At 38.7% G+C, this 72,089-nt stretch overlaps 1 pseudogene; it reads left to right on the plus strand.

Moving 5' to 3' along the window:
• The first annotated feature begins 24,123 nt into the window (after positions 1-24,123).
• On the plus strand, positions 24,124-27,331 carry LOC142181086 (putative WRKY transcription factor 53; annotated as a pseudogene).
• Positions 27,332-72,089: the final 44,758 nt, after the last annotated feature.

Below are 72,089 nucleotides of genomic sequence, written 5' to 3' on the forward strand. Positions count from 1 at the left end.
CATGCCTTCCACCGTAATGAACTTTACGCAGTTACTCAGTCTTCCTGAGTCTGAACTCATACCGCAACATGAAATTTACTTCACTCCTACTAGGAAATATGAAAAGATTCTTCACATGCCCATAACTCGGGGCTATACCCCGAATCCAGATGGAATTCTAGCACCTAATAGTTCTTCTACCTCCGGCAGACCTTTCTCGTCGCTTCCAAATCATATGGATACCTCGCAGTACTAACATACTCATCACATAGCCATCCAGCCGTTATTTCCACTAATATGGGCAATAACGAACATATAAGTTCAAAAATACTTGCTCACACGATCAGCACCTCAGTGCTCAAGCCATAGGCAAAGATCCGACATCTAGTCCTCTAGACTGGACCAACATCAACTCACAGAGATCACATCTCGCCCCTCGATCAGGGAATCACAAGACATCGATGCACATCCGATACTGAGCGCTCATGCGCGCATAGAAATTCAAAGAGTTACATTCTAGCTGAATCAAAGAACGCACGATAAAAATTCAAGAACGTGAAGTTTTTCCTAAAGGTTCTACAGTCTCTCGAGGATAAATACAGACGTTTCCGTACCGATCAACGAGACTCTAATAACCTGCTCATGACTCGTGAGACCTATGTAACCTAGGCTCTAATACCAACTTGTCACGACCCCAAACCGACCCGGTCGTGATGGTGCCTCTCGTGAAGACAAGGCCAGCCGACACAACACCCATATTAACCTTTTAATCATTAAAAGTCATTTTTAAGCCTTTAATTAAACAATATCTCATAACATAAGTCTGAATGAATAGTGCGGAAATAACATACAAGCCCGACATCAGGGTGTCACTAGCCATGAGCATCTACCAAGGTCTGAATACTACAAAAACGGTCAAAATGTACTAAGTACAGAAATGAAATGAGAGGAAGGAAGCAGTGCTGCAAACGTCGTGCAACCACCTTGCAAACCCTGATGACTCCGTGTCTGAGCAACCAACACCCGCTACCGGGTGCCAAAATATCTGAATCTACACACGAGGTGCAGGGAGTAATGTGAGTACTCCATCCCAGTAATTAATAAGAGTAAATAAATACTGAGCAGTAGGAAACAATGAATCCATATTTATGTTAAACTTAATAAGTACAACAAGCTTTCAAATCAGAGTACGAGTCAATCGTCTCGTTTAAAATCCAACTTTTGGTAAAAATCATTTAAAATACCTTCCAACGGTTTCGGTAGGGGTTCAATACCATTTTTAATAAAGGAGATAAAAACCATAATCGGCCCCTCGGGCAAAGCAGGAGTCATAAATACCTCATAACAAGAAAACCTCAGTAGAAATAACAAAATACCCAATTCAGTGATTAAGTTCTGAACATCTCATAAACCCCAACTTAAATGAAAGTTGTTTAAAAATATTTATTCAGCATTTTCGACAGAGGCTCGTATAAAGATGAGTGAATGCAGTCAATAAATCAACATATTCGATAGAAACTTACTTAAAGAGGAGTAAAAATCAATAAGTTCATAAACATGCCTCTCAGGAAAAGCATCACTCAGGTGCATGTATATATATCTATCGCCCCTCGGGCTAGCCTCTCAGTCACTCGTGACTCAACTCTTACCAATCAGTACTTACACTCAGCACTCACGCTCAATAGGTACCATATAGTAACAACTGCGGCGTGCAGCCCCATCCATATATCTCGTCGATTGCGCTCACTAGGGGTTTGCAGAATCCGGAGGGGCTCCTACAGCCCAAGTGCTATATCGCTGCGGCGTGCAGCCCGATTCAACATATCGCTGCGGCGTGTAACCCTATCCATAAAATATCGATGCGGCGTGCAGCCTGATCCATAATATTTATATAATCCTCACCAACCAGCCCTTGGCCCCTCTCAGTCATTAACCTCACAATTAGACTCTCAGTCTATCTCAGTCATCAACCTCATAATCATACCCTCGGTCTATCTCAGTCATCAACTCACGATCACTCGGACCATCAGTAAAACAGGGAACCCAACCCAAACAGTGTTCACATTTTTTTAAGAAATATAGTGATAAAACTAGATTTAAACAATAACCAGGTAAAAACATGACTAAGGATATGCTTTCAAAACAAATAGAGTGAGGAAAAAAATAGTAAAAATGCCCTTAAGGGTCTCAACAGGTCGGCACAAGGCCCCAAACATGGCATACAACCCAAAACATAATATCAATCTCTAGAACATGGAATATCATAAGGTTTCAAATCAAATACGCGACTTAACAATCGTACGGGATGGACCAAGTCACAATCCCCAATGGTGCACAACTCCACGCTCGTCATCTTGCGTGTGTGCCACCTCAAAATAACATAATAATGTATAATTTGGGGTTTCAAACCCTCAGGACAGTATTTACAATCATTACTTACCTCGATCCGATTCAAACTCTAGCCGCGACGCCTTTGCTCCTCAAATCGGCCTCCACACGCATCGAATCTATCCAAAATCAAAATGAGAACATCAAAATATGCTAAGGGAACAAAGCCCAAGCGAAAACGATCAATAAAGGGCACAAATCTCGATATTAGCAAAACCCGAGCCCTGGGCCTACTTCTCGAAACTCAGAAAATTTTACATCAATAGATTCATCATCTCCCCACGAGTCCATGCATATCAAGAATACCAAAATCGGAGTTCAAATGACTCCGCAAATCCTCAATTTAAGGCCTTTTAATCTTAAGCCCTAACCCTCTATTTTTAGCCCTTTAATTCCTTTAATTTCAATCTTAATCCATGAAATACTACCATAGAAATGTGTTCTTAGGTCCAAAAATTCTTACCTTAACGAAGTCTCTTAATTTCTCTCTTCAAAATCGCCCAAAAAGCTCCAAGGTCGAAGTCAACAATGGTGGAATAACTCAAACTCGCGAAATGAAATAACATATATGGTCTGCCCAGGCCTTTCCGCATCCGCGGTCAAAGATCCTCTTCTGCAGTACCGCATTTGCGGTCTAAACCTCCACTTCTGCGGAATTCACTTACTTAGCCCACACCGGTTCTGCGACAAAACTTCTGCATCTGCGACATCGCCGATGCGATCACCATACCGCTTCTGCGGTCGCCGCACATCTGACCCTTTTCGCTTCTGAGATAAACCACCCGCATCTGCGGCACCGCATTTTTGGTACCCAATTCGCAGATGCAAAAATACTAGAAGCAACAATATCAGCTGCTGCAATAAAACTCCAACCTCTCCGATAACCATCTAAAATTACCCCGTGGCCCCCGGGACTTCAACCAAAAGTACAAACATATCCTAATACCTTATTCGAACTTGTTCCGATCATTAAAACACTTCAAACCACATCAAATCAACCAAAACACCTCGGATTCAAGCCTAAGTTTCTAAAAATTTACGAAATACGCTTTTGATCAAAAACCCAACCAAACCACGTCCGAATGACCTGAAATTTTGCGCACATACATACACCCCAAATGACACAACGGAACTACTGCAACTTCCGGAATTTAATTCCGATCTCTATATCAAAATCTCATCTATTAACCAGGAAAACGCCAATTCAAGCCTAAATCTTCCACGGACTTCCAAAATGCATTCTGATCACGCTCCTAAGTGCTAAATCACCTAATGGAGCTAACCAAATCATAAAAAATTCGATCCGAGATCATATACAAGCAAGTCAATTATTGGTTAAACCTTTCAAATTTTGAGCTTCAAACTGGGAACTGTTCTTCCAAGTTCATTCTGATTACCCTGAAAACCAAAACCAACAATTTACATAAGTCATAATACATCACACGGGGCAAGTCATGCCCGAGAATTGGCGAGCAAAGTGCAAAAACTCAAAATGACCGGTCGAGTCGTTACAATAATTGCATTGTGGTCAAGTTGTTATACTTAATTTGGTTAATGATCATATGCAATCATGCTAGGAACTTTTGTTATCTTTTCTTATTATTTAAATACTACTACGCCTGTGAAAAAAAACTATTCCATATAACTATAAAACTCTTTCACATTTAAAATCCTATAATTATAGTTCTTTAAAATAATATAGCTAGATTTGAATAAATTGAATTTCTTTTAAAATAGATGTAACATATAGGGTACACGTCTATGGTTATCCATATAACAAAAAAGAGTTTAAAAATCAAATAAAAATTTACTTACATATATAATGAAGTAAAACTATATGTTGGAGAAAGAAACATCACTCAATATTCAAAAATCAGTCAATATTCAAAAATATTATTTTTTTTTGCTTTTTGAAAAACGTTTGTTTGAAGAGTCAATTTGTATAAATGGACATCGAACAAATAACAAAATTTTGGCTATACATTTGCTATCATAAATTTTAATTTAGCACCTACTAAAAATTGAAGGGTATAAGCTAAAAGCTCTTCATTTACCTGCAACCAAGCCAACATTGCAAGGGTTTAATATTTTTTTGTTGAAGAATATCAGTTTTGAATCACTAGATTATTTAAATTTATTTTTCTCGAATTCAACAAGAGGGACATCGGTTTCTTATTGATAGTTTCTATAGCAATTTTCATTTGTAACAAAAGTATATTTTAAAAAAATCGGTTTGATATGAAATATTTTTTTAAAATGTAAACAAATTATTTCAAAATGGGATTATCTTTTAAAATATTATGTAATTTTAAAAATAAAAGGATAAGATATTTTTGAATTTTAATAGAATTTTTAAATTATTATAATAGAAGTCATATCATGGATAAAATTAAGAAATCAAAATCTTATGGAATATTTACATAAATATCTAGCCAGATTTATTGTTTACTTTTTATTACTAATATCCATAGATGATATACTAGCAACACACGATTATACATATATTATATATGGATTATATATAAATTACACATTCTTCAATTTTTTCATTTAAGTGGTAAAGCGAGCACTTATTTTGGTTGATTATATAAAGGCAAAAGAAAAATATGAAGAATTTCAACTAAAGACTAAAAATATAAATAAAGTTCTTGTAGACAATTTCTATTTAAACTCTTCCTTTTATAGAGAAATAAATTATTTTTTGTAAATAAAAAAGAAAAAAGAAAAAAGAAAGACATAAAAAATAAGATAAAAGAAAATAAATATAGAAAAAATGTATGAGAAATCTAAAAACCAGAAATAAGAGATGGCACCGAATTTCTTCTTCTGTTTCATCTATGTTAAGTATAAAAAATTTGGAAGTTAATATCATCGATTTTAAATATTTTTTTCAACTTAATTACATAGATTATAAGACAAGGATATCTTAGAATATTTTTTTAATTTACATTGTGTATCATTTTTAAAAAATTACTATTACTAACAAATTGATATGATATCTGAATTTGAATATAAATGCAATCTGAGTAGTTTGCATTGAGATTAAGCTAAGTATGGTGTCGAAAAAAAAACTACTTGGCAATTTCAAGGCAATATATGCAATGTTATATAATAACAGTCAACTAATTTAACATTTAATGATTCAAAGAACAAAAAATTTGTATATATATATAGGCAGAGGCAGATGTAGAGTGTTGACAACAGGTTCAATTGAACCCATAACTTTTCACACTGAGCAAAAATTTATATGTAAAAAATTCTTAAAATTATAAAAATAGTAGATATGAACACATAACTCTAAAAATATAATGAATTCAATGCTAAAACCTTAAAAATTGAATTCATAAAGTATACACCCTAGATCCACCTCTATAAAATCTGTGGCTAGAGATATCGATAAACTCAAAACGACATTATATTGAAATAAAATTTCACCGGCTAAAGAATCATTTAAATTCTTAGATAGCCGACTAAAGTAAATTTTAAATTAAGGATAATGTCTTCACTTGCATCATTATAAAGATAATATATATATCAAAATAAAAATATTTTTTAAAAGATAACAACATACCAAATAAGAGTTCAAGTCGCAATAAAAGAGTCATGTCGTAATCAAAGAATCGTTCATATTGTGTCAACCTTTGTGCTTTGACATAAATACGAGTTATTATTTCACTTTTTGGCTATTTTTAGGTTCCAATGACACTAATGAGAATGATGCAAAAATAAAATTATCACTACGAGATTTGAGAAAATGTTAGTCTTTTTTCATGTACTGTTTCGTAATTGATATCTAACGATTATCTAGAAGGTTTAAAATTTAAGGTTATTTACATATCATTCAAATAACACGGATATTTAATATGGTTAATGTCAAATATCAAAATGGAGTCATACTGGAAAACAAATTTACTGGCTAAATAATTTTTTAATTTTTTAGATAGCCAACTTAAATGAGTTTTGAATTAAGGCTAATATTTTCACTTACATTATTATAAAATAAATTATTATTTAAAAGTAATGTTTTAGAAACTGAAATTTTTAAATAGAAATAATTTTTGAAAGATATCAACACACAAAATAAGAGTTCAAGTAGTAATAAAAGAGTCAAGCCGTATCCAAATAGTCCTCCATAGTCTCAATATTTGATTGTTTTGTCATAGATATGAGTTATTATTTTTCTTCCCGACTAATTTTAGGATCCAATGACACCGGCGAGAAAAGTATCAAAAAAGAAAATAGAATTATATCTAGAATTGGAGAAATGGTTAATCTTTTTCATGTAGTGTTTCTTAATTAATATCCATTGATTATCTATATTTAATAGAGAAAATTTAAGTTTTAAGATTATTTTCATATAATCCAAATAACTCAAATATATTAACATGGTTAGTGTCGGCGCATTCGCGCGGGTGATAATACTAGTTGTAGAGAAAAGTAGGGAGAGATAATTCTTATTGAATTTTGGGATGATTTACAATGGAATAGAACCATCTATTTATAGGGAGAAGGTGACTTAGCCACCAAGTAATAAACCCTAGAATCTCTCTAAATATAGATATATACCATAAATAAAATTCTATTTATAACACTCCCCTTTGAATTTCTATTCAACAGATAATGTGCCTCGTTAAAACCTTAACTAAAATAAAACCCAGTGGGAAAAAAATTCTAGAGAAGGAAAAATAGTACACATATCTGACAATACGTCTTTTGGTTGCCTCATTAAAAACCTTACAAGGAAAACTCAGTGAGACAAAACCTTGTGAGGAAAAAAGAGTACAACGCGTATTAACTCCGCCTGATGAGAGCATCAATTCACATCCTTGAGCCTTCGCATTCCCATCTTGTGCACTAGCTTCTTGAAGGTTGATGTCGGCAGAGATTTGGTGAATAAATCAACCATATTAACTCCAATGAATATGTTGCACCTTGAAAATTCTCGCTATCACATTATCATTCTTATAGTTATAGCAAGATACATATGTGCGCAAATAGCACTTAGGATATGGTACTTCACGACCAAGAATTGAATATGCTTCAAGCGATTTAAACCTTCAAGGATTGTCATATAAGTTTAAGTCATATAAGTCATATAATAGACTTTAATTAGATACATATCTGTGACGACCCGACCAGTCGTCTCATGAGTTACCGCTCTATTTCCCCTATTTCAGCTTCTTTATGCTTCGTTATCCGTGTTTTATGTGATCGAGTTTATTAGTTCGAGTTCGGAGAGGATTTGGTAAGAAATGAGACACTTAGTCTCTTTTAAGAAGGCTTAAGTTGGAAAAGTCAACCGGATATTGACTTATGTGTTAGAAGGCTTGGAAGTGAGTTCCGATGGTTCAGTTAGCTTTGGGAGCTGATTTGTGACTTAGGAGCGCGAGCGGAATTGATTTTGGAGTTGTAGAGAAGATTTAGACTTGAATTGGCGAAATTGATATTTAGGCAAATTCTGGTTGATAGGCTAGATTTTGATATAGGGGTCGGAATGGAATTCCGAGAGTTGCAGTAGCTTCATTGTGTCATTTGGGATGTGTGTGCAAAATTTCAGGTCATTCGGACGAAATTTGATAGACTTTTTGATCAAAAGCATAATTCAAGAGTTCTTGGAGTTCTTAGGCTTGAATTCGATGAAATTTGAGGATTTTGATGTTGTTTGAGGTGTTTTGAGGATTGGAATGAGTTTGGAGGATGTTTTAGGATGCGTTGGTGCTTTTGGTTGAGGTCCCGGGGGGACTCGGGGTGATTTCGGATGGCTAACGGGAAGTTGGGAGTTGAAAAATATAATAGAAAAATTGCAGCAGCTGTAGCAGGTCCAAGAGGACTGCAGGGGCGCGGCCGCGGTAGGCTTCGCACGGACCGCGCGGTGATGCGGACCGCACAAAGACGAAATGCGGCCGCATGAAGACTGGCGCGGACCTCACAAAGTTGTTGTGCGGTCGCATGAATGGGTTTGGCAACTTCTCTGAACTTCACTGACGCGGACCGCGTGATCATAGGGTGCGGCCGCATGAGTGAGATGCGGGCCGCATGAAGTTGGACGCGTCCGCATGAGTTGACTTGTAGTTTCACAGTCTCTGAACTCGCGCGGACCGCACAAAAATGGGCGCGACCGTGGTGAGAAGACCTGAAGGATACTCTATATAAATACGAGGTTTTGGGTTTTATTTGATATTTTGACCTAGAGAGCTCGGATTTTGGTGATGTTTCGAAGGTTTTTCAAGAAATTCATTGGAGTAAGTGATTTTAACTCAGATTTGGCTATAATACATGAATCTATCACTGAATTCATCATTTAATTCGTGATTTGAGATGGAATTTGGGAAGAAAATTGTGAAACTTTTCAAAAATGTAAAATGATGATTTGAAGGACCAAATGGTATCGGAATCGGATAATTTTGATATGGTTAGACTCATGAGGGTATGAGGATTCTAAAAACGTAAATTTTACCAGATTCTGAGACGTGGGCCCAGGGCTCGAGTTTTGCTAATTTCGAGATTTTTGATATTTTTCGAATGTTTTCGCTTGGGCTTTGTTCCCTTAGCATATTGTGACATATTCGTTCTGATTTTGGATAGATTCGATGCGTGTGAAGGCCAATTCGAGGGGCAAAGGCGTCGCGAGCTAGAGAATTAGCCAGTTCGAGGTGAGTAATGGTTGTAAATGATGTCCTGAGGGTTTGAAACCCCGGATTGCACATCATGCTATATTGAGGAAAGATACGCGTTGGATGATGAGCATGGGGTCATTCACTACTGGGGATTATGACTTGGTCCATCCCGATTGATGATTTTACCGAATATTTGACTGAAATTCATTTGTTATCATCCTGATTTGGGTTGATTGACATATTTAGGCTTCGTGCCAACTATTTGAACCCCTTCGGGGATTTTTATAACTGTTTCCTTACTGCTTGACTTATTATTTGAATTCAGTCCTGTTGATAATTACTGTTTTACAAACTCAGCCAATTTTACTCAGATTTGAAACTTAAATGATATTTCTACATCATGTTTTGGCCTGAGATACTATTTATGCCATGCGGTGGCTTGAGTGATGTGAGGATATGCTGAGTGATGATGCCACGAGGTGGCTTGATATAGCGCTTGGGCCGTAAGGGGCCCCTCCGGAGTCTGTACACCCACAGTGAGCGCGGGTACCCATGTGATTTGAAACAGTGGTAACAATGACACTGTTTGATGCAATTTGGTCAGGTAACAATGGCTGACCATTATGTTGAGTGATTGTGAGGTAGCCCGAGGGGCTGCTACTGTACTGAAAGTGAGCCCGAGAGGCTGATACTATGTCGAGCGATAGATACTGTGCTCGAGAGGCGGATTTCTACTTGTTAATTACCTGTTTTACTTGTTTTAAAAAGGAATATCATTTGATTTCTTCACTGATTTACTACTTTAAGTGATTTTACTGCTTGATATGGAATTGCTTTGTGCCTTTACGTGTTTTCATACTTTCAGCCATTATTTATAATTATTACTCACTGAGTCGGAGTACTCATATTACTCCCTGCACCGTGTGTGCAAATTCAGGTATAGCAGAGTCCGCACCTGAGCGCTGATTCCGTCCAGGCTAGGCAATAATTTGGAGTTACGAGGTAGCTGTTGACGTCCGCAGCCCCTTGTCTCTCTTATCCTCTATCATTTATGTTTTCTTCAGACTGTTGTGTCATATTCCGTACTTTGTAGACCTATAGCAAATTCTGTAGTAGCTCATGACTTGTGATACTCCGGTTTGGGATGTGTCGGGATGGTTCCTGCTGTTATTATCGTTAAATTCCGCAGTCTATGAATATTATATTATATGTTACTACTGTTTATGATGATTAACTATTTAAAAGAGGTGTTCCATTTTGGTCTGGCTGGCCTTGTCTCCGCGAGAGGCGCCATCACGACCGGGTTTGGGGATTGGGTCGTGACAAGTTTGTATCAGAGTCTAGGTTACTTAGGTCTCACGCATCATGAGCAGGTTTAGTAGAGTCTCGCGGATCGGTACGGAGACGTCTGTATTTATCCTCGAGAGGGTGCAGAACCTTTAGGAAAAATTTCATATTCTTGAAACTCTTGTCGTGCGAACTTGTTGGTCCGAGTACTAAACTTCTGATATTCCATTCTCTCACAGATAGTGAGGACGCGAACTACCGGACGAGGTGGGCGACCACCAGTGCCACCCACTGAGGCCACCAGAGGTCGTGGACGCGGTCGTGGACGTGGCAGAGGTAGAGCAGCGAGGGCAACACCTGTTGATGCCCCGGCTGCCCCAGCTCCAGATCAAGCTCTAACTATGGATGCTCCAGCAGCACCAGTTCAGGCACCAGTTGTGCCTATCGTGGTTCCGGGTCTTCAAGAGGCCTTGGCACAGATCTTATCAGTTTGCATTGGCCTGGCTTAGGTAGTTTCAGCCACTACATCAGCAACTACTTCACAGGCCGGAGGAGGCAATCAGACCCCCGCTGCTCGCACACCTGAGCAAGTAGTGCAGGGACTACAGACACCGGGGGCACCTCCAGCTCAGCCGATTACACCAGCTCAGGAGTTTATTGTGCCAGTTATGTTGGATGATGAGCAGCATCGTCTTGAGAGGTTTGGTAGACTCCAGCCTCCGTCATTCAGTGGTGCCGAGGGTGAGGATGCCCAGGGTTTTCTTGATAAGTGTCAGCGGATGCTCTGTACAACAGGGATTCTTGAGACTAGTGGTGTGGCATTTACTACCTTTCAGTTTACTGGGGCTGCCTTCACATGGTGGGAGGCATATGAGAGGCATAGGCCGGTTGGAGCAGCGCCCCGTATTTGGCAACAGTTCTCTACTCTCTTCTTGGAGAAGTATGTGCTGCAGTCCCGCAGAGAAGAGCTGCGTAGACAGTTTGAGTGGTTGCGATAGGGGGATATGACTGTGTCACAGTATGAGTCGAGGTTTTCTGAGTTGGCTCGTCATGCCATTTGGATGGTTCCAACAGATCGTGAGAGGATCAGGAGATTTGTTGATGGCCTTAACTATCACCTCCATATTCTTATGACCCGAGAGAGGGTGTTGGGTGCTACGTTCGAGGAGGTGGTCGATATTGCTTGCGAGATTGAGACGGTTCGCCATTAGGATCGAGAGGAGAGGGAGGCCAAGAAGCCTCGAGGATCTGGCAGTTATAGTGGTGCTTCTTCGAGGGGCCAGTTTCAGCATGGTAGAGGCCGTTCTTTCAGACATGCTCAGTCAGCCCGCCTAGAGTATCGCGGGGCATCTTCGAGTCATGGTCATCATGGATCTCAGCGGGGCCAGTCATCACTCAGTGCCCTTCCAGCCCAGAGTTCATCTCGTGCCCCGTCAGCTCAGGGATTTTTTATGCCGACTGCATCAGCTGGTCACTCCGGTGTGAGAGGTTCCCTTCAGTCCCCTTATCTAGCACCTGGGAGTTGTTATGAATGTGGAGAGTTTGGACATGTGTGGAGGCAGTGTCCTCGTCGTATGGCTAGTTCATATCAGTAGAAAGGTCAACCCTCGACTACTACTCCAGTTACCTCACCACCCGCCTATCCAGCTAGGGGTGGAGGTCATGCAGCTAGGGGTCGCCCCAGAGGAGGAGGTCGATCAGGGGGCGGTCAGGCCCGTTTCTATGCATTTCCTGGCAGGCCAGATGTTATGGCTTCAGATGCTGTCATTACAGGTATTTCAGTCTACCACAGAGATGCCTCTGTATTATTTGATCCCGGTTCCACCTTTTCTTATATGTCATCATACTTTGCTCGTTATTTGGGTACGCCCCGCGAGTTTCTTGCTTTACCTGTTCATGTGTCTACCCTAGTGGGCGATACTATTGTTGTAGGCTGTGTGTACCGGTTATGTGTGGTGACTATTGGGGGTCTGGAGACCCGAGTAGATCTATTGCTATTGAGCATGGTGGATTTTGATGTCATTTTGGACATGGATTGGCTATCTCCGTGTCGTGCTATTCTAGACAGTCATGCTAAGACAGTCACTTTGTCTATGCTGGGTGTACCGTGGATCGAGTGGCGTGGTGTGACTGATTATACCCCTAGCAGAGTGATCTCTTTCTTGAAGGCCCAACGTATGGTTAGGAAGGGTTGCCTTTCATATCTAGCATTTGTGAGGGATGTTGGAGCTGAGACTCCTAGTATTGATTCTGTCCCAGTTGTGAGGGATTTTCCCGATGTTTTTCCTGCAGACCTGCCGGGCATGCCACCGGACAGGGATATTGATTTTGGTATTGATATGGTGCCGGGCACTCAACCCATTTTTATTCCGCCATATCGTATGGCACCAGCAGAGTTGAAAGAATTGAAAGAACAGCTTCAGGAACTCTTAGATAAGGGGTTCATTCGGCCTAGTTTGTCCCTTTGGGGTGCACCGGTTTTGTTTGTGAAGAAGAAGGATGGCACGATGAGATTGTGCATTGATTATAGGCAATTGAACAAAGTAACAATCAAGAACAAATATCCTTTGCCTCGCATTGATGATTTATTTGATCAGCTTCAGGGAGCGAGGGTGTTCTCCAAGATTGATCTCCGTTCGGGTTATCACCAGTTGAAGATCAGGGATTCAGATATTCTTAAGACTACTTTCAGGACCAGATATGGTCATTATGAGTTTCTTGTTATGTCCTTCGGGCTAACCAATGCCCCAGCAACATTCATGCATTTGATGAACAGTGTATTTCGGCCTTATCTAGATTCATTCGTTATTGTATTCATTGATGATATTCTGGTGTACTCGCGTAGTCAGGAGGAGCACGCGGAGCATTTGAGAGTTGTGTTGCAGAGACTGAAGGAGGAGAAACTTTAAGCAAAATTCTCCAAGTGTGAGTTTTGGCTCAGTTTAGTGGCTTTCTTGGGGCACGTGGTGTCCAACGAGGGTATACAGGTTGATCCGAAGAAGATAGAGGCGGTTTAGAGTTGGCCCAGACCGTCCTCAGCCACAGAGATTCGTAGCTTTCTTGGGTTAGCAGGCTATTATCGCTGGTTTGTTCATATGGTCGGACGAGTGTGAGGAGAGCTTTCAGAAGCTCAAGACAGCCTTGACCACAACTCCAGTGTTGGTTTTGCCATCAGCTTCAGGTTCATATACTGTGTATTGTGATGCTTCAAGAGTTGGGATTGGTTGTGTGTTGATGAAGGAGGGTAGAGTTATTGCTTATGCTTCTCGGCAGTTGAAGCCCCATGAGAAGAACTACCCCGTTCATGATTTGGAGTTGGCTGCCATAGTTCACGCATTGAAGATTTGGAGGCATTACTTGTATGGCGTATCTTGTGAGGTTTTCACTGATCATCGCAGTCTTCAGCATTTGTTCAAACAAAAGGATCTTAATTTGAGGCAGCGGAGATGGTTGGAGTTGCTTAAGGATTATGATATCACTATATTGTACCATCCGGGAAAGGCCAATGTGGTGGACGATGCTTTGAGCTGAAAGGCAATGAGTATGGGGAGTTTGGCATATATTCCAGTTGGGGAGAGACCTCTTGCGGTTGATGTTCAGGCCTTGGCCAATCGGTTTGTGAGGTTGGATATTTTGGAGCCTAGTCGGGTGTTGGCTTGTGTGGTTTCTCGGTCTTCTTTATATGATCGCATCAGAGAGCGCCAATATGATGATCCGCATTTGCTTGTCCTTAGGGACATAGTCCAGCATGATAATGCCAAAGATATGACCGTCGGTGATGATGGTGTGTTGAGGATGCAGGGCCGGATTTGTGTGCCCAATGTGGATGGGCTTAGAGAGCTGATTCCGGAGGAGGCCCATAGCTCGCGGTATTCCATTCATCCGGGTGCCGCGAAGATGTATCAGGATTTGAGGCAGTACTCTTGGTGGAGAAGAATGAAGAAAGATATTGTGGGATTTGTAGCTCGGTGTCTCAACTGTCAGCAGGTGAAGTATGAGCATTAGAGACCGAGTGACTTGTTTCAGCAGATGGTTATTCCCGAGTGGAATGGGAAAGAATCACTATGGACTTTGTGGTTGGACTTCCTCGGACTTTGAAGAAGTTCGATGCTATTTGGGTGATTGTGGATCAGCTGACCAAGTCTGCGCACTTCATTCCTGTGTGTACTACCTATTCGTCAGAGCGGTTGGCAGGGATTTATATCCGGGAGATTGTTCGGTTGCATGGCGTTCCTGTCTCCATCATCTCAGATAGAGGTACTCAGTTTAATTTGCAGTTTTGGAGAGCCGTGCAGAGAGAGTTGGGTACTCAGGTAGAGTTGATCACAATGTTTCATCCTTAGACGGACGGACAGTTCGAGCGTACTATTCAAATATTGGAGGACATGTTGCGTGCTTGTGTTATTGACTTTGGAGGTTCATGGGATACGTTTCTACCACTTGCAGAGTTTGCTTATAACAACAGCTACCAGTCGAGTATTCAGATGGCTCCATATGAGGCTTTGTACGGGAGGCGGTGTAGATCTCCGGTTGGTTGGTTCGAGCCCGACGAGGCTAGACTATTGGGGACAGATTTGGTTTAGGATGCCTTAGAGAAGGTGAAGGTGATTCAGGAGAGGCTTCGAACAACGCAGTCATGTCAGAAGAGTTATGCGGACCGGAAGGTTCGAGATGTGTCCTACATGGCCGGTGAGAAGGTCTTGCTGAAGGTATCGCCCATGAAGGGTGTTATGAGATTTGGGAAGAAAGGCAAGTTGAGTCCTCGGTTAATTGGGACTTTCAAGGTGCTTCAGAGGATTGGGGAGGTGGCTTATGAGCTTGCTTTGCCACCCAGCCTGTCGAGTGTGCATCCTATATTTCATGTTTCTATGCTCCGGAAGTATAGTGGGGATCCGTCTCATGTTTTGGACTACAACACGGTTCAGTTGGATGATGATTTGACCTTTGATGTGGAGCCAGTAGCTATTTTGGGTCGCCAGGTTCGGAAGTTGAGGTCAAAGGATATAGCTTCAGTGAAGGTGCAGTGGAGAGGTCAGCCCGTGGAGGAGGCTACCTGGGAGACCGAGCGGGAGATACGGAGCGGATATCCTCATCTGTTTGAGGCTTCAGGTATGTTTCTTGGCTCGTTCAAGGATGAACGTTTGTTTAAGTTGGGGAGGATGTGACGACCCAGCCAGTCGTCATGAGTTACCACTCCATTTCCCCCATTTCAGCTTCTTTACACTTCGTTATCCTTGTTTTGTGTGATCGAGTTTATTAGTTCAAGTTCGGAGAGGATTTGGTAAGAAATGAGACACTTAGTCTCTTTTAAGAAGTTTTAAGTTGGAAAAGTCAATCGGATGTTGACTTATGTGTTAGAAGGTTCTGAAGTGAGTTTCGATGAGTCGGTTAGCTTTCGGAGGTGATTTATGACTTAGGAGAGCGATCGGAACGAGTTTTGGAGTTGTAGAGAAGATTTAGGCTTGAATTGGCGAAATTGATATTTTGGCAAATTCCGGTTGATAGGCGAGATTTTGATATAGGGATCGGAATGGAATTCCGAGATTTGCAATAGTTTCATTGTGTTATTTGGGATGTGTGTGCAAAATTTCAGGTCATTCAGACAAAATTTGATAGACTTTTTGATCGAAAGCATAATTCAAGAGTTCTTAGGCTTGAATTCGATGAAATTTGAGGGTTTTGATGTTGTCTGAGGTGTTTTGAGGATTGGAACGAACTTGGAGGATGTTTTAGGATGCGTTGGTGCTTTTGATTGAGGTCCCGGGAGGACTCAGGGTGATTTCGGATGGCTAACGGGAAGTTGGGAGTTGAAAAATATAACAGAAAAATTGCAGCAGCTGTAGCAGGTCCAAGAGGACTGCAGGGGCGCGACCGCGGTAGGCTTCGCGCGGACCGCGCGGTGATGCGGACCGCACAAAGACGGTATGCGGCCGCATGAAGACTGGCGCGGACCGCACAAAGATGTTGTGCGGCCGCATGAATGGGTTTGGCAGCTTCTCTGAACTTCACTGACGCGGACCGCGTGACCATAGGGTGCGGCCGCATGAGTGAGACGCGGGCCGCATGAAGTGGGACGCGGCCGCATGATTTGACTTGTAGTTTCACAGTCTCTGAACTCGCGCGGACCGCACAAAAATGGGCAGGGCCGCGGTGAGAAGACCAGAAGGGTACTCTATATAAGTACGAGGTTTTGGGTTTTATTTGATATTTTGACCTAGAGAGCTCGGATTTTGGCGATTTTTCGAATGTTTTTCAAGAAATTCATCGGGGTAAGTGATTTAACTTAGATTTGGCTAGAATACATGAATTTGTCGCTGAATTCATCATTTAATTCGTGATTTGAGATGGAATTTGGGAAGAAAATTGTAAAACCTTTTAAAAAATGTAAAATGATGATTTGAAGGACCAAATGGTATCCGAATTGGATAATTTTGGTATTGTTAGACTCGTGAGGGTATGAGGATTCTGAAAATTTAAATTTTACCCGATTCCGAGACGTGGTCCCGGGGCTCGGGTTTTGCTAATTTCGAGATTTTTGATATTTTTCGAATGTTTTGGCTTGGGATTTGTTCCCTTATCATATTGTGACGTATTCGTTCTGATTTTGGATAGATTCGACGCGCGTGGAGGCCAATTCGAGGGGCAAAGGCGTCGCGAGCTAGAGAATTAGCTAGTTCGAGGTGAGTAATGGTTGTAAATGATGTCCTGAGGGTTTGAAACCCCGGATTGCACATCGTATTGCTATATTGAGGCAAGATATGCGTTGGATGATGAGCGTGGGGTCTTTCACTACTGGGGATTGTGACTTGGTCCATCCCGATTGATGATTTTACCGAATATTTGACTGAAATTCATTTGTTATCATCATGATTTGGGCTGATTGCCATATTTGGGCTTCGTGCCAACTATTTGAACCCCTTCGGGGATTTTTATAACTGTTTTCTTATTGCTTGACTTATTATTTGAACTCAGTCATGTTTATATCTACTGTTTTTTACAAACTCAGCCACTTTTACTCAGATTTGAAACTTAAATGATATTTCTACATCATGTTTTGGGCTAAGAACTATTGTTTTACTAATGCCCAAGGGGCTTGTAATGATTTTTGGACTGAGTGAGGCCGAGGGCCATATGTGAGGATATGCTGAGTGATATGAGGCCGAGGGCCTGAGATACTATTTATGCCATGCGGTGGCTTGAGTGATGTGAGGATATGTTGAGTGATGATGCCACGAGGTGGCTTGATATAGCGCTTGGGCCGTAAGGGGCCCCTCCGGAGTCTGTACACCCACAGTGAGCGCAGGTACCCATGTGATTTGAAACAGTGGTAACAATGACACTGTACGATGCAATTTGGTTAGGTAACAATGCCTGGCCATTATGCTGAGTGATTGTGAGGTAGCCTGAGGGGCTGATACTGTATTGAGAGTGAGCCCGAGAGGCTGATACTATGCTGAGCGATTGATACTGTGCTCGAGAGGCGGATTTTTACTTGTTAATTACCTGTTTTACTTGTTTTAAAAAGGAATATCATTTGATTTCTTCACTGATTTACTGTTTTAAGTGATTTTACTGCTTGATATGGAATTGCTTTGTGCCTTTACGTGTTTTCATACTTTTAGCCATTATTTATAATTATTACTCACTGAGTCGGAGTACTCACATTACTCCCTGCACCGTGTGTGCAAATTCAGGTATAGTAGAGTCCGCACCTGAGCGCTGATTCCGTCCAGGCTAGGCAATGATTTGGAGTTACGAGGTAGTTGTTGACGTCCGCATCCCCTTGTCTCTCTTATCCTCTATCATTTATGTTTTTTTCAGACTGTTGTATCGGATTCCGTACTTTGTAGACCTATAGCAGATTCTGTAGTAGCTCATGACTTGTGACACCCCGGTTTGGGATGTGTCGGGATGGTTCCTGCTGTTATTATCGTTAAATTCCGCAGTCTATGAATATTGTATTATATGTTACTACTATTTATGATGATTAACTGTTTAAAAGAGGTGTTCCGTTTTGGTCTGGCTGGCCTTGTGTCCGCGAGAGGCGCCATCACGATCGGGTTCGGGGATTGGGTCGTGACAATATCAAGTTTTTTGTGTCATGCTAGACATATAAGATATATAAAGGTGATTACACACATCATTGACTTTATACTTTCAAGTATTTGAATAGCATAGACAAAATTATATGTCTTTCATATGAAACCACTTCTATTCGAATTGTGTCTCTTCCATTTGGCCAATATTTTGGTGTTTGTAGGCGACAGACTTAAGATCCTCATCTATATTTAGCCTATCATAGATGTCGTCGGCAAACATTTTATATCAGTTCCAACCCACTTATTTTCTAATAAACATAACATAGAGATCTCCCCATTCATATATTCAGGTACCTGAACCTCTCATGAGATTTTCTGAAGTGTTATGTCATGTGATCTTCTAGATCACTAGCCTCCTTTATTATGATCATTTTGATCATTTGCTCATCTTCTTTATGAAGAATTTTATTTGAAACCGATTTGTCTATGCGCGTTAAGCGTACCATAGACTTTGTCCTTCTAGGACTTATTCTAATAGAAACATTTTTAGTGAGAATATAACTTTCTTTGGGTTAGCAAATGCGTTTACCATGCTTTGCAGTATATTGCAAATTAATTATCTTTTTATGAACTTCAAGTTCATATTATCTTATTCAATTATCTTATTCGAGGATCTAGATCTATAAATAATAATTCATTCCATGTAACTTTTTCTCAATTGTTTATCATATCTCCCCCTCATGTTAGGAAAACTAACTTGTTTCCTAAACTTTGAGAATCCATTTTTGTGGGTTATGGTATTAATCAAAATATACCCCGCACATCAATAATAATAATATGGTATTATTTGGTTCCTGACCCTGAACTACTTGTAAGGGGAGAATGTAATATACTTTCGTATATAACCTACATCAAACTTATATAGATAACTTTGTTCTCATAAGCAATAATTTAGCTATTAAGTAGAGGCACTCAATAAATTATTTTGCTAAACCAACTGCGATGTAAACCAACTTATCAAGATGAACTTCTTGAATATAAAATCTGGAATATGCTCTAAATTAAATTATTGAGCAAGTTACCTCGCAAACACCAGGTTACGGGTTAATACAATTGTACATGTAGCCATCTCATAGATGCAATTTATGTGGTATACATGGCAGATGAATGAGCCCATATTCACCTTTGATATTTCCAGCATTCATGAGATTCAATCTCAATTTTAGTTGGTCTATTAATTAATGAGAACAAGCAACATAAGCGAATTCATAAAAAACTTTCTAGTTCTTTAATATTTACACATGTGAATTCTCTTTTATTTTTGCACATCATACTTAAATTAACATGGCTAAACCAATTATGCCAACTGAATAAATTATCAATATTGATAAAGTTTAGATTTACACCATGACATGTGCAATTATCGATAAACTCCAAGTTTATTATAATATGGATTTTAATATCAATAAACATCCACTTTATTGTGGTATTCGTTTATTTATGTAGTACAAACTGGAAAATAAAGCGGGTAACTTTTCACATGCATATTACCCCGCTACAGTTGTAGTAATAGAAGATATTAAATCTTTCCTTTATTTATAGTCTCAATATAACCAACGACTTTCGTGAATACTTTAGAAACTAAATGAGTTTCTTTGAGACTTACTACAACACAATATCTTATTGATAATCAATTTTATTTCTCTAAAATAGTGGTAATTGGCTCTTCCAGAGCTCTCAATTAATTTTATACTATCACATATTCATCAACATCCATATAGTCATATATCTCTTTCAAGGAGAAAGTTATACCATTATGGTTAAGGTCAAAATTATATGCAAGATCTGTTTCTTGCATTACCTTGTCTTTTAATAATCACAATGCCAAAATATTTTGGCGTACAATAAGTACGTGACCAATGGCCATCTATGCCATATAATGACATTATTTTCTTACATCATCTCAAACCTCCTTCTAGAGGTGAGTGTGGTATATTCAGTACTACTAGCACGTTCATATTCTTTCAAAAATGAATATGTATTCATAAATCCGATGTTGTCACATTCACATCATGAATGAACCATAATTATCTATATGTGTTTTACAAAATCTCATGTCAAATTGATGACAAATATTACTTTCACAAAGTGAAGGATTATTTTGAGAATCCTTATTGTTCTCATTGTCACCATGATGACGATTATAATTTAATCTATTGCCACGTACACATTCATTGATATATTCATAATAATAATTTTATTTTCTTTCATACTTATTACATACTGCTATCACATTCTCTTAAGGGAATGAGAATGGAGCAAATTCAATGGGACAGGTTTTTAATTCTTTGCCTACAATCATACATGAATTTGATCAGGGCAAGGCATAAAAATTTTACCACTTTGGGTGGTTATAATTTCTTTCAAACTCCATTAGAGTTACAATCACAATTTATCGTCTTTGCTTGTATTTAAAATCAAATTATGAAGGAAGTTCATGGAACAATTGACAATCATTATGCTCATTCCCAGCAGAGAAAAATAGGGAGAGAAAATTCTTATTGAATTTTGGGATGATTTATAATGGAATAGAACCACCTATTTATAGGGAGAGGGTGACTTAGCCACCAAGTAATAAACCCTAGAATATCTCTATATATACACATTCACCATAAATAAAATTCTATTTATAACATGACTATGATTGTTAGTTGTTACTGTGTTTTTCTAAAACTTAAAATGATCTTGCATTTTCTTTTAACTTAATCTCATAATAAGTGAAAATGTTATTTTGTAAATAAGTATTTAGGTCGTAATATTCAAGAGAATCGGCAATTTATTTAATTGAATCCTATACATACATCAAATACATTTAATTTAAGAGTTACAAAGATATATTATTAAAAGTATTTCAATGGGTAATATTAAACAATTTAAAGTGAGTCCTTTCATGACTAATAATTGAATTAAAACAATTATTTCATTTTTTTAATTTCTATGGTAGCGAATATATTCTGACTATGAATGTTAAATGTTCTTACATTTTCTTTTAACTTAATCTTATTTAAGTGGAAAAAATTATGTGCAAAATGACTGTATATTCATGATTTATTGACTTGATAAGTACACTTAAGGTGGGGGGGGGGGGCTTTTAGAAACCGTACTAATCATGTCTGTTTTTCTTCGGTATCAGTATCGGCACAATTCGGTTAATTTTCGATAATTTTTGTCATTTAAAAGTCACTAGTAGTCGCAGAATGCAATAACATTCGTACTTTTATAGGATTTTGCAAAACTCTCTAGATATTTTTACTATTTAAAAGCTGATGAATTAAGAAAATATGAAAGATAAGCAAAGACAAAAGTCACACGAATGGAAGATATTAAGCAAGCTGAGACTTAAGAATAAAGTCTATAAAAGATTAAATATTCAAAAAATATAAATTTAGATCGTACGAAAGGAAACATAATTAATAAATTGTAGTTTACTATTTGTAATTGCTAGAATACCTTGTGTCTTGCTAGTTAATAATCTGAAAATAATTTAGTTCAATAGGAATAGTATAATAGGTTTGGGAATTAGAGTTTTGGATTTATTTACTTGTTGGCTTGTAACTGTTTTCATAATTCCAAGGCTCCAAGAAAAAAATAATATTTTATTATTTTTAAACTCAATATATAAAAATATTTTCCCATGTAAATTTATTCAGTACGATTCGGTATTTTTTCGGTTTATTTTCATAAAATAAAAAACCTATCCTAATTGTCAGCATGGTTATACATTTATATAAAAACCAACAATTTTATTTAAAGAGATCTAAAAATCGGTTCGGTGTGGTATGATTTTGTCGGTTTTTAAATATCTATTGACATCCCTAGTTCTAGTCTTTTTAAGTTACTGGGTTCTAAATTAATAATTTGTACATATTCAACGAACTTTTTAAAGATAAATATATAGATTGGACCAAAGCGACTAGGTTCGGCTGAACCCGTACTCGATTGACTAGCTCCGTCCCAGTGTGTGTGTATATATCAAATTCAAATATATTATCATTTAGTTTCAACTTCAACACTTTTATCTATACATTATAATTAATCATTTACAAAACTAGCTCAATTTATTCATGTATTGTATCGTATTGTTACTTTAAATACGATGTTTGTTTTGATTGTTACTTAAATTTTATTGTATCGTATTGTTAAATCCGTCATTACATAACGACGAAATGTGCCACTTTATGTAACGATCGATTTAGTGTGGTCGCGTCATTACCTTGTCTTTTTCTCTCACTGTCATCCTTTATTATTATTAAATAATTTTATTTTATCATTTACCCTATCTTTTTATATAGTAATTTTATCATGTATCATAATATTTCTTTATAATATTACAAGTTTATTCTTCATATTGTTAGTGCGTGATATCATGAAACGATAGGAAACGACACAATTTATCCAAATATTGTATTTATCAAACGACACAGTACAGTACAATACAATACAATACGATACGATACATTATGAAACGATGCGTAACAACCCTCCAAACAAGCTTAAAAAGTGTTTATATATCTGTATTTGGTATTAAAAAACAACTTAAATTAAGCTAACTCAATCGGGCTCTTGGGTAAGCAGCTGTGGTCTAATCTCACCAATAGAAGGAAAGGACGCCGAATGACAGATGTTGAATTGGTCAGCATTTAATATTTTGAATTGGTCAATTTTTCTGTCTACATGCCTTCTTGTTCACTTCTCATGACAGGTGTTTGGCCAAGCTTTTGAAAGGAAAAAAAATAATTTTGAGGAGAAACAAAAGCAATTTTTGAGAAGCAGAAAAAAATAGTTTCTCTCCGAAATCACTTTTGAGAAAAATACACTTAGAACAGTTTTTTAAAGCTTGGTCAAACACTAATTACTGCTCAGAAGTGTTTTTCAAACTAATTAGCCAAACACAAACTGCTTCTCACCAAAAGTACTTTTGAGAAAGCACTTTTAAAAAAAAATACTTCTCAAAATAAGCTGATTTTTACAACTTGGCCAAACGGGATATTACTCTCTTAAAGTCTTCCTTCTATATTCAAGATCCGCTGAAACAGTTTCTGCTTCCCTCACTAATCTCCTACAAAAACTCTTACAAAATCCATCATTTCATGCACCCAACTTCTCTATAAAAAGGGCAATTCGGTACTCAGAGCATCCAATATTCAAGCAGGATCGGGATAAAGGTCGTAACTCCAAGAGATGTAATGTAAACAGCATACCCTAATGCAAACATTAGTTGCTGCTTCCACGACTCCAAAAATCTTCTTAAGCTTTTGAACCAACAAAAAGGCAAGTTTTTTCGTTTTCCATATACATTTATGGAACCCTAGAACCTTAGATAAACTAGCTACATCACTCTCTTCATCATTCCATGATTGTGCTCGTTTTTGCTGGTAATTTGCTTATCAATGACATACTACTCATAAGTAAATTCCCGTTGTGTCTAAATTCCCTACAATCTTGTGGAAAACAGACTCTCTCTACCTCTCACAAGGTAGGAGTAAGATCCGCGTACACCCCGCCTTCTCCAGACCCCACTTGTAAAATTTCACTAGGTATGTTGTTATTATTAAGACTTGATATAAATAAGAAGATCAAAGCACCACGCCAACCGAAAGAGACTTAAGTAGCTAAGTTTTCAAAGGTGAACATCCCCTGTCCTCCTGTATAGTCGTATAGGGCTTCTCAGAAAAGTCGGGAAGAAGGCATTCGAAAGGCCGACCACTATCTCATAGGCATTCTGGTGGTAAAACCGACGACTACACTCTTTTTAAAATGGACTTTTCTATCAACCCGGAATACAACTCACTCATCAATGAGCTAACTCAAGGCATGGAACACACTAAGCAACTTAGAACTTACTTGAGAACTGTAGCTTCCACTTCTGAAACAACTCAAGAGGTTCTTTTGCAGAAGATTATTTATTCTTATGAGCAATCTTTGTTAATTCTCAAATGGAGTGGCTCAACATTCCAATCCTCACTGCCTCTACCATCAACAATTGGTTCAATTGAATCTCCATTTTTTGCCAATGGAAGTCCTAGGAATGATGACATGAAAAGGAGTTTCATACATCATCCGGACCTCATAGATAATTCAAAGAGGAGGTAAATATAATACTATATTTTATATATGACATTCTATCTTTCGTTCCGTTTAAAAAAGAAAGACATATTTTTATTAAATAAATTTTTAATTTAAGTTTCTCATTTTATCCTCAGAGGTCATTTCTGATTGTTACTTTTGATTTTCTCACAAATAATACAGGACAAAAGTTATTCGGGAATTTATATATTATTTTAAGTGAGATAGAATATGGAATATGAAATATGAATGCGATTAAACACAATAAATGACAAAATTAACCCTCCTAATAGAAAGAAACTTTTTATTTTATTTAAAAAGTAAGCACATATTTAAATTATACATTGTAAACTAAATTGCAATAAAACATTTACTAAACATCTAAAAAGAAATATATAATCTTTGTGCTAATCTCTGTATTTCAATCTCACATTATTAATTCCTGCATAAGAAATGATGTTATCGCCAAAGAAATTCCATGACATGTTTAAAAGAACAAGTCTTAAAGAATATTTTTACTATGTGCCAAAAGTCCTTTATTTCTTGAATTTCATATCTAATAAAGTCCTTTTATTTCTTGAATTCCATATCTAATTAAACACCGTTATATGAAATGAAATAGAGAAAGAATTAATTTATTTTTCTAGGTAAACTGACATGGTTCTTGAATGGGTGTAGCAAAAAATCACAGCCCATATGGAGTGAAGAAGTCAGAGTCAGCGCAGAGAGTGGATCTGAAGGTCCTATTGATGATGGATATAGCTGGAGAAAGTATGGACATAAAAATACTTTTGGAGCTAAATATCCAAGGTAATAATTCAATTTCACATAAAAACTATAGGTTGTACAATCCTTTATATCGTTTCTGCTATATTAAAGTTCATTTTATTTCAATATTCCACTAAATAATTTACATTTTAAATTAAGGCAAACCTTTGCCATTGGCACCTTTGCCACTTTTGTTTTATGGGGTGGCACTTTAAATATATATCCTATTTGTTATACATATTTACATATATACATAAAGTTTTCGCCGAAACTTGCGGGTGGCGTACCACCCCGAACCATGTACATAGATCCGCCCCTGCTTTTACCCCCTTCTTTATGGAATATGTAATCATTAACAAGCTCGTTTGTTCCAGATCATTTTGGTTGTTATAGCGAAATGTTGTTATAAAAATCATATATTATAACATAACATGAAAATTGATTCCAAAAGAAACTTAGCTTTTATAGTAAATGACTGTTATATAATGATGTTGTTATAAAGACTATATATCTTTAAAGTGGAACTTTTCATGTTCTAAATATTATATGCACTAATAATGATGATGATGTTTATCTTCTTTTCAACTCTTAAATATCAAAAAGTTCGGATCCTCTTTTGGTCATTCTGCTTTACTAATTACAAGCAGTACATTATTAAGAAAACATGGGACAGGGTAGTAGGGAGTCGAACGTCTTTCTTTTCATCCCAGCAGTAGTATTTTTATTCTCGTATTTTTTTTATTGTTAGAGTTATATTATTATTTGATAATGTTGTATTTGTTTCGGTTTTGCCGTTATCTTGCTGTTGTTACTGCTACTTTGACTCTTCCACTACTACATATCCTTTCTCCGTACTATTCTGACTATGCATACTTGCTTTGAGTCGAATGTCTATCAAAAATAGTCTCTCTACCTATACAAGGTAGGGGTAAGGTTGCATACTCTCACCCCTCTCCAGACCCCACTTGTAAAATTACACTGGATATATTATTATTGTTGTTGCTATTATTGTACATTATTAAGAAATCAAGAGTATATACTTCTCTAGGAATTTTAGAAAACAAAGTCCCCATATGCTAAGGCCAACTTTACATATGTTTTGCAGAAGTTACTACAATTGTGCACATAAGTACAAGCAAAACTGTCAAGCAACAAAATATATACAAAGGTCAGATGATGATCCTTATGTATTTAAGATCACATGCAAAGGCTACCATACTTGTCAACAAGCTACTAGTTCTATACTACAACCAACATTCTCTTTAACAGACAGAAATCAACATTTCTTGAATTCCCATTCTGATGACAAACTAATAGGTAACTCTTTTGTCTCTCCTACAACCCCTAAATCAAACTACTTCTCAGTCTCAAGCAACAGCCAAATGAATAGTTTTGGAATAGTTCACAATTTGCAACATTCAGAATCATACCTTAGTGATACTGGAATATTTCTCAACTTGCACCATTCAGACTCAGATCGCACTGATATAGACTCGGCCAACACTTCCACAACAAGTTCTTCAGTTGGGGCTGAGTTCAACGGATCATTTGGAGCTAGATTTGATTTTTCCATTTGGACCAAAACGACTAACACTCTCCAAAAGGACGAATAGTTTGGATGTTATCACCAAGTTACTCTATTGAGGTCGATGAAGTTACTCTATTAGTATAAACATGATTGTAAAATTTAGCAACAGAACTAGCTACCGTTAATCTATTATCGTGTTGTTGCTACTGCTTGCTGCTATTGCTTCTTTTTCATCTTTCTTTGAGCTGAAAGTTTATCGGAAACATCCTCTCTACCCTTACAAGCGGCGGTAAAATCTGCGTACACTCTACCATGTCTAGACTCTACTTGTAAGATTACAGTGAGTTTGTTGTTGTCGTTGAACTAACTATCCACAGATTAGGAACTAGCTATGATATTTGTAACAATGGTTTACTGCGTTTCCAGGGCTGAACTTCTAGTCATTTGACATCAAGCTGCTGAGTGAATTCAAGTATATTCTTGCAACAGGTAATTGAATATTCATGAATTTTATCAAACTACAGACGGCTTGGCTGGGCTTGTATTATTGTGCTTGCTTACTATCACAAGAGCTCAAAACGAGACGAATATCAGATTAATTAGCATATGAGGTTAAATAGATGTAAGAACCGACCTATAACGACCCGGTTGGTCGTTATGAGTATTTTAGCCCTGATCCCCTGTTTATTACTTCTTTTATGTTATATTGTGGTTTCAGAATTTGCCGGGGTATTTGGTTTTGGTTTTGGAGTGAAATGGGACACATAGTCCCTAGTTGAAGGTTTAAATAGTGAGAGTTGACCATAGTTTGACTTTTATGTAGACGACCGCGGAATAGAGTTTTGACGACTCCAATAGCTCCGTATGGTAATTTTAGACTTAGGAATGTGTCCGAATGTTGATTTGGAGGTCCGTAGATTGTTTCGGCGTGAATTAGCAAAAGTTGGAAAATGGAAGGTTTGGAAACTTGACCGAGAGTTGACTTTATTGATATCGGGGTCGAAATCCGATTCCAGAAGTTGGAATAGCTACGTAATGTTATTTATGACTTGTGTGCAAAATTTGAAGTCAATCGGAGTAATTTTGGTATGAATCAACATTAGTTTTGAAATTCGGAGTTCATAAATTCCTTAGGCTTGAATCGAGGTGTGATTCATGGTTCTAGTGTTGTTTGATGTGATTTAATATTTCGAGCGTGTTCGTAGGATGATTTAGGACTTATTGGTATATTTGGTTGAGGTCCTGGGGGCCTTGGGTATAATTCGGATCAAGTTTGGTTCCATTTTTGGCCTTGTGAGATTGCTGGTTCTCACTTATTGGTGTGTTTGGTTGGTTCTCATTTACAATCACTTGGATATGATACAACCAAATGAGATAAATAAATAAGAGAGTTTTATTGGTGAAAATCCTTACGGGCACCGTAAGGCGTTGTTGAATAGAAAATTAAAAAATGAGAGTCTTGTTAGTGAAAACTCGCAAAGAGTACTATAAGGTGATGGTGAGAAGAGAAATGAGAGAGGTCAGCTGGTGAAAACCCACAAAAGGCGCCACTAATCGATAAAGAGGGTCCTCACAGCCATTGGCATCGACACAGTACTGGGCAAGATTTCTCGATTTCGAGGCAAAAGTTGTGATGAATTTCTGAGAGTCGGACGGTTTACATTGATCAGGCATCCAGTCCAAAAGGCAAGTCATGTTCATTGAAGTTATATACTCCCAGATAAGTCCTTCTTTCCGCTCCCTGAAAGGGACACCTTTTGTCTTAATTCTTTGTCCATTTCATTATTTGTTTTTCTTTGAATCCCTTTCGGTCTAACTCTATTTCGAAACTAAGACAAAGAAGGGATGGCAAGACTGATTTACAGGGCTTTCGTTTGATACAAGCTAATAAAAAAAAAAGAGGAACCCAACCTCGGTAGGGGCATCAAGTCGACCCCCGACTGGCCATGGCGGTCGATGCGTCGAAATCAAAAACTCTCGAAAGAAGAAAATCAAATTGAAGTGCCTACAAGGGCGAAATGAAGTTGAAAAGGTTGTCCCACGTGGCTAACCGTCTTGGCAAGGTTTGAAAACCAAGGATTCCCTAATGCTCTAAAATTAAAATTGGAAGAAAGAAGTCAAAAGTGAAAGGCCTACAAAGGCAAAATAAAAAGGTTAAGTCCTACGTGACCAACCGTCCTGAAAAAGTTTGGAAAATCCAAAGGTTCTCTGGGATGAGAAGTGCACTCGGTATTCAGGAGACAATCAGTTGTAGTTGAAATTATCATCAAAGGAGCCGGCCGAGATCAAGTGACTGAAACACTCAAGGCCACAAAACCAACCACCATTTCAAACTAACAATTATTCTTTGTTTGAAAAATAGGAAGAAGGTGCAATCCAAAAGCAACCTTACAAGAAGCAGCTGCAACAAAGAAACAACTGTATGGGAGCTAGAAACAGCTCTTCTGGAGCAACAACTACAAAAAGGGAAGACTCCTTCAAAATTTCTTCCCTGCATTTTATTGATGCTCTTAATAAAAAGAAGAAAGAAAAGAAAGAAAGTTCAAAATCATGGTAGTATAAGGTCTCCAATCCCTAGCTGCATTTTCCAACATAGGGTCTCTACTCCCTGGTTGATTTTATCTTAGACATAGGGTCTCCATTCCCTAGTCACTTTTCCAACATAGGGTCTCCACTACCTATTTGATTTTATTTTAGACAAAGGGTCTCCACTCCCTAGTTGATTTTTATTTTAGACATAAGGTCTTTACTCCCTAGTCACTTTTCCCACATAGGGTCTTTACTCCCTAGTTAATGTTATTTTAGACATAGGGTCTCCAATCCCTAGTCTCTTCTCCAACATAGGGTCTCCACTCCCTAGTCACTTTCCCAACATAGGGTTTCCACTCCCTAGTTGATGTTATTTTAGACATAGGGTCTCAACACCCTAGTCTCTTTACCAACATTGGGTCTCCTCTCCCTAGTCGATTTTATTTTAGACATAGGGTCTCCACTCCCTAGTCACTTTTCTAACATAAGGTCTTCACTCCTTAGTTGATTTTATTTTAGACATAGGGTATCCACTCCCTAGTCTCTTTCCTAACGTAGGGTCTCCACTCCCTAGTTGATTTTTATTTTAGACATAGAGTCTTCACTCCCTAGTCACTTTTCCAACATAAGATCTCCACTCCCTAGTTGATGTACTTTTAGACATAGGGTCTCCACTCCCCAGTCTCTTCTCTAACATAGGGTCTTGACTCCCTAGTTGATGTTATTTTAAATATATGGTCTGCACTCCCTAGTCTCTTTTCCAACATAGGGTCGGCACTCCCTGGTTGATTTTATTTTTGACATAGAGTCTCCACTCTCTAGTCTCTTCTCTAACATATGGTCTTTACTCCCTAGTTAATGTTATTTTAGACATAGGGTTTTCACTCCTAGTCTCCTTTTCCAATATAGGATCTCCACTCCTTAGTTGATTTTATTTTTAGACATAGGGTCTTCACTCCCTAGTCTCCTTTTTTAACATAGGGTCTCCACTCCCTAGTTGATTTTATTTTAGACATAGGGTCTCCACTCCCTAGTCTCTTTTCCAACATAGGATCTTCACTCCCTAGTTGATGTTATATTAGACATAGGGTCTCCACTCCCTACTATTATTTTTCCAACATAGGGTCTACACTCCCTAGTTGATGTTATTTTTAGACATTAGAGTCTCCACTCCCTAGTATCCTTTTCTAATATAGGGTCTCCACTCCCTAGTTGAGGTTATTTCAGATATAAGATCTCCTCTCCCTAGTCTCTTTTCCAACATAAGGTCTCCACTCTCTAGTTGATTTTATTTCAGATATCGGATCTCCACTCCCTAGTCTCTTTCCTAACATAGGGTATCCATTCCTAGTTGATTTTATTTTAGACATAGGGTCTCCATTCCCTAGTCTCCATTTTCCAATATAATGTACTCCCTAGTTGATGTGAGTTTAAATGCAGGGTACACCACTCCCTGATCTTCGTACCAATATATGGTACACCAATCCTTAACTATGTTTCAACATAGGGTACATCACTCCATAGTTGATCTAATCTTAAACTCAGGGTACACCACTCTTTGATATCATTTCCAATATAGGGTATACCATTCTCTGGCCATATGTTTCCAACATACGACACACCAATCCTTAGTTGAGACATCTTTTTGACAATAAAGGAACACCATCCAAAAAAAGTACAAAAAAATATCGTGATCTTTTTGGGGTACATCATTCCCGATATTTTATTGCTTTCAATAAAGAAGTAGTTTAGAATTTTGTTACAATAACTCATGAATTTTTTCTAGTGCAAAATGGGGCAGAAAAATCTCGTTTGTTTGCTTGTTTTGGTGTCTGAGTAGGTTGTACCTCGAGGCACAGGGTTCAAGATGACCAAAAGAAGAAGTCTCAATTCAAAATAAAAGAAAAGAAAAAATTAGTGAATCCAAAATGCAAAAGCAGATGAAAAGATGTAGAATGCTCAAGACATGACTGAAGACACGAGCATTGGAGTCCCGTTTTAATTAGAAGAAGCTATAGAACAATGAACTAACACCTACAGCTAGCGAACATCAATGTTAAAATCAGAGTCTGCATGAAGAACCAGTCAAAACTCAAGATCAAGTTTCAGAAGACTCATGGATATGCATCTTGTAATCCATAACTGATAGGCTTGTTTAGTTTCTTTTTTTATTTTGATATAATAGCAGGACCGCAGACCGGAGTTTCGACGGAATCTCACTCGACTCCTCAACTCATCATTCCACCATTCTCCTTGAACTACACGCAACCTGATTCTCTTATAACTCGGGATATGTGGGTTGTCCAAAACTAGGACTCGGTTGCTCCCTATCTTTTATTTCTTTTCCTTTTGAATAACAGTTTGGTCAAAAATTTAATCACATGGCTCACCTAGCCTTTGCCTTAAAACTCTTTATGTTTTCAAGCGAAAAAGGGCATCTGTGAGCACCTAATTTTTTACTATATTTAACTTTTTATCACCTTCTACTATGTAAATATTTTTAGAAATTTTATATATATTTTTTAGATTTTTAAAACCATTTTTATATAGGGTAAAAATTAACAATAATTTAAAAAATAATTATTGCTATTAATATTATTTTTATCTTTATTTTACAATAAAGTAAATTAAAAACCCAAAACAAATAGTCTTTTTAAATTTTCGGATGGGAATAAAAAATAGGAAAAGTAGAAGTATGGAATTAAAAAATAAAAGTAAAAGCAAGGTGGAAATTGTTTAAAAAAAAATTAAAAGAAAGTGGAAAATAAAAAAAAAGAGAGTAAAAGAATGTGAAAATTTGAAAAATGAAAATTAAATAAAAGTAAAGGTAGGTGAAAATTTTAAAAACAAAGTAAAAGAAAGTGGAAATTAAAAAAAGAAAAGTAAAATAATTGGAAAATAAAAAAAGAAAAGTAAAAAAGTGGGAAATTAAAAAATAAAAGTAAAGGAAGGTGGGGAATATTTTTCTTAAAAAAAAAGAAGAAAAATGGGAAGTGGGAATCTTTTAATTAAAAAAAATTAATTTAAAAAAAAAATCTGAAATAATTCCGAATTTTTTTCTATAAATAGAAGAAAAAATGTGAGGAGAAAGAGGAGAGAAAAAAGGAGAGGAGGGAATTGAAAGAATTTTTTTCCTTCTTCTATGCTAAGGGAATTTCTATTCGTGTCATTCTTTCTTTCCTTTCTTTCGAAAAATCCAGCAATTCATCACCCCGTTTAAGACTCGAAAATGCCCCAAATTAGAGCCTAAAAACACCCTTGAAGTATCCTATTAAACGTAACAAGGTTCTGACTTTGTCTCTCCGTCTTCGTTGAGGTCTCCGGCGAGCCAGACTCTGGTCAGATTTCCTTTCTTCATTTCATTCGATTTCGTGAGAAGCTCTATCGAGGTTCATTTCTTACTTTATCCTTGATTAATATATAAGTTTGGATTTTTTTTTATTATGATGGGTATTTGAGTAAAATTTTATGTTCATACTTACCGATTATTTGAGCATGTTTCTTTTCTTGTTCATAGTTGGCATAAATTAGTTTGTCATTTTTTGTTAGTTTAAAGTTTTCGTAAGAATATATTTGTTTCCTTTTAATTCATAAACAATAATAGTTTTTCTGTTCTTGGTTAGTTTTTCTAACATTTTCTAACTATTTTTGGTGGATGAGTTTTATAGAATATTTAGTTCCATGAATTAGTAAGGCATGAAACTTTCACTGTCATTATTTGTTTAATATAATTTTAGAAAAGGAAAAATCCATGTTAGAGTAAATCAAGGTGCAAAAGGCAGTAATGTATAAAGGGAATTGGCCATGCGAACGTTGATGTGCCATGAAATAATTTTGGGAGAAATTCAAAAATAACCACAGTTTCAAAAGTAATCGAAATTTAACTACTTTTCATGTAAAAATAAATTTGAACAAAAATACTGTTCAAAATCCGAAAAATACTCCATCATAATATACTGGAGTTCCGGCATAAGTATACTGGAACTCCAACATATTATAATGGAGTTCCAGTGTAAGTATACTGGAACTCCAACATAATATACTGGAGTTCTAGTATAATATACCGATCCAGCAGAATATGCTGAAAATTCATACACAGATACTCCAATCTCCAGTATATTATGCTGGAATTTTCCGCGTGCTGGAGTTCCAGCATAATATGCTGGAAGTTCATACACAGGTGCAACGATCTCCAGTATATTATGCTGGACCAGTCCATGTTACAGCAAAATAGTGACTATTTTTTAATGACTTTACAAACGCTAGCTATTTTTAAATGGCCAGTCCGAAATCTGTCTAGACCGTGCTATTTTTATAATAATTTTGATGTTAAGGAAGAATGGCCATGGAATTTTCTGACTTTAAAATTAGAAAAATGGGGCCTTCAGGAATTTTTGGGTCGAATTGTTTAAGTACTATGGCCCATGGTAGTAAAATTCATAAGCTAGCTCATATGTCTTCCATAATGCATGATTGCAAATACTTTTCATAACTTAGTAAAGTAATTAATTTTGTAAATAATTCTAGTAATTAAATTCCATACTTCTAGTTCTACACAAATACATTTTATAACTCTTGACTTTACAACAATTTTCAAATTAGTTTAGAAAAAATAATTCATGAACACGGTAGTATATTTCAAGTGTGCTCTAAATTAATCAAATCATCGCGCGACACAATTATGAGTTCACAAATAATTCAAGGTACTCGTTCGCGCGACTTTCACTGAACAATCTTAATAATAATAAAAGTGCTATCAATTGTGTACACGCATGCGTGATATGATTTTTAATGCGCCAAACAAAATGAGTACACGTACGCGTAACTCGCTTCAAGATAATCCTATAATTACGAATAATCAAGAAATTAAAAGCTGTTTAAGACAAAAATGCATAAAGTTTCCTAGAACATAAAATATCCAAAATTAGTTAAGCCAGGTATAATTATTAAAGTGATTGTGCTAGAACCACGAAACCCGGGAATGTCTAACACCTTCTCCCGGGTTAACAGAATCATTACTCGGCCGTTTGTGCTCGTGGACCATAATTTAGAGTCAAATTTCCTTGATTTGGCATTTAAAATAAATGGTAACTCGGAACATCGTAATTCAATAATTCTGAGTGGCGACTCTTAAAAAAAAAAAATCACATTTCAATAATGTCACTTAAATTGAAAAAACTCCATATCCCTCGGGAAAAAGGAGGTGCGACAATAATAATACTAATGCCTTGCTATGATCATTACTTATTTTTTGTCGTTTCAGGGCTATAAAACTGGTATTTCGCTCGATTCTCAAATTTTCGTATGATATAGCCCACACGTTCTACATGGACAAAGGCAATCTGACACGGATCGCCTAAAATTTTGCAAGACCATAAAATTGATCTAAGGAACTATAGTCACCACCTCATCATAACCGTTACTCATTTTTTGGCATTTTATTGCCATAAAACTGGAATTTCGAACGATTTCTAAATTTTTGTGCGCTATAGCCAACGCCTTCTGCATAGGCCCGGGTAACCGAATTCGGATCGCCTAAAAATTTTTCAGACCATCAAAAACAACCTAAAGAACAATAGTCACCACCTCGCCATGACGGATACACATTTTTTTGTTGGTATTTTATGGCCATAAAACTTGAATTCCATCTGATTCTCAAATTTTCGTATGTTATAGCCCATGCTCTCTACATAGGCTCGGGCGACCTAACCCAGATTGCCTTTAATTTTTTCGGACATCAAAATCGACTTAAGGAACAATAGTCACCGCCTCTCCATGACCTTTTTTGATGTTTAAGGGCCATAAAAATTGAATTTTCGCTCGATTCTCAGATTTTCGTATTCTATAGCACACACCTTCTGCATGTGCCCGGGCAACCGAATTCAGATCGCCTAAAATTTTGGTAGACCATAAAAAATGACCTAAGGAGAAATATTCATTGTCTCTCCACGACCGTTATATATTTTTTGGTATTTTAGGGCCATAAAATTGGAATTTTTGCATGATTCCTAGATTTTCGTGTGCTATAGCCCACTCCTTTTGTATAGACTAGGGCGACTAGACTAGATCACCTAAACTTTTGCCAGACCATCAAAAACGACATAAGGAACAATTATCACCTCATCGCCATGACCTTTACTCCTTTTTGGCGTTTTAGGGCCATAAAACTAGAAATCTAATTGATTCACCACATTCGTGTGCTATAACTTACGCCTTTTGTATGGGACTGGGCGACCAGACTCGGATCATGTAAAATTTTGACAGACCATGAACAATGACCTAAGGAATAATAGTCATTGCCTCTCCATGACCGTTACTCGTTTTTGGCATTTTAGGGCTACATAACTAGAATTTCGCCCGATTCCTAAATTTTCGTGTGCTGTAGCCCATGTCTTCTGCATGAACCTGGGTGACCGGACCCGAATCATTTAAATTTTTGTCGTACTATAAAAAATGACTTAAGGAAGAATAACACCTTGATCGTTACTCTTTTTTTGGCGTTTTAGGGCCATAACACTAGTAATTTTTTCGATTCCCAAATTTTCGTGTTCTTTAGCCTACGTCTTCTGCATGGGCTCGGGCGACCAGACTCGATTCGCCTTAAATTTTTTTGGACCATAAAAAATGACCCTAAGGAACAATAGTCACTGCCTCTCCATGACTGTTACTCGTTTTTCGCACTTTAGGGCCATATAACTGCAATTCTACCCAATTTTCAGATTTTTATGTGCTTGCCCACGCCTTATGCATGGGCCGATGTGGCCAGACTCATTTCGCCTAAAAACTTTTTGGACCATAAAAAATGACCTAAGGAACAATAGTCACCGCCTCACCATGACTGTTACTCATTTTTGGCATTTTAGGGCCATAAAACTGGAATTCTGCCAAATTCACAGATTTTCATGTGCTATAACTCACGCCTTCTGTATGGTCCTGAATACCAGACCTGGATTGCCTAAAAAAAATTCAGACCATAAAAATGACCTAAAACTGAAATTTTGTCTCTATATCTCTATGACTGTTACTAGTTTTTGGTATTTTAGGGCCATAAAACTGAAATTTTGTCCAATTCCCAGATTTATGTGTGCTATAGCCCACACCTTCTCATGGGCCCGGACGATCGGATCTGGATCGCCTAAAATTTTGCCAGACCATAAAAAATGACCTAAGGAACAATATTCACCGCATTGCATGATCGTTACTCTATTTTTGGCGCTTTAGGGCCATTAAATTGGAATTCTGCCCGATTCCCAGATTTTCGTATGATATCGCCCGCGCTCTCTGCATAGGCGTGGGAGACCGGACCCGGATTTTAGCCAATCTCTAGGCCTCACTTTGTGAACATATACAGAACTATGAAAAGTTGTCCCTCTAGGAATCTATAGATGTATTGAAGTCCTTCTCTTGGTACTTTCTCGAACTTACGACTATTGATATATCTTGTTTCATAGCCTTGGTTATCTATCCTTTTAGCTTTACCATATATATAGGTAGGTTATACTATACCCTAACTCTTACTTCGATTTATTATATGTATAAATCTAAGTCCTTTAATGCTTCTTATTATTGTTCATCTAAAGAATGGAATCACAACCTCCTCTCATACTTTGGAATTTTTATCCATCTGTCATTGATTCATCTTAATGTTGATGTATATCTTCCACTGATAACTTAAGGCCTCTTACGTAATCCACTATTACCAGATCTCACGCCTCATCAGGGAACATCTAAAGTGATTTTCCTGATCCACCTACAGATGATGCTATACTTCAATAACCTTATTTCATAGCATCCCAACATGATTCATCATATAGGTTCTAATCCCATGCAATTCATGACATTTTTTTTCTCAAAATTGTTACTCAATCAAAGGCCTAAACGTCATCCTCTTATCTATCACTATTAAACCCTTATTCTACTACTAGGGCATTCCATCTCTTCTAAATGATACTATTCTTAGACCCCTTTGCATTCATCAATGCTATACTGAGCTTTCTATAACTTATAAAAACCATCAACTCTCCTATTTTGATAGTCTTAATCTCGAGGCCTTACCTGTTCTCGTCACCTTCTCACTCTCCTTTACATATCCTTACTCCTATCTACCTAAAACTTTATCGCTCTATAATACTTTAGCTTGCGACCTACACATATATATTTATACTAATCGCAATCTTCCTTTAAATAGCTAGCACCATAGATTTGCTTTTGTGCGTTGTCATTTGTCTTTAAATGTAAGCAATGACTTTTCCTGGTCATTCTGCCACTTGTTACATGATTACTTGGCTTATCTTAGTGCCCACATATATTGGAATTCCGTGCAACCTATATGATCTTGAATATCACCTTTTGATTTTTTTCTTCTTCCTGTTCATTAGCCACGATAGGTTTCCACTTTTTTATGGAGTGCATACAATGTTGTTGTGAGACTGTTGTTACAAGACCATTTCTTCTTTATGTCACTATGCTTAAGTTGAAGCCTCCTTCCTTATTTCCTCAGCTAGTCTTTCTTTGTAGTACTTATGTGTCACGACCTAAAATCCCACATGTCGTGATGATGCTTATCTCAATACTAGGCAAGCCGATAACCTCAATAAATCACAATAATCTTTTAAGTTTGAAAACATAATAGTTAGATTTAATAGAAAATGTCGTAAATACTAATACAAATACACTCCCAAAACCCTGTGTCATTGAGTACATGAGCATCTAAGTGATAACAAAGTCCGACTGATAAAGACACTTTCTGAAAATATAGAACAATGCATTAACTGAAGGGAAGAGAGTCAAGGTCAGCGGATGCCAAACAACTACCTTGATAGTCTCCAACTAATAACACTCTGAGATCTAACAGTCTCCATATCCGGAAGCACCTGGATCTGCACATGAGGTGCAGGGTGTAGTATGAGTACAACCAACTCAGCAAGTAACAATACTAAATAAGAACTGAATATAGTAACGAGTTTCACGGCTAAGTCCAATTACAACAATTTCCAACATAAGAAAGTAGGCATGCTTGCAAGTTCAACAATTAAGGCCCAAACAGTAATTTCATATCAAGTTCGACTGAACAGAAGATAATATCTCTTAAAAAATTTCCAAAACAGGGATATATGACAACTGTAGTACAACAACAATGAAATCAATGCATCCTCTCAGAGTAACTGTCGCTCAGTCCTTCCACTCGCTCTACACTCGGACTCACACTTAGTAGGTACTTGCGCTCACTGGGGATGTACAAATTTCGGAGGGGTTCCTTCAGCCCAAGAGCTATAATCTGCACGGATAACTTACGTGTTGCACGGACAACTCACGTGCTATAGTATAATATCTTGATCTGCACAGAAAACTCACGTGTTGCACGGACAACTCACGTGCTATAGTATCAATATCTCACAATCAGGCCCTCGGCCTCACTCAATCATAAATCTCTCTAGTCTCTTGGGCTCTCAATAATCATGAAATTCAGTCCCAACAGAAATGATATAATGTATCAATAAATAGTGACGGAGACTGAGATATGATATGCAAATAAGGAATATGACTGAGTATGAAATTTCAATTTAAACAAATAATTCGACAACAATATAATCTCTGTGGGTCTCAATAATACTGAGATATAGCCTCAACATGATTTTTAGCATGATTCTCAGCTCATTTTCTTTAACACATGAAAGTACATGGACAATGTCAAGATTATTTGACTACACCGCTCCATGGAATTTGACCAAGTCATAATTTCTATGGTGCACGCCCACACGGCCGTCATCTAGCATGTGCGTCACCTCAAAATTGACCACATAACACAAAGTCTGGGGGTTTCATACCCTCATAATCAAAATTAGAATTATTACTTACTCAAACCGCGTAATTCTTTATTTTGATATGCCCTTACCTCGCGAATCGGCCTTCGAACGCCTCGAATATAGTCACAATAAATTTGATTCATTCAATACTTGTTATGGGAATTAATTCCATAAGACATTCTACATTTTCCAATAAAAATTCAAAATTGCACTCAAAAATCGCCCGTGGGGCCCACGTATCGGAACCCGACAAAAGTTACAAAATATGAACGCCCATTCAACCACGAGTTCAGCCATACAAATTTTACTAAATACCGACATCAACTCGACCTTCAAATCCTCAAATCTTACTTTCAAATCCCTAGGTCCAAAATCCCGATTTACACATCAAAAACACGTAATCTAGTCAAATTATTCGATGAATTCAATATTAAGGAATAGAAATGATCACAAGTGACTTACCTCAAATTTTTCCGTGAATTCTCGCTCAAAAATTGCCTTAATCCGTGTTGGAAATGCCCAAAAATGGCAAAAGCTCGGAACCCCTATGTTTTTTGTACTATCCAGGGGTTCCCGCTTCTGTGGGAATTTTAGTCGCATTTGCGGTATCGCTATTGCGGTGAAGCAACCTCTTCTGTAACTCCCTTCACTTCTACGGAAGAGAAGTCCGCTTCTGCAATGAAGCGTCCGCTTCTGTGACGAGGCTGCCCCGTCCTAGTTTCCGCTTCTGCGATGCGTGTGTCGCTTCTGCGATTGCACTTCTGTGAGGCATAGTCCACTTCTGCGGACCTCACGCTTCTTTGATGACAAACTCGCTTCTGCGAGCTTGCACCAACGGCCAAAAATCCGCGGGTGCGATTGCACCAGAAGACCAAAATTTCACATTTCCCTTAAGCCCAATTTTTGATCCGTTAACCATCCGGATTCCACCCGAGGCCCTCAGGACTGCAACCAAATATACCAACAAATCCTAAAATATCATACGAACTTAGTCAAAACCTCAAATCACATCAAACAATGCTAAAAATACGAATCACACCCCAATTCAAGTTTAACGAAAACTAACGAATTCCAACTTTTTACCTTCGATGCCGAAACCTATCAAATCAATTTGGATTGACCTCAAATTTTGCACATAAGTCATAAATGACATCACGAAGCTATTCTAATTTCCAAAATCGGGTTTCGACCCCTATATCAAATATTCAACTCCCCGATCAAGCTTTCAAACTTAAACTTCTTATTTTCGTCATTTCAAGCCTAATTTAACTACTGACTTCAAAGTAAATATCCGGACACACTCCTAAGTCTGAAATCACCATACAAAGCTATTGAAACAATCAAAATTCCATTACGAGGTCGTTTACACATATTTCATCATCTGGTCAATTATTTCAACTTAAGCTTTCATCTTTGAGACTGTCTCAATTCATTCTGAAACCTCAACGAACCCAAACCAATTACCCCGGCAAGTCATATAACAACTTTAACACAAAATGAGCAATTAATGGGGAAAAAGGTTGTAATACTCAAAACTACCGGTCGGGCCATTACATTAAGGAGACCTTCTGGCTCTTGTAAAGTTGAGAGCTTGTTATATTGTATACCCGAAGGGATTTTCATTGTTCTTGCTCGCCTACAAATATCCTTAGTTATATACCTCAGTGCCTTTGTGCTCGTAGGGTTACTTTTGAACTCAAATTTTGATTGTCTACTTAGTGGCACTCTCTTTTATTTTCGTAAAACTTAAACGGTACCTTTAACTACCCCAACTTCTATCTGAAAAATTTTCATCGATTGTGATCTTGTATCTGCAAGACTGAATTCCCTATGTTGGACTTTCATATGTTTATCTTGCATGATCTGTTTATTTATCTCTGACCTCCTGTCTAGCCATAACTAGGCTCTTCCTGAATCAACTACAGACTACTCATTGGTCCATTCTCATATTTATATTTTGCGTAACCCCTCTTGGGTTATGTCCTTTGTCTTAACTTACCTCTCGTACTGGCTCCTTATGTATCAAGTGTTTATTCCCACTTATTTATCAATATCATCGGGTGCAGAACCCATACTACCTCTCCCCGGTGTCATGCTTGCATAATGTTCTAGTCATATCATATATGTAGGATCTGAATAAATGCAATCTCATTCCTTTCACCTTTTTACCGCATTCTTCCTTTATTGTTCCATAGTTCCCTCTTCATCTTTGGCCTTTTTGTTCACATCTTCATTGACATCTTACTCGCCTTGTGGTAACCCTTCTATACCAGGGATAATTTAATTTCTTACGCACAAGGGTAATACGTAGTGTAACTGGCACACTTAGTCCCTTAAGCTTAACTTTGCTCAGCATGCTTGCTTTAAAGAAGCGTCTTCCTGAATGAACTTTAAAGGTTATTCTTTTGTTGTCCATTCTATTATTGTCGGAATGAGATCTCTAAAATTCTCATGATGTCGACTATTAAAAAATCTTTTCATCCTTAATTCATGTTTAGTGTATCTTGTTCACTAGCCCATACTGATTTCTATTACTCCGGGGTCTACCTTTTCCTTATGGTAATCACATTAGAGGTGACAACTTGTTTTTCGAAATGAGGATATGACTTTATGGCTTATATTCTTGTATTGTTTCAAGGTATGTCTCCTCCTGTCTTTGCCTTCACTTGACTATAGTCTATGTCATCCTGTCATATTTTGATTTATCGTTATCACCCATTTATCACATCTTACTCATAATGCTTCATTAACTCTCTTCTTATTATCCAGCTAATATTTTTGTCCATCATCTTATTCTGAAAACTTCAACAAAATATTCTTTAGCTTTTAGCTCCCCTTGCTTCATCTTACTGGCTCTTCGGGTCGCCTAATATTTTTTTTTTCTAGGGGCGGGAGTCATACTAAGTTAAATATTTATTCCTTCTAGGATTCCACTACCTATCTTATGAAATTTCTGAACATTCTAGTATTCATATCTGACTATACAATTCTAGAGTGCACCATCTGGATGTTTCGTAAGGAGAACTATTACCATATTTTGCACTATCCTTTAGAAATGTTAGCTAATGATAACAATCCATCCACCATTTTTGGGTTACTCTAACCTCTTAAACTATATTTGTTGGCTCCCGTATGGCATATTTGAGATGGGTATGGTCAATTGTATATACCTATGTTACTATTGAAGATAACTCAAAATGCTTATATCTCTCTGCCTGAATTGTAAATACTGATAATCTTCAGTAACAAGGTACCTTATACCCTTCTTCATCTTGCTTCTTTTACTTACTGAAACTTTTGTCTACCTTCCGATTCTTTTATTCTTTTTAAAAAAATGAGTGGATATATATTCCTGCCTTGGGGCTCCTTATCAAGAAGCTTACACATCTTAGTACATACATGATCTGCTGAAGACCTCACATTTACTCATCATAAGCATGATGCAAAATTGAGTTCCTATCACTCAACTTTTCCACAACCACATTCAATCTCTTACCTACTATCTTTCTGGATGTAGGTATCGTTGTATTACAAATAATATAAAATTTAGGAGTTTGAACTCTTACAATTGAGCTCTACCACACAATCTAGAGTAAGAAGAAAGAGTGACAGTCCTAAATGCCCTTTAGCCTCCTGCTTATAAGTGTGATGTGCAACACACCTATAAACAAGACTCTACTAGACACAACTTGTAGACTCCCTAGGACAGAACTACTCTGAAATAATTTTTGTCACGACTGAAACTGCAGGGCTGCGACGGGAACCCGATGCCTTACTCAACTGAGTGAAAATGTAACATGTCATTCTTATCATACCATAATGGGTAAATGGGCTAAAAGGGGCGTCATGAGATAACCAGAATAAAACAAAAGAGAATACTAGACATAGGACAATCCAACATGATACAGAAACTTATACATGTGACATACGGGCCTATAAGTCCGACATGATCATTTGTATACTCAAAACATAGGTGGACAAGGCCATACAAGTATCCATATACATGACATTTGTCTACAATCCTTTAAGATTACATAAATGTCATAAAGGTAGGGACAAGGCCCCGCCATACCAATCAATACATGTCCAAATCATGCTGACCAAATCGGCAACTCTGGAGCAAATGGAGTGCGCCAACACCTTCCGCTGAGCTAATAGCCTACTTGGAGGATTGTCAGCCTTTCTATCGGGACTTGCGGGCATGAAATGCATCGTGTAAGGCATGAAAGAAGTATATAAAAGACATGGAAGAAACATGGAGTAAGGAACTCAACCTGTAAGTCTAATATATCTGTGAATCATGAAACATTTGTGATATCATGCATATGCGGATAAATGGCATACCATGCATAGGTATATGCGTACATAACATCATCAAGCCTCTAAGGGCATCCCATCATATTATCTTGGCCACTGTGGGTGTAATCATCAATGTATACCAACTGATCAGGTGGTAGTGTGTGTATAGAACCATAACCTTTTTTCATATCCCATATACATATAATATAAGTGTATATAATGCCATCTGGTCATGGGTCAATGCGCATGTACAAAATGAATGCAATGCATAAAAAGTAAGTCAATAAGATCTTTCGGGATGTTATAAGATCATTATGCCTTCAATTAATATCATGAAATAAAATTTATCAACTTACGCATTTTCTGAGACCCATGAACAGATGATATAATACTAGGTCACATGGGGAATCAAGAACATAGGCACCCTCAATACTTCTGAGAATAAAGTCTTTTGTGAAAGTTTCGCGTTTCCTCGTTTCGTTTGTATCATCTGGATCATGACAAAAGATAAGAAGAGATATCCTTAACATACCTTAACTCCATTGAGTCCTTAATACCTTCCAAGAAATTCTTCAAAAAAACCGAACTCAATCTACCATAGCATAAGGAGATTCAAAATCAATGTTGAGTAAAGGCTAAGTGTGCAACTTAAACTAGTAGCTCGTTTATGTAAATTTGGGTAGTATCTCCCTATAACAAGAGCCTCCTCCAATAACATATACCAACTAAAATGACCAGAGAAATCCAGCAACACATAATTATCAATAAGAAGACGCCATATAACAACAACCGATCACAACTACTTCACGACGAACGACAAGCTCCAATTGGAATCTGTATACCCCATATCACCCCTTATAGACTTCTTACTTTAACTTAATATTATCACTAACATGATAATGAAGTCATTCATCAATGATTCCAGCCTTATACCATATATTTATAACAAAGAAAATAATCCACAACTCCAATTATCCTCAATTAGCAACTTTATTCACTAGTTCATGTCTAGTCCATCCATTTAACTTAATCAATGTCAAGATAACCTTAAGCACATACAAGAACACAATATACATACCTCCTACAGTAGCTTCAAGTCGAAATCCAAGTTATATTTAGCTTATAACATCCCTCAATGGCAATACAACACCATAGAGGAGACTTAAGCTAATCTTCACTTCCAATCTAAAGTTTCATATGTTTCTTTCATCAATTCACTTGATCAACATATATACATGCATAAAAACAGAAACAATATCATAATAAAGTTATCTTCCCCATTTTCTAGCCATAATAGCGCGCGCGCACACACACACACACACACACATATATATATATATATATAGCCTTAAAAATCCATATTTCTCTACACCGATATCGTCTGAATAAATGGTTTAGACCATTGGAAACTAGATTTCAATACCTTCATTTTGGTATGATATATGTCCCAAAGTGAAATCATAAAGCTTACTAATTTAATTTCTGAAAAAGGCTCGTTACAAGGCAAATCTTAACTCGATTTTCTGTAAGTTAAATCCGATTTTTCCCAAACTTTATATTTTATATCCAAACATCATATAATTGTCATATTATGGCTTTAAACTCATTTAAATCATGATTAACAAGTCTCATATTCATCTTAGCTTACTTAAGTCTTCGATAAACCTTTCTTATCCTTGTAGAAGGATTCCGTCCTTTTTGAGCTTACATTAATTAATCTTATAATGATAGTGACATCTGAAGTACGGGGTGTAACGTCCAACTCCCCCCCCCCCCCGAAACATTTGTCCTCCGAATGCTAACTCTTAAAGGCTTGCGAAAACGGGCGTAACATCATTAAATCACTTTATATACTTTCAAAAAGTATCTCATTTCCGAGCTTACATCAATTGACTTACGACGTACTTTCATGTACAAAAAAATGAGGTGTAACACGGATCGCCTAAAAAATTTTCGTCACATAAAAACATCCTAAGGAGCAATAGTCACTGCCTCGTCATGACCGTTACTCATTTTTTGCATTTTAGGGCAATAAAACTAAAATTCCGCGTGATTCCCAAAATTTTGCTAGATTATCAAAAACAACCAAGGGAACAATAGTCATCGCCCCGTCATAATCGTTACCCATTTTTTTTATTTTATGACCGTAAAATTGGAATTACGCCTGATTCTCAAATTTTCGTATGCTATTGCTCACGCCCAATGCATGGGCCCGGACAAGTGGACCTGGCCCGCCTAAAATTTTGTCAGCCCATTAAAAACTACCTAAAAATAATAGTCATTGCCTCGCCATGACTGTTACTCATTTTTGGCATTTTAGGGCCATAAAAGTGGAATTTCGTCCGATTTTTAGATTTTTGTGTGCTATAGCCCACACCTAAGGAACAATAGTCACTACTTGCCATGACCGTTAGCTGTTCTTTGGCATTTTAGGGCCATAAAAACTGGATCTCCGCCCGATTTCTAAATTTTTTTGTTTTATAGCCCATGCCCTATGAATGAGGCCGGACGACCTGACAAAGATTGCTTAAAATTTTGTCGGACAATCAAAACTGACCTAAAGAATGATATTCACCACCTCAGCATGACCGTTACTTATTGTTTTTGCATTTTAGGTCATTTGGCCCGAAAATATTAAAAAATGAGAAACGGTCATGCCGAAGTCATGACTATGTTCATTAGGTCATTTTTATGACCCACAAAATTTTAGGCAATTCAGACCTGATAGCCTGCAGATGTCGTGGACTATAACACACAAAAAATTTAGAAATCGACCCCAATTTCAGTTTTTTGGCCCTAAAATGCCAAAATGAGGAAAGGTTATGCCGAATCCATGACTATTATTTATTAGGTCATTTTGGATGGCCCCTCAAAATGTTAGGTGATTTGGATTCGTAACCCAGATTCATGCAAATGGCATGGACTAGCACACGAAAATTTGGAAATTAGCTTGAATTCTAGTTTTTTGCCCTAAAATGCCAAAAAAAATGAGGAATGGTCATGCCAAAGTCTTAACAATTGTTTATTAGGTCATCTTTTATGGCCCTCCAAATATTTAGGTGATTCGGATGCGGTATTCTGGATTCATACTGATGGCATGGGCAATAGCACATGAACATTTGGAAGTCGGCTTGTAATTTTGGCCCTAAAATGCTAAAATTGAGGAACAGTCATGTAGAAGTCATTACTATTGTTCATTAGGTCATTTTTGATAACCCCACAAAAATGTAGGCAATTCGAATTTAGTAGTCCGGTTCATGCAGAAAGCATGGACTATAGCACACAAATTTTTTGAAATCGGCTCGAATTCTAGTTTTGGCCCTAAATGCCAAAAAGGAGAAACGGTCATGCCGAATCCATGACAATTGTTCATTAGGTCATATTTTATGGCCCCCTAAATTATTAGGAGATTCGGATCCGGTAGCCCGGATTTGTGTAAATGGAGTAGGCGCATACAAAAGATTTAGAAACTGGCCCGAATTTCACTTTTTTGGTTCTAAAATGCCAAAAAAATGAGGAACGGTCATGGCGAAGCCGTGACTATTGTTGATTAGATTATTTTTTTTGTCCCCACAAAATTTTAGGCGGTTCAGATCCGGTAGCCCGAATTCATGCAGATGGAGTGGACCACAGTATACAAAAATTTAAAAGTCCATCCGAATTCCCGTATTTTGGCCCTAAAATGTAAAAAATGAAGACCGGCTATGCCGAATTCATGACTATTGTATTAGATCACTTTTTATAGCCCCAAATAATTTTAGGCAATTCGGATTCAGTAGCCCAGGTTCATGTGGATGTCGTGGAATATAACACACAAAAATTTAGAAATTGGCTCGAATTTCATTTTTTTGCCCTAAAATGCCAAAAAAGGAGGAATGGTCATGCCGAAACCATGACTGTTGTTCATTAGATTATTTGTTATGTCCCGCTAAATTTTAGGCGATTCGGATTAGATAGGCCAGATTCATGCAGATGGCATGGACTGTAGTGCACGAAAATTTCGAAATCGACCCGAATTCTAGTTTTTTGGCCCTAAAATGCCAAAAAATGAGGAACGGTCATGCCGAAATCATGACTATTTTTCTTTAGTTTATTTTCTGTGGTCCCGCATAATTTTATACAATTCGGATCTGGTAGCCTGGATTCATGCAAATGTTGTGATCTATAGCACACGAAAATTTGAAAATCGACTCGAATTTCAATTTTTGGCCGTAAAATGACAAAAAACGAAGAACGGACATGCCGAAGCCATGGCTATTGTTCATTAAGTTTTTTTTATGGTCCCCCAAAATTTTATTCGATTTGGATTCGGTAGCCCGGATTCATGCGAATGGTGTGGACTATTATAACCCATGAAAAGTTTGAAAATCCGCTGGAATTCCTTTTATTTTCCCTAAAATGCCTAAAAAGAGGAACGGTCATGCTGAAGCCATGAACAATGTTCATTAGATCATTTTTTATGGCCACGCAAAATTTTAGACAATTAGAATCCGGTAGCCCGGATTCATGCAGATGGCGTGTACTATAACACACATAAATGAGGACCGGCTATGCCGAATTCATGACTATTGTATTAGATCACTTTTTATAGCCCCAAATAATTTTAGGCGATTCAGATTCGATAGCCCAGGTTCATGTGGATGTCGTGGAATATAGCACACAAAAATTTAGAAATAGGCTTGAATTCCAGTTTTTTGCCCAAAAATGCCAAAAAAAAAGGAATGGTCATGTCGAAACCATGACTGTTGTTCATTAGATCATTTGTTATGTCCCGCTAAATTTTAGGCGATTTGGATCAGATAGGCCAGATTCATGCAGATGGCATAGACTGTAGCGCACGAAAATTTCGAAATCGACCCGAATTCTAGTTTTTTGGCCCTAAAATGCCAAAAAATGAGAAACGGTCATGCCGAAACCATGATTATTTTTTTTAGTTTATTTTCTGTGGCCCCGCATAATTTTATGCAATTTGGATCTGGTAGCCTGGATTCATGCAAATGTTGTGGTCTATAGCACACGAAAATTTGAAATTCGGCTCGAATTTCAATTTTTGTCCCTAAAATGACAAAAAATAAATAACGGCCATGACGAAGCCATGGCTATTGTTCATTAAGTTTTTTTATGGTCCCCCAAAATTTTATTTGATTTGGATCCGGTAGCCCGGATTCATGTGAATGGTTTGGGCTATTATAACCCATGAAAAATTTGAAAATCGGCTGGAATTCCTTTTATCTGCCCTAAAATGCCTAAAAAGAGGAACGGTCATGCCTAAGCCATGACCAATGTTCATTAGGTCATTTTTTATGGCCCCGTAAAATTTTAGACGATTAGGATCCGATAGCCCTGATTCATGCAGATTGCGTGTACTATAACACACAAAAATTTAGAAACCGGTTCAAATTCTAGTTTTTTGGCCCTAAAATGCCAAAAAAGAGGAACAATCATGACAAAACCATGATTATTGTTCATTACGTAATTTTTTATGGCCCTGCAAGATTTTAGACGATTTTGATCCTGTAACCTCGATCTTGCAGATGGCATGGACTATAGCATACGAAAATTTAGAAATCAACTCGAATTCTAGTTGTTTGGCCCTAAAATACCCAAAAACGAGGAACGATCATGTCGAAACTATGACTATTATTTATTAGGCCATTTTTGATGGTCGCACAAAATTTTAGATGATTCAGATCTGGTAGCCCAAATTCATGTAGATGGCATGGACTACTATAGCACACAAAAATTTAGAAATCGACTTGAATTCCAGTCATTTGGCCCTAAATGACCTAAAACGAGTGCCAAATCCATGGCTATTGTTCTTTAGGTAAGCCTATCAAGATGCGAAACAATTTAAAATAACAATAATTACTCTTAAAACCAAATCACTAGTACATATAGAAGTTCCTAAACCCGGTAAACTACAAGTCACAAGCTCTAAAGAAGTAGTACCGAATATCTCTATACATCATAGTCAAATGAAGATAAAGAAACAACATAGTAAAGATAGAGGGGGACTCTGAGGTCTGCAGACGCTGGCAGATGTACCTTGAAGTCTCCATGCACGAACTAGCTCACTGATACCTGGTCTGATAGGGAGCACCTGGATCTGCACAAAAAGATGTGCAGAAGCGTAGTATGAGTACACCACAACGGTACCTAGTAAGTCCCAAGCCTAACCTCGGTAGAGTAGTGACGAGGTCAGGTCATGACCCTTTTGGAATAATAAGAAACAAGGCAGAAGATATAATAGTATAATGAAAAGACTGAGAATTTATAAGTGAGAAATTACAGAAAAGTAATAACACAACACATAGGAACAAACAACAGGGGACGCTCCCGAGATACCGTCTCGTAGTCCCAAAAATAAATATGCAAAACAGGTGGATCTCCCGAGGTACCGCCTCGTAGTCCTAAAAGTAAATATGCTCAATAGGGGGATCTCTCGAGTTACCACCTCATAGTCCCAAAAGTAAATATGTCGCGAAAACTAAAACAGAACGATTAAACAATGATATTTCAGGGATAGAAAATTTTAATCAAAGATTCCTACGGTTAAATGATGAGTAAAAGATTAAATAAGCAGGAAATTCAATTAAACATGTTATAAAAGTTTCAATTAAGAGATAAGACATGTATACACGCAAAAATAGAATAACGATGATAAATATAACTTGAATAAATAAACTAATCAATATGCGACAGAGGGATACATAATTTAAAGCCAGAATTTTTCATATTTAGCCCATGTACACACTCGTCACCTCGCATACACGGCCTTCAACACATTACAATTATCATAATAATACCAATCCTAAAGGGAATTTCCCCCACACAAGGTTAGACAAGTCACTTACTTCGACCCGCGTCAATTTAATCTACTAGTAGGCCTTTTCCTCGATTATCCGACTCCGAATGACTCGAATCTAGCAAAAAGAATTCGATACAGTCAACATAAATTATAAGAATCAATTCCATATTAAAAATATTACATTTTCCAATAAAATCTGAAATTCAACCCAAAAATCAGCAGTGAGGCCCACGTCTTGGAATCAAACAAAAGTTACAAAATATGAATGCCCATTCAATGACGAGTCTAACCATATAAAAATTACTCAATTTCAACAACAATTCGGCCCTCAAATCCTCAATCTTAACCTTAAGGATTTCCACAACATTCCAACTTAATTCATCAATTAAAGGTTTAAAACAACGATGGATTCGTGTAATTTAACCAAAATTAAATTAAGAATATTTATCTCGATGTATTCCTTGAAAATCTCCCGAATATTTTGTCTACCCGAGCTCCAAATCATCAAAAATGAAAAATGGGACGAAGTCCCATTTTCAGAACTTAAACTTTCTGCCCAGGCTTTTCTTCTATGTGATCGCGGCCAAAGACACGCAATCGTGAAGAACAAAATAAGGCTTCCCAGAATTTAACACTACAAATTGCGGAACGGATAACCAGCTTTCCAGACCTATGCGATCGCGGAATTATCCACGCGAAGGGTTAAGCACGTGGCCAACTTTTGCCTCGTTTTCTCTTCGCGAACGCAGCCTTAGCCACTCGTTCGCGTAGCACAACCCTATCAAACCTACACGATCGTGGACTTGCTCATGCTATTGCATAGAACAATTTTCCAGCTGCCAAAATAAGCCTATGCATCACGGGAATTCCCAAGCGGTCGCATATAAGGAAACCAGAACACCAGATTTCAGCAAACTTCAAGTCAAAAATTTAATCCGTTAACCATCTGAAACTCACCCCAAGGTCCCTGGGACCTCAATAAAATACACACAACAAGTCATATAGCATCATACGAACTTAGTCGAAAACTCAAATCACATCAAACAATTCTAAAATCACGAATCACACCCCAATTCAAGTTTAATGAAACTAAGAAATTTCAATTTCTACATTTGATTCTGAAACCTATCAAATCAAGTCTGATTGACCTCAAATTTTGCACACAAGTCATAAATGGCATAACAGATCTATTCAAATTTATAGAATCAGATTTCGATCCCGATATCAAAAAGTCAACTCCCCGGTCAAACTTCCAAACTTAAATTTCCTATTTCCACCATTTCAAGCCTAATTTAACTACGAACTTCCAAATAATTTTCCGGACACGCTAAGGGTGTTAAACGCGCCGGGTCATCCCGGTTCCAGACTGGCCCAGACCGGTTAAAACCGAAATCGACCCAAACTGGTAGAAGGGGGCTGGGTTGGGCTGGGCTAAGGGTGTAGGGCGGTTTGCACCATTTACCTTCAAACTGCCGGTTACCCGAACCGATCAAACCCGGTCAATGAACAATGTTCTTCAACCGATTAATCGGCCCGGCCCGGGGCGCCCCGACCAGTTTAACGGTAAAATTTTTATAAAAAAAATTGGGCCCAGATTTCTAACCGTCGGCAATGGTCCCTTTCAGAATATGGCCATTGCCCAAAAGCTGAATTGCACAAATAGCCCAATTTTGGGTTTTTTTTTTAAAAAAAAATTAACCCCCTTTGAAAAACTATAAATACCCCCCCCCCTCCCCCTCCCTCCTCATTTCTTCACTCAATTCTCATATTCTCTCATTCTTCAATCTTCATTCTTCACCTATTAAAGTGAAATCAACTATTTGGCTATTTTTTGGAATTTAATTTATCGTAGTATTTATTTGAAGTTTGAACAATTGAACTTCAAAATTGGAACAATTGACGTTTCTTCGTGGTAACATTGGAGTTGCGAAATCATCAAGAGCTCAATTTATTGCTGAATTCGGTGCACTCCCTCCAACTCTTTCTCTTATTTACTGTTTTATTTGCATATTTATTTGTTGCTAGTAGTTAAATTTTTACAATATGTTTAATGCTGCAAAAATAGTTTGTAACAAGGTTACTAATCGGGAAAATAAAAAAAGAGGTAATACTTCAGCTTCAGCATCTCGTAGTAATTTAAATACCTCTCCTTCATGAAACATTACCTGATAATAATATAGATTATGAACAATTCCAGGAAGATTTTGGTATAGAAGATAATGAATTAGAAATGGAAGATGAGATACCACTTACACCTAGTAGTGTTGGAGCTGCTAGCAGGGGTGGTGGTCGTGGTGCTACTAGTAGACCACCTGTGGCCCCGACTAGTAATAGTAGAAAAAGAAGTAAGGTTTGGAATTTTTTTGAAGACATACCGAATAATGATAGAGTTAAATGCAAACTTTGTAATGATACTTTTAAACATAAGACTGGAGGACAATTAGGGGGACTGGGACACTTAGTAGACAGATGAGAATGGAGCATCCTATAGAATAGGGATCTGATGGAGATGGAAATCAATCAACTCTAAACCCTACTAATGGAGGTCTTGTGAAATATGATAAAATGAAGGATCGTAAGAAGTTAGCAAAAATGATTGCTTTGGGTTGTCTACCTTTTTCTTTTGCTTCTTCATCATATCTTATTATGTATATTCAAAGGATTTACAATCCTTTATTTAAAGGTATCCCTAGAAGTACTTGTAGATCTAATATCTTTAGACTTCATGGACAATATCAAACATACATACATTATTTGTTTAGCCACCTTCCTTGTAAAGTTTCTCTAACTTCTTATATTGGCCATGTTGTTAATGGAAATGATTATTTGACAATTACATGTCATTGGATATATGATACTACTTTTATGCAAAAACGTATTATCGCTTTTAAATATGATGAAGATCAGAGTCATACTGCTACGTTTATAAGTAGTACTGTTGTGAAGTTGTTGAATTTTATAATCTCAAGCAAAAAGTATTGTGTATGTCTTTTGATAATGCTTCTAATAATAATGCCGCAATTTCAATATTAAAACTGCATTTGAAACCACCTCTTGATGAAATGCTTTATATACTTATATGGAGATTGGACCAACTGAAACCCCAGATTTATATACTTGTATGAACAAGCTAAATGAATATTTACAACAATTATATAATTATTATGCAAATTTAATTGATGATGCTGCTCTTACTGTAGGCAATGTTAATCCCACTATACATTGTACCACTTCTGCTACTATAGATGATGAAGAAGGCCTTGATAGTTTTAATATTTTTTCTACATTGTCTAACACTCAAACCAGTAACAGGAGCATTGATGAACTTCAATTCTACTTGTAAAAGAAAAAAGAGCCTCGCACAAAGGAATTTTCACCGTTGGGATGGTGGCATGAGAATGGAAAGCAATTTCCTGTTCTTTTCGCTATGGCTCGGGATGTGCTGAATGTGCCAATTTCAACTATTGCATCAGAGAGTGCATTTATCCAAGCAAGACAACAACTTGGAGACACCCGTCACTCATTGGGAAGCAATGCTTTGGAAGTTTTAGTATGTTTCAGAGATTGGATTAGATCGGAACGAAGAAATCAAGGGCGTGAAGAGGTTGATAGGCCAGAAGACGAGGAACTTGGAGATATATTAACACATGGTAACCCATCCGAATTTAACACTCCAGAAGAAGGTCATTCAGTTCATATAGATTATGAAGAACTTACTAAATTAATGCAAAACCTTTGAATTTACTCTTTTTTGGTTAATTTACTTGTTGTTAAATGTAAACCTTTCAATTTATAAGTTTAAATTTTGAAATAAATGTAGCACTTGCAATTTATAAGTGAAATTTTTTCCCATCTTCCTTGTATTCTTTATATTTTTACTTTGTATTAATATAACTTGCAATAGTTATACAAAATACAAAAAAATTAAAAATAACACGAAACCCGGACCGGACCGGCCCCATCAACCCGTAACCCTTACGGTTCAATTTTTACCCAAATGAACCCGAACCCATTAAACCCGGTAGGCCCCAACCCATAACCGGCCCGGACCATAACCCGTACGGGTACTAAAATTCCCTATCCGGCCTGGCCCGGTCCACCCGTTAAACACCCATAGGACACGCTCCTAAGTCCAAAATAACCATACGGAGCTGTTGGAATCATCAAAATTCTATTCTAGGGTCGTTTACACATATTTCAATATCCAGCCATTTAAATCGGCTTAAGATTTCATCCTTGAGACTAAGTGTCTCAATTCATTCTGAAACCTCATAGGACTTGAACCAATTACCCCAGCAATTCACATAATAACCGTAAAGGATAAATTGAGCAGTAAATGGGGGAACACGGCTGTAATACTCAAAATGACCGGCCGGATCGTTACATTCTCCCCTTCTTAAACAAATGTTCGTCCTCGAATGGGTTTAGAATCATACCTGGAATCTCAAATTGGTGTGGATATTTCTCCATATCTCCCGCTCAGTCTCCAAGGTAGCTTCTCCGGCTGACTGGCCTCTCCATTGCACCTTCACTGAAGCTATATTCTTTGATATCAACTTTTGAATCTGTCGGTCTAAAATGGCCATTGGCTCCACATCATTAGTCAAATTACCATCCAACTGCACTATTAATTGAGGCCAACCTTGCACTACTATTGAGTAGTGAGAGAGGGTTGAAGCAGCTTTTACCTGATTAAGGTCGGGATCGATTTCCATAGGGAGCTAGAAGTTGGAGTTGAGTTTCTATCTAATTGAGAGTTGTGTATGTGTTCCAAATTACACTTCTAAACATTTTTTGGGTTTTTGTGTTACTTCTAATTTTATCAAACTACAATGCTAAATTAAACTAGAAGAAGCTAAGAGTAAACTATAGCGAGTTGTTCAAATGGTTAAAAGGCATTAGGGTAGTGACTTTTGCCTGGGTGGTCAATTGACGGGTACTTGAGTCTAAGGCATGATTGATATATTTTGGGAGTATGATATAACCGTTGCACGATTTTATCCACTCTACACCTCTCGGTGGTTCGAGTGATTTTGCCCAAATTGACTTTCTCAAGACCAATTGGGTATGCAAATTTGCACAAGCAATCAAGGTTCAAGTCGGGTATTACTATCTCTAGGTTTAACCCTTTAATTGGGGTATCAATCTCTTGAGTACGCCCCAATTCCTTGTTGGATCAATTTCAGAGACTTAGACTTTCTTTCTCAAGAAGAGCCAAAGTCAGCTAGACACAAACTAGTGTTTGCAACCACTAATTCAGCAATTAAACATGACATTAGTCCAAATATCAAACACTCATAGACAATCAAGCATCAAAATACAAGACCCATCAATTACCCACACTAGGGTTGAGTCACAACCCTAGCTTATGGGTCTAGCTACTCATAATTAGAGAAGAAATCCAAGAAATAGATGAAGAAAAACTCATATTAATTAATTGCTAAGATAAACTAGAAGATTCAATGTTGAAATAAATCTAAAATTGCTCAAAATAGCCAAAACTATTGAAATCACGAGCGCAGCTCAGTACAAAATCTATCTGATGACCTAAAAATGGGAAAAAAACTATTTATACTAAGCTAAAAAATCTGGACAAAAATACCCCGACGGGGCTAGTGCGGACCGCACAAAATCACATGCGACCGCACTAGGGCTCTGAACTTGAAAATCCAACTCTCTGAACTCGAGCAATACGGACCCCACAGAATAGAGTGTGGATGCGGTGGCTTCTAGTGCGGTCCACATGAAATAGAGCGCGGACCGCATTGGCTTTAATCTTCAAACTGGCACTTCTCTGATCCTTGGTTCTACGGACCGCACTAAATTGAGTGCGGCCACAGTGACTCCAATGCAGACCACATTAAATCTCATGCAGCCGCATTGCCTGTTGTCCTAGAAATTAACCTCTCTGAACCTTACTTGTGCGGACCACACAAAATGGTGTGCGGCCTCATTGGGCCTATTTTGCCTGAGCTTTGTCTTGTCTTGGTACTTGTGCAAGTTTTACTCCTTTTTGAGCTGATCTTTGACATTTTATCACTTTGTTGATCAAACCTGCAATCAAGCACAACTAGTGAGACTTTTGGGACTATTTTGTACAAATTTCTAATCAAAACATAAGCAAGAAAGAGTATAAAATGTATCAAAATCCCTGGTTATCAACTCCCCCAAACTTAAGCTTTTGCTTATCCTCAAGCAAACAAAATAAGAGTCACCCCTTAAGGGAAAATCTAGGAAAATTCAGTTGTCCTAAAGTGACTTCATCTAGCATTAATTGGGACTAACAATTGTCCTTAATACAAATGAATTATTAACAAAGTTTACCCTTTTAAACACCATGGATTAAGTGCGACACATGAGCATCAAGAGTTGAATCAACACATCAAATAACTCTTTCTATTACTTTGGTCATCGTGAAACCCAAACTCACACATCCTCTACTCTCCCTAAGCAAACCTCAACTTTAGAATAGTTGCACTCAGAACGAGGTTAATAGAAAATCACTCTAATGTGAGTCACAAGTCTAGCTCTAAGTACCATATGCTTGCCTTTTATGTGAGTCACCACTAATGTAAGTTTCATTCAACTCAAGATCATATAGGGCTTTTGTGGAGACATAGTGAAGGCTTTCTGGTTTAGGGTAGGTAATGTTTGGTCTAAGTTGGTTCCACCTTCCCTTAAGCACTTCTTTTGTTTCATTTTGGCTCAAATTCATTTGACTTTTTTAGTCTTTTCACTTCTTTCTAAGGGGTTAGAGAGACACACTATCACTCTTTCTTATGCATTTCAAATCTTTTCTCCTTTCTCAACTTTCCACACCTTTCATTCTTTGCTTTTCTTGAATCCCTTTTTATTCAATTCTACTTTGAGCATTCTTTTGTCTTTTTGCTTTTCTTTCTTTTTTATTGCTTTTCCTTTTCTTCATTTTGTACCTTTTGACCACTTTGTTGCCATCCTCGTCTCCCCTAAACTTATACTTTTGCCATGTGCTAAAGGAAAGATCGGGTGCCAAGAGAGGGTATCTTTTAGAACGGGTAAAGGCTTGTATCATGGTTCTTTGAAGGAAAAAGATCTAAGGATCAAAAGGGTTGACTAGGGATCTTATCATTGGTAGGTTATGGAAGTGTTTAAGCTATCATTTGGACCAAGGAGAGCCTATAATTATGTCTCAAGTCAAAGTTCACTTAGGATTTCGCCTTAACAAATATTCAGGGCAAGTTCTAGACCAATGGCTCGGGACTTGGACATGCAATGCGATTTCTTACCACACAAGCTACAGGATCACTAAATACATAGAGTCGGGGGCCCACAACGAACTTAGATAAGATTTGAGCACACAATGGTCCCGAAAAACCACTTGATGATTATCGGTCAACAAAAGAGACTCAAGGTCACGACTTTCACCATCCTAAACACAACAATTTATTTTTGACCATGAGATCAAAGGCAAATGTGCTAGGCCCAAGTGAAGTTGTGCTTGAGGTACCCTTAACTACTAACTACTAAAAGCAAAAAGAAAGATGGACTCAAACCCTTAAGAGGGTTGTCACGTCATCCATCATTGGGAAGATCCACCCGATTCACACAAACTCCACCTTTGGAAAGAACCGTGGCATTAAGAAAACTAAAGGCTTATTGCAAACATTCAAAATAAGAAGCTACGAACATAAATAAGGAGTTACGGAAAGGAAAAATGCGGAAAGTAAAATGAATATTTACAAGAGGGGATTTAATTAAATATACAATAGATGGGATAAATATGTACAATGTAACATAACTTTATATACAGACCCAAAGTAAAATAAAAGTATGAGAAATGTAACGAAATTTTAAAATTATATACAATCCAAAGATGAAAAATAAAGAAAGCATAAAAACTGTCAAATATATACAATAATCCAAATCCATAAAAGTAGGGCCTACCCCTTCAAATGAAAGCTGGCATTGTCCCCAATGCCAACTAAACCAAATAAGCACCAAAAAGAAAAGGGGAAAAGGATATAGAGACTCCCTATGGCCCGTCTATCTGCATGGGCTCCTGAGTGGTCCCTGGGTCCTCAATATGCTCGGGAACCTCAAACTGGTTCCCTATGGCCTGCTGATCTACTGTTGGGACCTAGGCCTGGACCTGGACAGGCTCCTGAGGTGCATCATGTGGCTGACTGGAGGAGGTCCCCGGTGGGTCTGCCAACTGGATGACTGCATCGTCTGCTCGGAGAATCATCTTCTTCCTCTAGGGAGGCCTCTAGGACTACTCAGGCTGAGGATGAGCAATTGGCACCGGGTCCTGTAGCAATAAGTCCAAAGGCAGATGATCTGCCTTCATCCTATCAACCTCAGCCCTCAGCTCCTTTACGGACTCCTTGGAAGCCCGCGTCTTCCTCAACTTCTTGTGCTCCTTAGCAAGCTCCTTGAGAGCCTTGATGTGTGAATCAACAGCATCCGTGAGCACTTTTTGGGTGTCAAGGATTTTCTTCTGGTTAGCCAGAATCTCCTTGAGGGCATCCTCGATAGACTGCGAGACCTACAGAGGTGGAGGCGGAGGCGGAGGTGTCGACTGAGGTTCCACTGTAGTAGTGAGGATAGACAACTTAGATAAAGCTGTCTGCATTCAGTTGTTGATGCTGAGAAGAGCCTAGCTCAGTCGATGTGCAGTCACTGGGTAGGCTTGGGAAGAGGGTATATCTCGGGATCTGCTGAAGTGGATGGACCAGGAGGAATGTCTGCGGAGGTGGAAGCAGGCTAAGTAGGAGCCACTACCACAATTGGCTCTTCAGACTGGCCAGTTGGAGCAGTAGTTGTTCCTTGAAGTTCTTGCTCTTTGGGTTGTCATCACCATGCATACTGTACCATGAAAATGGGGCCTTTTCTTTCACTTTAACATCAAATGGCCTCTTTTCAACTTTGAGGTCCCTGAAGTACATGGTCAAGAAGCTGGGGAAGGGGTAGTTTCTGTCACCCTTACTAACTACCTACGTAATTACCCGAGACATTACCTTTTCGACATTAATCGGGTACCTCACCATGATCGATGCCACCAAAACTGCCCGATGAAGAGGGAGGGAGTTGTCATGAGTCGTGGGGTCCAATCTGCTGCACACAAATGTTTCCCACCCTTTGGCTTCAAAATTCAGACTTCTTCTCAAAATTTTCACTCCCGCATTTAGCCAATCGGGGGTGGTACCTGAGATTGCTAGATATTGTGCCAACCAGGGACAAACCTCCTCTCCCAGTTCAATCTTTTCCATATACAGTGCCTCATCCTCCTCATCAAAGCCGAGGTAATTATTATTGTTTTCCAGTCAAAAAACACCTTCAAATTTCGCACCTTGGTCACTTTTGTGCCATTTTTGATGTGGGCAACATTGGTATAGAATTCCCTGACCAGGTGCTCGTTTGCATCCTCACAGTTGCTTAAGAAATACTCCCAGCCCACTTTCTCCCTAAACTACCTCCTCACATTGGGATTGTGAGGTAAAAAGTCTCTATCAACAAAGCTCCTCTCCAGGATCAACTTCCTCACCGGCCACCATTCCCTAAATTTGTGATAAGCTACCTCGCTCATAAATCGGTCTTGCCATACCTCCGGGTTTCTAGTTCGTTCTACCCCGCCAACATGGAGCTCACCCCCTTCTCCTACTGCACTCTCTCCGGATAATGAAGCTGTGGGAGATGTGGAGTATTCATCCCCACTGCCTTCAGTTGAGCCCTTAGACGACCCAGAAGATACATTTACTGATGCTTGGGCAGCGGGGGAAGGTGGAGGAGTGTCTCTTAGCCTGTTCCACTTCGGCCAGTCAGGGATGTATTCTGGCAGAGAGTCTGAAGATATCTCCCGGGAGGGCTCGTACTCACTCCCAGACATGTCAATGGCCCTATCAGCATCTTTAATCATCTTCCTCATGTTTTTAATGTTTTGTCGGGCTTGAGGAGTCAGCTTATCATTTTCTGTTTCCCTCCCCGGGAGGATTCTCCTCTGCCTGATTGTTTAGAGCCCTTGCCTCTTTGTTTCACCATTGTCTGCAAACAACATCCATTAAGCTTGTTAGTATCAGTACAAGTAAGTAAGATCAGAGTTGCAGAAAAGGTTGCAGACAGTGCGGACCGCACAAAATGGAGTGCAGTCGCACAAAGGCTAATGCGGACCACACAAAATAGCAATGCGGTCCGCATAGAGGTGGGGTTCAGACTAACCACTCTCTGTATCTAGGCAATGCAGACTGCACAAAATGTAGTGCGGACGCACAAGGACCAATGTGAACCGCACAAAATGTAGTACGGCCGCAGTCCCTGAAGATCAGATTACAGACACTCATCTGCGGTCCGCACAAAATGCCATTGCGGACCGCACTAAAGCACCGCGGACCGCACAGAATCGACTACGGTCCGCACTGAGTGCCCAGAAGCAACACTAACTTAGGGTTCAATGTATTTTAATTTTAAGTCTAATTTTACACCTGAGAAAGGTTCCTATGTGTTTGCCCAGTGTTTCTAACTACCTAATCCTACTATAATCAAGAAATTAAGTAACCTAATTTTACCAATCAAAGAAGTACGGGCAGAACAGAAGGGAAGCAAGAAAAATAAAAATTAAAAGAAATTAACAAAATTAAACAATTAAAAAGAAGTTAATGGTACCAGATGTTAGATGAACTGAAGGTAAACGAGTCCAAACAGTGAATTACGAGCAAAAGGAAAGATGGACAGTGCTTTTATGAGTTCTGAGAGCAAAGAGTCGAAAAGTGTAAAAGGAGGACCTCAGGCCCTATTTATAGAAAAGGACCTGGGGCCCAGCTTACCAACTCAATGCGGACCGCACAAAATGGATTGTGGTCCGCACCACATAGCATTTTTCAAGTTTGAGAAGGCAACCTACTGCGGTCCGCACAAAATGCCGTGTGGCCGCAGTGGTCCACCGCGGACCGCACAAAATGTAATGCGGCCGCGGTGGCAAACTTCAGAGAGCTGGACTTTTCGTCCTTCATCAGTGCGGTCCGCATTGAAAACTTCAGAGACCTGAACACTTTTTCCACTATGTCCTGCACTACATCAACACAATCTTATAGCATCTCACAACCAGTTAGTCCAAAAATAAATCCTATACTACAATGAAAATCAAATAAAAACAAGAAGAAAAACACATGGGTTGCCTCCCAAGGAGTGCCTGATTTAACGTCGTGGCACGATGCAGGTTACCATCAAATCATTTGAGATGAAGAAGTGCCACCACGTGGCTGTCATCAATTTTTCCCAAGTAGTGTTTGACCCTATGCCCATTCACTCCGAAAACTTCCCCATTTTTGTTCTTTAAATCAAGTGCACCAAACAGGATCACACACACCACTTCAAAAGGTCCACTCTATTTAGACTTAAGCTTTCCCAGAAACAGACGTAACCGAGAGTTGAACAAGAGAACCAAATCACCTATTTTGAACTCCTTACTACGAGCATATTTATCATGAAGGTAGTTCATCTTGTCCTTGTACAAGGACGAACTGGAGTAGGCATAGAATCTGAATTCATCAAGTTCATTGAGCTGCTTCACACGAAGATTGGCTGCAACATCCCATTCAAGATTTAGCTTCCTCAAATCCCACATGGCATTGTGCTCTAACTCGACCGGTAGATGGCAAGCTTTTCCAAACACCAACCGATATGGAGACATACCAATCAGAGTCTTGTAAGTAGTCCTATAAGCCCATAGAGCGGCATCCAACTTCTTTGACCAGTCAGTCCTATTTGCATTGACCGTCTTTGATAATATGCTTTTGATTTCCCTGTTGGAGACTTCAACTTGACCACTTGCTTGAGGATGATAGGGACTAGAAACTTTGTGATTGACACAATACTTTGCAAACAAAGTGTCAAAAGCTCTATTGCAAAAATAAGACCCCCCATCACTTATGATTGCACGAGGAATACCAAACCTTGTAAAAATGCTCTTCTTGAGAAATGCAACAACACTCCGGGCCTCATTGTTGGGAAAAGCCACGGCTTCAACCCACTTTGAAACATAGTCCACATCCACAAGAATGTATGTGTTCCCACACGAGCTAAGAAACGGGCCCATAAAATCATTGCCCCACACATCAAAAATATCAACCTCAAGAATGGTATTGAGAGGCATCTCTTCTTTCTTCGAAATTCCACCCGCTCTTTGACATTCATCACACCTCTTCACAAGTTCACTTGCATCTTTGTACAAAGTTGGCCAATAAAACCCACAACTAAGAACTTTGGAAGCCGTCCTCGCCCCGCCATGATGGCCACCATAGGGAGAGGAATGACAAGCCTCCAAGGTACTCAATTGCTTTTCCTCCGGGACACACCTTCGGATCACACCATCCGCGCAAATCTTGAACAAGTATAGCTCATCCCAATAGAAATCCAAACTATCTCGCTTGAGCTTCTTCCTTTGGTTAGAAGAGAGCTCACACGAGATTATACCAGTCACAAGGAAATTAGCAACATCGGCAAACCATGGCATATCATTCATCGACACCGAAAGGAGTTGTTCGTCGGGAAATGAATCATTTATCTCTAGGCCTTCACGAGGCCTCCCCTCCTCCTCCAAGCGGGACAAGTGGTCCGCCACTTGGTTCTCACTACCCTTTCGGTCCACAATTTCCAAATCAAACTCTTGAAGTAACAAGACCCATCGCATCAGTCTAGCTTTGGAATCCTTCTTCGTCATTAAGTACCGGAGTGCGGCATGGTCGGTATGAATAATAACCTTAGCACCCATAAGATACGACCAGAATTTTTCCATTGCGAACACAATAGCCAAAAGTTCTTTCTCGATCACCGTGTAGTTCACTTGAGCATCATTCATTGTCTTGCTCGCATAGTACACCGGATGAAATATTTTGTTCACTCTTTGACCCAAAACTGCCCCAACCGCAACATTGCTCGCATCACACATGAGCTCAAAGGGCAAGCTCCAATTAGGTGCGGTAATGATCGGGGTGGTGGTCTACTTATGCTTGAGAAGTTCAAAGTCTTGCATACATTTTTCATCAAACACGAACTTAGCATATTTTTCCAACAACTTGCACAAGGGATTCACCACCTTCGAAAAGTCTTTGATAAATCTTCGGTAGAACCCTGCATGCCCAAGAAAACTTCGGACTCCCTTGACAAATGTAAGGGGAGGGAGCCTTAAAATCACATCAATTTTTGCTTTGTCTACCTCAATACCATGCTTTGAAATTTTATGCCCAAGAACTATGCCCTCTTCCACCATAAAGTGGCATTTTTCCCAATTGAGAACAAGATTAGTTTCTTCACAACGGGCCAAAACTTTATCAAGATTCTTCAAGCATTCATCAAATGAGTCCCCCACAACACTAAAGTCGTCCATGAATACCTCCAAAATATGTTCCACCATATCGGTGAAAATGGCCATCATACACCATTGAAATGTAGCCGGTGCATTACACAACCCAAAAGGCATCCTAGAAAAGGCAAAGGTGCCATATGGACAAGTGAATGTGGTCTTTCTCTGATCTTTCGGAGCAATCAAGATTTGGTTGTACCCAGAATACCCATCCAAGAAATAGTAGAAGGCACGCCCAGCGAGTCGGTCTAACATCTGATCAAGAAAAGGCAACGGAAAGTGATCCTTCCAGGTCACATTATTCAACTTGCGGTAATCCATGCATACCCTCCAACCGGTGACAGTTCTAGTAGGAATCAACTCATTTAGTGAATTTGCAACCACGGTCATGCCAGCCTTCTTCGGTACACATTGCACCGGTGAAGTCCACGAGCTATCAGAGATGGGGTACACAACCCCGACATCCAACCACTTGATCACCTCCTTTTTTACAACTTCTTGCATTGCCTCGTTCAACCTCCTTTGATGCTCCAAGGAGAACTTTGCATCATCTTCCAGAATAATCTTGTGCATACAGAATGTGGGGCTTATTCGCTGAATATTAGCTAAAGTCCATCCAATTGCCTTTTTTTGCTTTTGAAGCACCGCCAATGTGGCATCAACCTGCATGTTAGTAAGACAAGAGGAAAGAATAACTGGCAAAGTAGAATTTGTGCCTAAGAACTCATACCTGATGTATGGAGGTTGTGGTTTCAACTCCAACACTGGAGGCTCCTCAATTGAAGGTTTTGTTGGTGGAGTCTTTCTATTCTCGAGGTCCAAAGATAATTTCCTAGGCTCATAAGAGTAAGAGCTCATTCCATGTAAAGCATTCACGCACTCCACTCGGCTTGCATCCTCATTAATATCAAGATTCAATAATACGGCCTCTAACGAGTCCTCTACATTGATCAATGCACTGGTGTAATCAATTATCACTGCTGTGACGAGGTCTACAAAAGAGCACACCTCGGTACTGTTGGGCTGCTTCATTGATTTGCACACATGAAAGACCACTTTCTCGTCACCCACCCGGAAGGTGAGTTCCCCTGCTTCCACATCAACTAAGGCCTTCCCCGTAACAAGGAAAGCTCTCCCCAAAATGATAGGAACTTCATAATCGACCTCACAATCCAAGATCACAAAGTCAGCTGGAAAGATAAATTTGTCCACCCGGACAAGCACATCATCAATAATACCCAATAGTATCTTCATCGTTCTATCTGCCATTTGTAATCTCATGGAAGTTGGCCTCGGCTGCCCAATACCGAAAGGCTTGAAAACGGAATAAGGCATCAAATTGATACTAGCCCCCAAATCACATAGAGCTTTAGCAAAATCTGCACTCCCAATGGTGCAAGGAATGGTGAAAGCACCGGGATCTTCAAGCTTCGGGGCCATTGAATGTACTATTTCACTAACTTGGTGAGTCATCTTTATAGTTTCACAATCCATAAACCGCTTCTTTGTTACCAAGTCCCTCATGAATTTAGCATAGCCTGACATTTGTTCAAGAGCCTCCACCAAAGGCACATTGATGGATAAGCTCTTCATTATGTCAATGAACTTTTTAAACTGATTTTCATTTTTCTGCTTTGCGAGCCTTTGAGGATAAGGCGGAGGTGGCCTTGGCAAAAGAGCCTTAGCTTTAGGCACAACCAACTCCGACATGTCTATTATGTATTCCCTAGATGGGTTCACATCATTTTGAGTTTCCACCTCGACATATTGAATATCAATCCACAATTCTTCATTCACATTTTCATCAATCACATTTTCAACAACCAAAGGAACTTCATCTTCTTGAAACTCAACATCATCATCCACAATTTGCTTTTGTTTGGAGGCATGCACATCACCCCCTCTCCCACTTCTTGTTGTTACCGCCATAACATGGTTGTTCCCACCTTTCGGGTTCACTACCGTATCACTTGGTAGAGCACCCTTAGGGCGAGTATTTAAAGACTATGAGATTTGGCCTAACTGCACCTCCAAGTTTCTGATAGAGGTATTGTGGGAAGCCAACTGAGCATCCGAGTCCGCATTCTTTTTCATCATCTATTCGAACATCATTTCAATTCTACCCATATCATTGCTTGAAGAACTAGGACCTTAAGATGGAAATGGGGGTGGATTGTTCGGCTGTTGGTACATTGGGGGCCTTGAAAGCCTTGCCCTCGGTTTCCTTGGTTTCCATTGTTCCATCCACCTTGACTGTTATTACTACCCCAATTGTTGTTATTACCATTCCAATTTCCTTGGTTGTTTTGATTGTTGTTCTGATTTCCCCAGTTGTTGTTTTGGTTGTTGTTCCCCCAATTACCATTGCCTTGTTGTTGATTACCCCAATTGTCTTGGGGTCTCCATTGTTGTTGGTTGGAAGAATTGCCTCTTTGGCCTTGATAATTTCACGTATTGCTCCTCTTCATTTTGTTCATCATAACCATCATTTTGAAATCCACCACAATCATTGTCAAATTGCTCTGAATTCCCTTGGTTCTGTTGACCTCTTTGTCTTCTTTTGTTGACAAGCATGTTAACACCCTCCATGGCATTCACTTGGCGAGGATTTTGAACTTGTTGCAACTGTGCCTTTGCTAGTTGGTTCATTATAATTGTCAACTCAGCTATAGCCTACCCATGATCATGTAAATCCTTATGCAAATGAATAACCGTGGGGTCACCCTGGGGCACATTGGCTCTACTTTGCCAAGCGGAAGAAGTGTTAGCCATCTCGTCAAAAATGTCACAAGCCTCATCATAAGACAGCTTCATGAAGTTGCCCCCAGTAAGTTGGTTCACTATGCATTGGTTTGTGGTGTTAATACCCCTGTAGAAAGTCTGTTGGATCATCGCCTCGGTCATATCATTGTTGGGGCATTCCTTCACCATTGTTCTATAACGCTCCCAAATCTCATGCAAAGGTTTTGTGGGCTCTTGCTTGAACGCCAAGATCTCATCTCTCAATGTAGCCATATGCCCCGGTGAGAAATTTCTGCAATGAACTTATCTGCCAACTCATCCCAAGTAGTGATGGAATGGTTAGGAAGTCACTCAAGCCAATCAAGTGCTTTCCCTCTAAGTGAAAATGGGAAGAGTCTCAACCGGAGAGCATCCTCGAACACGTTAGTTTGCTTACTCCCCCAACATGTATCTATGAACCCCTTGAGATGTTTGTAAGCATTTTGATTTACAGCGCACGAGAAATACCCACGCTGCTCTAGTAAGGTCAACATCACATTGGTTATTTGAAAATTGCTCGCCCGGATTCGAAGTGGAACAATAGCACTTGCATAGCCTTAGTTCGGAAGCACTCTAGGAGCCACTCTTGGAGGTGGCGGAGGAGGGTCTGGAATATTGTCATTTTCATTAGCATTGGCCTGGAGGACTTTGCGTTGTCCTTTAGGTACCAGAGGCACCTCATCATCTCCGACGTCATCTACCTCATCCCCCGTAATCACATTTCCAAGAGGGTCATTGGTGTTGTTTGCTGCCATTTGGTACCTGAAGTTGTGACACACACAAATTCGTAACAAAGAAGGAAAGAAGAACAATACACAAAACTAGTTAAATAGATAGCCAAAACCGTTAGCTCCTCGGCAACGGCGCCAAAAAGTTGATCGAGGCCAACCCTGCACTACTATTGAGTAGCGAGAAAGGGTCGAAGCAACTTTTACCCAATTAAGGTCGGGGTCGATTTCCACAGGGAGCTAGAAATTGGAGTTGAGTTTCTATCTAATTGAGAGTTGTGTATGTGTTCCAAATTACACTTCTAAATATTTTTTGGGTTTTTGTTTTACTTCTAATTTTATCAAACTACAATGCTAAATTAAACTAGAAGAAGCTAAGAGTAAACTATTGCGAGTTGTTCAAATGGTTAAAAGGTACTAGGGTAGTGACTTTCGCCTTGGTGGTCAATTGACGGGTACTTGAGTCTAAGGCATGATTAACATATTTGGGGAGTATGATATAACCGTTGCACGATTTTACCCACTCTACACCTCTCGGTGGTTCGAGTGATTTTGCGCGAATTGACTTTCTCAAGACCAATTGGGTATGCAAATTTGCACAAGCAATCAAGGTTCAAGTCGGGTATTACTATCTCTAGGTTTAACCCTTTAATTGGGGTATCAATCTCTTGAGTACGCCCTAATTCCTTGTTGGATCAATTTCAGAGACTTAGACTCTCTTTCTCAAGAAGAGCCAAAGTCAGCTAGACACAAACTAGTGTTTGTAACCACTAATTCAGCAATTAAACATGACATTAGTCCAAATATCAAACACCCATAGACAATCAAGCATCAAAATACAAGACCCATCAATTACCCACACTAAGGTTGAGCCACAACCCTAGCTTATGGGTCTAGCTACTCATAATTAGAGAAGAAAACCAAAAAATAGATGAAGGAAAACTCATATTAATTAATTGCTAAGATAAACTAGAAGATTCAATGTTGAAATGAAGCTAAAATTGCTCAAAATAGCCAAAACTATCGAAGTCACGAGCGCAGCTCAGTACAAAATCTATCTGATGACCTAAAATGGGAAAAGAAGCTATTTATACTAAGCTAAAAAATCTGGACAAAAATACCCCGGCGGGGCTAGTGCGGACCGCACAAAATCACGTGCGGCCGCACTAGGGCTTTGAACTTGAAAATCCAAATCTCTGAACTCGAGCAATGCGGACCGCACAGAATAGAGTGCGGCTGTGGTGGCTTCTAGTGCGGTCCGCATGAAATGGAGCGCGGACCGCATTAGCTTTAATCTCCGAATTGGCACTTCTCTGATCCTTGGTTCTGCGGACCGCACTAAATCGAGTGTGGCCGCAGTGACTCCAATGCGGACCGCATTAAATCTCATGCAGCCGCATTGCCTGTTGTCATAGAAATCAATCTCTCTGAACCTCACTTGTGCGGACCGCACAGAATGGTGTGCGGCCTCATTGGGCCTGTTTTGCCTGAGCTTTGTCTTGTCTTGGTACTTGTGCAAGTTTCACTCTTTTTTGAGCTGATCTTTGACATCTTGTCACTTTGTGGATCAAACCTGCAATCAAGCATAACTTGTGAGCCTTTTGGGACTATTTTGTACAAATTTCTAATCGAAACATAAGCAAGAAGGAGTATAAAATGTATCAAAATCCCTGGTTATCAACTGTGCGAAAATCCAAGACGTGAGACGGATCTCCGACATACTTTTGGAGCATAAATACATGAAACACTGGATGAACACCCGATAGACTAGGTGGCAAAGCAAGTTCATAAGCCACCTCTCCAATCTTCTTAAGTATTTCAAAAGGCCCAATATACCTAGGACTCAACGTGCCTTTCTTCCCAAACCTCAACACACCTTTCATGGGTGAAACATTGAGCAGAACCTTCTCCCCAACCATGTAAGAAACATCACGGACCTTCCGGTCGGTATAACTTTTCTATCTAGACTGCACCGTGCAAAGTCAATCCTGAATCAATTTAACCTTTTCCAAAGTATCCTACACCAAGAAAGTATCCAATAGCCTAGCCTCACCCGACTCGAACCAACCCACCAGAGACCGACACCGTCTCCCATATAAAGCCTCATACGGAGCCATCTGAATGCTCGATTGGTAGTTGTCATTGTAAGAAAACTGCATGAGTGGCAGAAACTGATCCCAAGAACCCCCAAACACCATCACACAAACACGGAGCATATCCTCCAATATCTGAATAGTGCGCTCGGACTATCGGTCTATCTGAGGATAGAATGTTGTACTCAATTGAACCTGTGCGCCCAATTCTCAATGCACCGCTCTTTAAAACTATGAGGTAAACTGCATGCCCAGATCTAAGATGATGGATACCGACACACCATGAAGGCAAACAATCTCGCGGATAAAATCTCAGCCAACCGCTCCGCAAAATAAGTAGTACTGACTGGAATAAAATGTCGGACTTGGTCAACTGATCTACAATCACCGAAACAACATCAAACCTCCTCAAAGTCCATGGGAGTCCAACTACAATGTCCATGGTAATACGCTCCCACTTCCACTTTGAAATTTCAAGTCTCTGAAGCAATCCGCCCGGTCTCTAATGCTCATACTTCACTTGTTGACAATTTAAACACCGAGCTACAAACCTAACTATATCTTTCTTCATTTTTCTCCACCAATAGTGCTCCCTCAAGTCCTGATACATCTTTGTAGCGCTCAGATAAAAGGAATACCGCAAACAGTGAGCTTCCTGGAGAATCAACTCACACAGACCATCTACATTGGGAACATAAATCCGACCATGCATCCTCACTACCCCATTAACCCAGAAATAATATCTATGGCATCACCGTGCTGAACTGTGTCTTTAGGACAAGAAAATGGGGATCATCATACTGGCGTTCTCTGATGCGGTCATATAAGGAGGATTGAGAAACCACACATGCCAGAACTCAACTGGGCTCCGAGACATCCAATCTAAGAAATTGGTTGGCTAAGGCCTGAACCTCCAATGCTAATGGCCTCTCTACTACCGGTAAATATGCTAAACTGCCCAAACTCTCCGCCTTTCGACTCAAAGCATCGGCCACCATATTGGCCTTCCCCGGATGATACAAGATGGTAATATCATAATTTTTGAGTAACCCTAACCACCTCCGCTATCGCAAATTAAGATCCTTCTGTTTGAACAGATGTTGTAGACTCTGATGGTCGATATAGACCTCACAATGGACACCGTACAAATAATGCTGCTAAATCTTCAAGGCATGAGCAATAACTACTAACTCAAGGTCGTGGACATGATAGTTCTTCTCATGCACCTTCAGCTGTCTAGATGCATAGGCAATCACCCTTCCGTCCTGCATCAACACCACACCGAGACCAATACGCGACGCATCACAGTATACAGTATAAGACCCCGAACCTGTAGTCAATACCAATATTTGGGATGTAGTCAAAGTTGTCTTGAGCTTTTGAAAGCTCTCCTCACACTCCTCGGTCCACCTGAACGGATTACCCTTCTGGTTCAATCTGGTCATAGGTGAAGCAATAGAAGAGAAACCCTCTACAAATTGGCGATAATACCCTGCCAAACACAGGAAACTACATATCTCAGTAGCTGATGAGGGTCTAGGCCAACTCTGCACTGCTTCAATTTTCTTCGGATCCACCTGGATCCCCTTGTTCGATACTATATGACCCAAAAATCCCACTGAATCAAGCTAGAATTCACACTTTGGAAATTTTGCATATAACTTTTTTTCTCTCAAAGTCGGAAGTACAGTCCTCAAATGCTGTTCATGATCCTTTTGGCTCCGGGTGTACACCATAATGTCGTTAATAAAGACAATGACGAATGAGTCAAGATAAGGCTGAAATATAATGTTCATCAGGTGCATATATATTGTTGGGGCATCGCTCAGCCCAAATGACATTACAAGGAACTCGTAATGACCATACCGAGTCCTGAAAGCAGTCTTTGGAATATCTGGCTCCCGAATCTTCAACTGATGATACCCTAACCGCAAATCAATTTCTGAGAACATTTTGGAACCTTGTAGTTGATCAAATAGGCCATCAATGCGAGGCAATGGGTACTTGTTCTTCACTGTAACCTTGTTCAGTTGTCGATAATCAATACACATACGCGTAGAGCCATATTTATTCTTTACAAACAAGAGTAGGGAACCCTAAGGTGATACACTGGGCCAAATAAAACCCTTATCAAGCAGTTCTTGCAATTACTCCTTTAATTCTTTCAGTTCTGCTGGGGCCATACGATATGGTGGAAAAGAAATGGGTTGAATGCCCGGTAACAAATCAATGCCAAAGTCAATATCCCTGTCGGGTGGCATATCAGCAGATCTGCATGAAACAAATCCGAAAAGTCTCGCACTACCAGAACAGAGTCAACAGTAGGAGTCTCAGCATCAACATCTCTCACAAAAGCCAAATATGATAAACACCCCTTCTCAACCATTCGTTGGGACTTTAAATATGAAATTACTCTGCTGAGAACATAATCTAAGGCACCTCTCCATAATAAACATGGTATACCTGTCATATCCAGCATCACAGTCTTAGCATGACAATCGAGAATAGCATGATAGGGCGACAACCAGTCCATGGCCAAAATAATATCAAAATCTACCATACTAAGTAACAATAGATCGGCTCTAGTCTTAAAATCTTTAATAATATTTAAACACGACCGATACACACGGTAAACAATAATGGAATCTCTCACTGGTGTAGACACATATACAGGAGAACTTAGAGAATCACAAGATACTCCCAAATATGGAGCAAAATAAGATAATACATAGGAATAGGTGGAGCCCGAATCAAATAAGGCTGATGCATTTCTATGGCAAACCGGAATAATTCATGTGATAACTGAGTTAGATGCAATTGCCTCAATCCTAGCTGGAAGAGCATAATATCAGGTCTAGCCTCCCCTTCTAAGGCGGCCTCTACTTGCCCGACCTCCACCTCGAGCTGGCTGTGCAGGTAGAGCGGAAACCGGTACAATAACTATGGTCTAAGAAGCTTGAGGGCCTTATGGAATACG

This window comes from Nicotiana tabacum, chromosome 5 (genome assembly GCF_000715075.1).
Source record: "Nicotiana tabacum cultivar K326 chromosome 5, ASM71507v2, whole genome shotgun sequence".
Classification (NCBI taxonomy): Eukaryota; Viridiplantae; Streptophyta; class Magnoliopsida; order Solanales; family Solanaceae; genus Nicotiana; species Nicotiana tabacum.